Source organism: Lissotriton vulgaris, chromosome 3_1, assembly GCF_964263255.1.
Source record: "Lissotriton vulgaris chromosome 3_1, aLisVul1.2, whole genome shotgun sequence".
Taxonomy (NCBI): domain Eukaryota; kingdom Metazoa; phylum Chordata; class Amphibia; order Caudata; family Salamandridae; genus Lissotriton; species Lissotriton vulgaris.
Genome location: NC_141689.1, coordinates 1405418496 through 1405490584, shown reverse-complemented (window position 1 = coordinate 1405490584; position 72089 = coordinate 1405418496).

Here is a 72089-nt window from a genome sequence, read left to right as displayed (position 1 = left end):
AGCCGCGGGAATGCATCAGGGAGTTCCAGGCATGATTGGTCGCTTTAAGGGAGTCCATCTGGCCGATCGATCGATCCGTGGGTAGGCAAATAGTGGCAGGCAGGGGGAGTGGGTCCGCAAACAACCGCTCCAGTATGAGGTGCGGCGTGCGTGCGTCACCATGGATCCACGAGTGCAGGTGCGAAGCCTGCGCAACTCGGTAGTAGCGCTCTAGATCCGGAGCTCCCAAGCCCCCCATCTCACAGGGGAGAGTCAGGATCGTCCACCGTACTCTTGGTTGCTTGTCGCCCCAGGCCAGCCGGATCATGACTTGGGTAAGTTGTTTAAAAAATGCTCTCGACAGAACCACAGGTAAGTTGAGGAAAAGGAACAGGAATCGGGGAAGCACTATCATTTTCATAATAGCGATCCTGCCCAGAAGGGAGAGCGGGAGTTTGACCCAGGCATCGACATCATCAACCAATTTATTGTACGCAACTCTGTAGTTGTCCCTGACCAGGACCTCAGGATCTGTATGCAGGCGGATACCCAAATAACGGACTGAGTCAGAGGACCACTGTAGTGGGTACTCCATAGCAAAAGGTTGTGTCACCGGGGTGAGAGGAAAAGCGATGGACTTGTCCCAGTTCACCCTCAAGCCCGAGAGCGAGCCAAAGCGGACCACCTCCCGAAGAACCGCGGACAGGTTAGATTCCGGGTTCGGGACATACAGTAGAGTGTCATCAGCGTACGTCGAAATCCCTATTTTGTAAGTGGGAAAACTTATACCCTCCAGACTGTGGTACTCCCGTATAGCGCAAGCGAGGGGCTCCGCGACCAGTGCATAGAGCAACGGCGACAGAGGGCAGCCCTGCCGAGTGCCCCTACCAATGTATACCGGCTCCGACACTCTGTCTCCCAACCGTAGTCTGGCAGAAGGCCGATGGTACAGCGCCCCAATCCTCTGCAGGAACGGTTCGCCTAGGCCCAGCTTTCGCAGTACTCTAACCATGAAAGGCCACTCAACAGAGTCGAACGCCTTTTCCATGTCAAGGAAGATTGCCAGCGCGCTGTTCTCCTGCTTGACATGTTGCATTGTGCCCAGCACCGTGCGTATGTTGTAAGTTAAATTCCTGCATGGGACAAATCCGGACTGCTCCGGGGCGACAAGCTCTGGGACCAACAAAGCCAGCCGATTGGCTAGGACTTTGGCATAGATCTTTGCATCTACGTTCAGCAGGCTGAGTGGCCTGTACGAGCCGCAAAGGTCCGGTGGTTTCCCTGGCTTAGGTATAGTGATCAGCAACGCCTCACGCATGGTGGGCGGCATCTCGCCATCCTCGCAGATAGCATCAAAGAGGGCAACCAAGTGCGGGAGCAGAATGTCTTTGAAGGCTTTATAAAAGCCAACCGTGAGTCCGTCGGAACCCGGCGCACTCCCCGATTTCATGTTTGCAAGAGCCTCTAGTATTTCGTCCTGGTGAAAGGGGGCCATCAAAAATTCCCCATCCGATCTCTTTAGGAACGGCATGGCAATGTGGTCCAAATAATCGTCCATTTCGCCCTCCACTCCCTGCGTCTTGGACTGATATAGTTCAGCATAATATCGTCTAAAGGTCCCTAGTATCTGCTCCTCGTCTGAGACCGTGTCACCCTCCGGGGTCCTTAGCTCCTCAACAACCAGAGGCCGTCGAGAGCCCCGAACCATGCGAGCCAGCAAGGCACCTGGCCTATCCCCCTCACCATACACTCGGGCAGTGGCGTACTTGCCCATATAAAGAATCTCTCTATCCGCCAGAGCCTGAAACTCGGACCGGAGTTGGGTGAGCGCCGGGCCTTCTGCAGTACTAAGTGTCGACAATTGTCGAGCCTCCAGCTCCGCCATCCTAGTCTCCAGAGCAGTGAGTTCCCGCCTGATGGAACGTAGCACACTGGAGTGCTTAGACATAGCTATACCCCTGATGTACACCTTAAAAGCCTCCCAAACTGTAAAAAAGTCTTCGACCGAGCCTTGGTTAGTAGCGAAATATTGTTCTATATCTTCCGCAAGCTCCCCCCGGAAGGCGTCATCTAGCAGAGCGAAAGGAGGGAACCTCCAAGTGAAGGCTGGTATCCCCTTTCTGGCAGTGGAAAGGTGTAAGAGAATGGGGGAGTGGTCCGATAGTGTGCGTGGGAGAACCTCGCATGCGCTGATACCACCCAGGACCGAGGGAGATGCTAACCAGTAATCTATCCTAGTGTGCACGTTGTGAAAGGCCGAATAGTGCGTGAAGCCGCCCTTCGTGGGGTGCTTGTCTCTCCAGACATCCACTAGGTCTAATTTAGTCATCTCGGCTTTCATATGTGTGGCCGAAGCCACCGGGCGCCGAGTAGGGCCCGCGGAGCGGTCCCTGAATGGGTCGAACACAAAATTAAAATCCCCCCCCCCACAACATCCCAGGCTGAGCATGTGACCTGCAAAGGGCAGACAAAGTCGCATAGAATTCAGGGTGATCATAATTGGGGCCATAAACATTTACTACCAGCAGATCAAGACTCTTACCCACACACCTAGCCAGGACGTACCTGCCCTCCGTGTCTGCGTGTACCGGGATCAATTTCAGTTGTGATGTAGGATTGTCCCAGATTAACACCCCCCGGGCGTGTGTCGTGAAGCCTGCAGCCACTATATTCCCCGCCAACCCCCTAGATTGCAACATCCTGCTGGCGAGTGGCAAGTGCGTTTCTTGCAACAAGGCCAGATCGACATGATGTCTATGGAGATAGCCGAGGACCTTCCTCAGTTTACGAAAGTCGTTCAGGCCCTGAACATTCCAGGTCATAAATTTCAGCTTATTCGGGATACTTGTGGGTACATTCAGTGCAGCACTAGACATTGCATGAGCTCATGAGTTGTATTAGCAGCAGGGATGGGCAAAACAGGACACAGCAGCACATTTGATCCCATATTCGCCAGCCGGCATTTCCAAACAGGTACAGTTCCACATAGCAGTCCACACTCAATACGCACAAACCCCCCAAACAACCCAAGGCAACAACCCCCCCCAACTGTCCAGTCCCTCGACCCCACCCCCCATACCTCCGCCCACCCACAGCCGACCACCCCCAACCAGGTCAGACAGGTCCCAAAAATCCCCCCATCAACCCTCAAGTAGCAGAGTATTCGTCAGTTCGATACCAACTCCCTGGAGAGTCGCACAACCAAAGGCACCGGGGCGAAGCGCGCCAAAATAGTACAACACCGCAAACTGTCTCAAGGAAAAGTTCAGATCGGCACCTCGATCCTGCCCCACATGTGGGACAGTGCCCTTCGAGTAGCAAGTATAACGGCCCCCCCACAACCCTACCAGCCCCCCCAACGATTCAGCAGTGTTCAGATCCCCCCTCCTATCAGTGATACACGACCTCCTCACCAGCAGTCCATAAGGCATATGTCCGAACAGTGTGGCCGCCGCCCCACCAAATAGTACCGGCAGCGCTCATGTAGACCAGACTTACCGCCCCTCTTGGGGTGGCGCAGCGGTACCAGGTTGCAGTGTCCCACACACGTTGAGAAGTTCCAAATATCCCGGCAGGGCCCTCTAGTCCTGTTCATCCAGGTTCGATGCTGAGCCAGCGTCGTCCTCCTGACTATGCCTAGCCTCCTTTCGCTCCCGTGTCCATGTCTTTAGGGATTTCTGGAGTTCTTTCGGATCCGTAAAGAAATACGATCGCCCTCCTGTGTTGATGCGAAGCTTGGCAGGGTACAGCATCGCGTAGTCAAGGCCCAGAGTACGAAGTTGTTTTTTATACGGCGCGAACTGTCGTCTCTCCTCCTGCACTTTGGCCGTAAAGTCCGGGTAGAGGGAGATGTCCATACCCTCATGTTGAAGCTTGCCCTTCTCCCTCGCCAAGCGCAAAGCAGTGTCCCTGTCGCGGTAATTAAGGAGCTTCGTGATGATGGGTCGAGGCGGCGCGCCAGGCTGCGGTTGTGGGCCCAACGTGCGGTGGGCCCGTTCCACTATGAACATGGGGGAAAAAGCCTCCTCCCCGAGTAGCAGTTTCAGCAATTTTTCTACGAAGAGTTCCATCTTCCCAGTTTGCGTTGTTTCCGCCACACCTGTAATATGGATGTTGGATCTGCGTGAGCGCGCCTCCAAGTCCTCCGTTTTATCACGAATAACTTGCAAAAGTCTATCAAACTGCTTTCTATCTTTGTCCCACTCGGTCTGGGCTTCTTCGGCTTCGGTGAGTCGACGTTCCGCCATGTCCAGGCGCTCCACGTGTTTGTCCACTCGCGGTCCATGCGGTATGACAAAGCGTCTATCTTAGTGTCCACAGACGCAATGCTGTCCTGGATGCCCTTTTCCATGGCGGCCAGCATGTCCCGGAGCTCCGTGGATGCTGGGACGGTCGCAGTGGCTCCCTTCGGGGATGACTCCGGGGCCGTCGCATCAGGCCCTTTCGGCCGGCACCGTTCAAAGGAGAGCTTCGCCTGGGCAGCGTCGTTTTTCCCCATCTTCTGCCCCTGTTGCTGAGGGACCCAGAACAAAGAGGCGTCCCGCAATCAGCAGGCCGCAGGGGCAATACCGGAGATACTCCAGCCAGCGATCCACTGCCACTAGATACCGAGTCTGAGCCAGAGGCCCGATGCAGCCAAGATGGCGTCCTTTATGGCGGACGAACCGCCTCCGATCACTTCGGCAAAACCCACACTCGCTAGACACAGGGTAGTGTTAGGTCTACAATGCCAGCACCAGTCAATTAGGGTGACCAACCGTCCGTAAATTTCACGGACAGTCCGTAATTTCGGCCGTCTGTCCGTTGTCCGTGAAGTATTCTTTAACGGACGCCATTTGTCCGTAATTTTAACCGGGCACAGCTTGCCCCCACATCCCTTCTTGACTCCGATGCTGTATCAAAGCTCAGACCCCCAGCAGCACTGTAGAGGCACAGCGGGATGGCAACCCTCACACCTCCAGCCCTTGATGAGCTGTTAAGAGGTGCTTGAAGGGGACAGAGGGAGGGGCGGCAGGTTCAGGAGCAGGGGCATCCATTCACATGCAAACAGCCCTGAATGCGTCTTGTATCTGCTATTTAGAGGGGGGCTCACACATTCCATTTCTACCCAGGGCCCCAAACATCCTAGACTCGGCCAGATTACACCCCTGATTACACCGAGGCAGCACCTGCTTCTCTTTACCGAGCTTAATTACTGTCACTAATTTGTAAGCAAACCTCGGTTCTTCAAACATGCATAAGGTAATACAATAAAGAAATGGCACAATCGCACCCACACTGATTAACAAAGTATGGAGGACAATCAGTTCAATCAGTTCTCTTAGAGTATCTCCTGTAAGTACTGTATATCAGAGTGGGGGATGGCATTTTGGACAGAGAGCCTGTCTTCTCGTTGTCTTGTGCAGGAGGGGGCGAGAAGCCCAAGATGATACTAGAATACTGCATGCCCACCCCTGTGCCCACCCTGGTGGATCCTTTTCCCCTTTCCTGTGATGGCTCCTGCCCTCCCCTCAGTGATGGCTCCTATCCCCCCATGTGGTGGCTCCAGTCCACCCCACGCCTGGGATGGCTCCTGTCCCCCCATGTTGTGGCTCCAGTCCACCCCCGCCTGTGATGGCTCTTGTCGCCCCCTGTGGTGGATCCTGTCTCCGCCCTGGGTGGCTTCTGTCCCAGTCCTGGAACGGCCCCTGCAGCGAGAGTGAAGTTCTTGATGGGCCTCTTCTCAAAAGGGCTCAGCTCAAAATTAATATGGAAAGGTCGGCGAGTAAGTAAGTGAAGGGATGGGTGAATGGCTGGATGAATTAGTGAAAGGGTGAATGGATGAATGAAAGATTGAATAAATGGATAATGAGAGAGGATAGATGGATTGATGAGTGAGGGGAAGGATGGAGAGAAAATGTAAATAGCTGGATGTATGGGTAGAAGGGTAGCTGGATGATGGATGAGAGGAAAGATGGATGAGGGGAAGGATGATGGATGAGGAGATGGATGGATGGATGGAGGGGAAGGATGGATGGAGGGGAAGGATGGATGGATGAGGAGAAGGATGGATGGATGGATGAATGGGTGAGGGGAAGGATGATGGATGGAGGGGAAGGATGGATGGATGAGGGGAAGGATGGATGGATGGATGGAGGGGAAGGATGGATGGATGAGGGGCAGGATAAATGGATGAGTATAAATGGATGGGATGGATGGATGGATGAGGGGAAGGATGATGGATAGAGGGGAAGGATGGATGGATGAGGGGAAGGATAAATGGATTAGGGGAAGGATGAATGGATGGATGGAGGGGAAGGATGGATGGATGGATGGAGGGGATGGATGGATGGATGAGGGGAAGGATAAATGGATTAGGGGAAGGATGGATGGATGGATGGAGGGGAAGGATGGATGGATGGATGAGGGGCAGGATAAGTGGATGGGTGAGGGGAAGGATGAGGAGAAGGATGGATGGATGGAGGGGAAGGATGGATGGATGAGGGGCAGGATAAATCGATGGGATGGATGGATGGGTGAGGGGAAGGATGGATGAAAGGAAGGATTGATGAGGGGAAGGATGGATGGATGACGGGAAAGGATGGATGATGAGGGGAAGGATGGATGGATGAGGGGAAGGATGGATGGATGATGAGGGGGTGGGTGAAAGGATGGATGATTAGGGGAAGGGTGGATGGATGGATGGATGGATGATGAGGGGGTGGGTGAAAGGATGGATGGATGGATGATGAGGGAATGGATGGATGATGAGGGGGTGGGTGAAAGGATGGATGGATGATGAGGGGATGGATGGATGATGAGGGGAAGGATGAATGGATGGATGGATGGATGGATGGATGGATGGATGATAAGGACAGATGGATGGATGGATGATGAGGGAAAAGGATGGATGGATGATGAGGGGAAGGATGGATGGATGATGAGGGAAAAGGATGGATGGATGATGAGGGAAAAGGATAGATGGATGATGAGTGGAAGGATGGATGGATGATGAGGGGATGGATGGATGATGTTGGGAAAGACAGATGGATGATGGGTGGGTGAAAGGATGGATGGATGGAGAGTGGGTGAAAGGATGGATGGATGGATAAGTGGGTGGGTGAAAGGATGGATGGATGGATGATGAGTGGGTGGGTGAAAGGATGGATGGATGGATGATGAGTGGGTGGGTGAAAGGATGGATGAGTGGGTGGATGGTGGGTAGGTGGGTGAAAGGATGGATCAGTGGATTGGATGGTGGGTGGGTAAAAGGATGGATGAGTGGGTGGGTGGATGAGTGGGTGGGTGGATGGTGGGTGGGTGGATGATGGGGGGTAGGTGGATGAGTGAAATGATGGATGGATTGATGGATTGATAAGTGCAAGGGTGAATGAATGGACATATGAGTGAAAGGGTGGGTGTAAGGATGGATGAGTGAGTGAAAGGGCGGGTAGATGGACAAAAGGATGAATAGAGTGTGAAGGAGTGAAATGATAGATGGATGAGTGATAGGGGCAATGGATGGATTCATGAGTGGATGAGTAGATGGATGGATGGCTGGGTGGATGGATGGATGGAAGGAAGGCTAAGTGAAAGGGAGATGGAGAGAGAAAGGGAGGATGGATGGATGATTAAAAGAGTGGATGGGTGGAAGAATTAGTAAGTAAAAGGATGGCTGGATTGGTGAAAGGGTAAATGGCTGAATGGATGAGTGAATGGATGGATGGGATGAAGAGTGGATGGATAAGTGTACAGATGGATAGGGTGAAAGGGTGGATGGATGGATGGATAATGGAGGATGAGTGAAAGGATGGATGAGGGGATGGATGAAGGGATGGATGAGTGAAATGATAGATGGAAGGATACATGATGGATAGGTTTGCAAATGGTTGAATATGTTTGGAAATGGCTGGGCTTACTTATTTACTATTGCGTGACGTCTGATGTGTCTGTAAAACGTACCTATTGTCCTGATGTTTTGTCCTGAATTTTGACCTCCTGTCCTGAATTTGTGTCCTGAATTTTGACCCTTTGTCCTGAATTTTTACACTCACCGTCCTGAATTTGCACCAATGCCAGTTGGTCACCCTACAGTCAATGTCGCACCACCGTGGCGTGAGGGCATGGGGATAGCAGGTCGCCGCAATGGGGATCCGGACAAGTGATCACACCGATATGGCGAGCGCTCCACCTCGTGGTTCAGGTGCTCAGTGTCCTCTCTGCCGGTGGCCCTCCACTTGGGAGGACAAGTCGTTCTGATGTGGGGCAATCGCAGACAAAGGGGGGGAGGACGCTCCGGCAAGGGAAAAATCCAAGTGTTAGTCCGGCCGGAGATCAGCCCGTCCACTCCCGACTCTGAGGCTGCACGCCAGGCGACGTCACCCGGCCACCTCTCCAGGATAGTACGCAGCTTCAGGCCCAGTCCTCCTCGGCCGAGTCGCAAGGAGCCGCTCTTCAAACAACTTGGAGAGGCTCGCCGGCCAATGTCCAAAGAGGCCCCCAAAAGAATCTAGGGGTGTCGGCGGGTGTAGGAGAGCCCGCTATGGCACATAGGACACGTTTTAGGATAGATTATCAGGATTATTCCGGGGCCAAGGCGAGGAGCCGAGAGCTCACGCGTCCGCCATCGACGCCGGCTAGCTCCGCCCCCCTGCATTTGAAAATGTTTATTACTTCAAAAATCTGAATCACGGAAACCCTCTGGTGGATTTTGATCATCGAAGTCTCTAAAAATTCATAAAAATACGCTCTATTTTTATAAATTATTTTCATGTTGCTTTCTTGTGTGACTTTTTTATTCTGTTATTTGGTGCTGTTAAATGCTTAACACTAAGTTCCTTTGTCAAGCTTTGCTGCTCAAAGCCACAGCTACCCAAGGTAGAACAAAAGTGAAACAAATGATCCTGACTGGACCCAAGACAGTTTTTGTGAGTGTATTACATGATAAGGCCCCACAGCCATATCATATAATACATCCAAATCCTCACCGGGTGCTATACACATACATTTTTTTCAAACAACAAAAGAGTGTTGTGAAAAACAAATGTATGAGCACAGAAAGCAGAGAAGGACAAATCAACCTGAATGAGTCACATTGGAAATCATTAGGGATTTCTAAAGAAGCCCTCACTCACCACCCTGGGTGGTGACATGCTTCATCATCGGGCCCACCAGGAGAAGCCAAATGCCTCCCTGGTGTGCTACAACGTCAGATTACTGCGGAGCTGGTTATTCGTGGCAATAGTGTCAAAAGAAATGTGATTTAAAAATGTCAAAGGCTGTACCATGCAAAAGATTTATTCAATGGTCAGTCTGACATAGATAAAAATATATGTGTGGGAAATCTACCAAATAATGGTTTGGATATTTCCACTTAAAGTAGGGTCGACATGTTTCTGCCCATCTATGTGTAATTTTACTGGGCTTTCATCAGGACCGTAAGTAGTGTACCTCGGCGGTATGGGCGCGCTAAGGCCCACCCTTACCAGAGGACGTGGAAGTTAAAATCAGGTGGGAAAATTAAAGGGTGCAAAAAACAAACCATCAAGTTGAGGGTTTTCCCTCAATTGAGAGGAACCTGTATAGTCTGAAAACAAAAGGAGATGCATACAAAGAAGACAAACAACACATAATTAGTGCAATCCATCTTTAAGGTTGTCTGCAAGAATGATCTCTGCGTGGACGTGCTAAAGGCTAGTCAATATTGGTGACCATGGTGCCATAACTGGTATGTTAGTGCAAGAAAACGCTGTTCTGAGAATCAGACACGGGTGTGAACATGCACTATGACAAGTAGAAATGGCCGTATGACAGAGCGGCTAATTATACATCACTCGTGGTTAGCGATCAAAGTGCCCGAATGTAGGGCCAATAGTGATGTAAAAGACGTCAAGGTAGTATAGATAACTGACGAATACTGGGAAGATTTGTCACTTGTAAATTAAAAGATCCACACCCCATAGGTCTCGGGAGGGGTTGGAGGAGACAATGGCACACCCTGTAGAGTGATATTAAAAATACGAAATGAGGTTTAGACACATGTTATAAAGCGGACTCGCAGATTACTTATCTCTTTGGTGGAGAGTAGGAAGGAAGATCTTACGCCCGCAACGCCTGATACCCGCTCGGCACCTAGCGTCTCCTACTACCGGACCTCGTGGATGTGGTGCTGGGGTCGGAGAACGCTAAAGATTGGAGCCGGCGGGGGCGGGGTTGGCTTGCGGCGGTGAATGGGCCAATCCAGACACGGGCATGAAAGAGAGGCTTGGGATGCAAGCCACTGACTCCACGTAATGACAGCCTATCATTGAGCAATGTGGGAGAGAGGCTATGAACACACGCCGTCACAGTGCGTGATTGCAATCGCTGTAACTTTATCGATTACCAGAAAGATTCACAATGGGCTCGGGAGGTGCAGAAAAGAGCCAACAGGGTCTCAGTTAGCTGGGCGTGGTAAGGGGGCCCATCCAAACACGAACATGAAAGAGAGGCTTGGAATGCAAGCCGCTGACTCCTCACTGTAGGCACAGAGACAGCCTATCAGTAGGCAGGATCGGAGCGAGGCTTGGAGCACAAGCCGAAACAATTGGTGTTTTATCACTGCAACTTTATCGGTTACCAGCAACATACACAATGTGTTCGTGAGGTACAAAGTTGCATAAAGACCGCTACATAAGCGCTAATTAGGGATGTCTAAAGACGCTCACTGTGGAAAATCATTGGAGACTGTGCTCAGGCTATGAATTAGTATGGGAACTAACGAGCATATGCGAGAAGGGGAATCAGGACATACAGGTTGCTAATGAGCATGTTATAAAGGGTGTCTGAAGGCACATTTTTTCATGATACACACTGAGGTGTTCAAGGACATGGGTATCTACATGACCTAGTCACAAAATATGGCTAAAAAGACTTCAGCTATTAACCTAGCAGCAAATGCGATAGAATGCCTAGGGGATGTTCAAAAAAGGGGGGTGACTAGTGGCACATATTAATGGTACATACTGGGGAGTCAAGGGACACAAGTTTCTAAGTGATACTCATAGGTATGGTGAAACAAGAGGGATCTCTAGTCATTAGAGGATCCTAACGCTTAAGTACTGAAGACCAGGGGATCTGGTCGTTGAGGCCATTCAGATGGGTCTCCAGTCTGTATACCCAGCATTGTTCCTTTTCAAATAGGATGTTGGCAGTGTTTCTTTCAGTGATGATTTGCTCAATAATGGTCCAGTGAAGGTCATTGGGGGTGTGATTATGTTGGAGGAAATGTTCACTCATCTTGGTTGTTACTTTATGACATCTGATGTTACTGCGGTGTTCACAGATGCGCTGTTTTACTTTGCGTGTAGTCATTCCAACATATCTTTTTTAACAGGGACACGTGATCAGGTAGACCACATTGGTGGAATTACAGTTAGTGTGTGTCCTCTGTGTCCATGTTCTGCCTGGTTCCAAAGAAAGTTCTTTCGTATGTGTCGTCAAATGACACACACTGCAATTAGAACATGGATAATGTCCGGTAATAGGTGGTAAGCCCCGTGCACTTGTGATGGACCTCTCAGTGAGAGAGTTAGACGTCGCTGCTTTTGGTCGCATGTGTACCAGGGAGTCTTTAAGGCTCCTGCCTTTTATGAACGAGAAGAGTGGTTTATCCCAGGTCCTTTTGTTACTTGTGAATCTTGCAGTGTCTATTTGACTGACTTTTTCATGGCGTCTGATAGGCAACTGTAGGGAGTTACACATGTGAGAGGCATATCTGTGGATTTCTTAACGGTATTCTCCAGAAGTGCTTCACAAGGTTGGTTCCTTGCACGTTTGTTTCCTTTCTCAAGAATCTTGGCAGGATAACCTCTAGATTTCAATCTCTCTGCGAGGTCACCAGCTTGGGTTTTGTAGTCCCTAATGTCACTACAATTCCTGTGTATCCTGAGAAACTGGCCATAGGGTAGGTTCTCCCTAAGGGGTCTTGGATGGAAGCTTGAGAATTCAAGCAGATTGTTCTTCGCTGTTGGTTTGTAGTGAGTTCTAGTTGTTAGAACCATGCCCTGTACACTAATGACCACATCCAAGAATACCACTGACTGCTTACTGGAACAATGTGTGAATTTTAGGTATGGATCTAGGGTGTTTATCCAAATCAAGAATTTTTCTAGATCAGTCTCTCCACCCTTCCAGATTAGGAAGATATCATCAATGTACCTCCTCCATAGTCCTATGGAGGAGGTAAAAGGGTTGTTGGTAGGTAGGATATGCTTGGTCTCGAAGTCATAGACATATAGTCCCGCTACGCTCGGAGCAAAAGTGCTGCCCATTGAAGTTCCGGTACACTGCAGGTATAACTTCCCTTGGTACTCAAAATAGTTTTCTTTTAGGGCCATAGTCGCACATTGTAATATAAATTCTTTAGGTGTTCTGTACTCCCACAAGATTGAGTCTAAAGCTGTTCCCAGGACTCTGAGAGTGTCGTCCTGAGGGATGCTGGTGTAGAGACTCTCAATGTCAAGTGTGACTAGGATGATAGAGTCTTCTTCAAACGTGACTTGTTCTAGTAATTGTAAAAGATTTCTAGTATCTTTAAGATACGTAGATGTCTTTTGTATGAGGGGTTTTAGGTAATGGTCACAGAAAGTTAAAAGAGGTTCTAGGAGAGAACCGATTCCTGACACAATAGGTCGGCCCGGAGGTGGAATTTTGTTCTTATGCGTTTTAGGCAGAGTATAGAAATACGGAATGGTGCTGCCACCTGCCGTGAGGAATGCAGCCTCCTGTCTGGAGACCTGTTCATTCTCTTCTGCATCTTTTACCAGGTTGTGGATGCATTCCTTCAATCCCGGGGTATGGTCTATTGTAAGGGGAGTGTAATTGGTCCTATTGTTCAAGAGGTTCTGACACACCCTATCATAGTCCTGTGTATTCCTAATGATTTCCAATGTGACTCATTCAGGTTGATTTTTCCTTCTCTGCTTTCTGTGCTCATACATTTGTTGTTCACGACACTCTTTTGTTTTTCACAACACTCTTTTGTTGTTTGAAAAGATTGACCAGGGGGACCAAGAGTGTCCTTTACAACTCCCTCTCTCTCAATTTGTTGTTACTGCTATACACATACACTCATATTCATGCACTTACATTTGGCAATACTCTAGTGATTGACCATTACAGATTTAATCCCTTTCCCCATTGTAGAAATCGTTGCATGCGCCTGTAGAAGGTCTTTTGCAGGTTTAGGAGTGATGCACAGATGTTATTATTATTATTATTACATTTCTTATATAGCGCCAGAATCGACCCCCGAAGGGGTATGTCCGCGCTTGCCTTGGGAACCCGTCCTGGTTTTTCCCTGTGAGATAGCCCCTACAGGGCATCCCCAAGGTGAAAGCCAGGCATCCCGCCGCGGGGGGGCCGTTGTGGAGATTAAGCAAGCTTAATGCCCAGAGTTGCAGAGTGTGAACCCATGATTAGGTCAGGCACCGAAGCGAGAATTATCGAGTCCGTGGACATATGAGCTCAACACCCTGCCGCGTCGGGAATCAAACCCTGGTCCCGGGTCTGACCTCTGCTTCAGGGTCTGCCTGCTCTAACCAGTGAGCCACACTTCTCCACCTTCTTCTGTTACAACAATAAGGAAAAACGAGTGCTATTTGGTTATCATCTTAGGGGAGACAGCCATTACAACGCAACTTTTACAACGTAATGCCATTACAACGCAAATTTTACATCGTAAGGTCCATTACAACGCATGTCATTACAACGCATGCCATTACAACGCATATTCCATTACAGAACATGCCATTACAACGCATATTTGGTTATTTTTTTAAATGAAAAAAAGTACTCGCTTTAAAAAATAATACTCAGTTATTAATTTTAGAACGATAATAAAATTAAATAAACACATTGTACCATATTTAAATAATTTGTAAAATAACCCCTGGCACAGGATGCAGGGAAAATAGGGGTTTTATGTGGGGAAGTGTATTAAAATGTAGGCAGAAACTATACATGCTGTTCAATATAAATAGTCAATTTAATAAATAAATACTTTGGTATCAATTTAAATACTCGTATAATAAAAGAGAGTACCCCTGGCACAGGATGTGGGGAAAATAGGGTTTTGGGTGGGGAAGTGTATTAAAATGTAGGCAGAAAATATACACACAGATCAATAAAAACAGTTGTTTTAAAAAATAAATACTCGTGTATCAATTGTAATACTCGTATAATAAAAGAGAGAGCAAATTAAAAGTAAAGGATGTTTGCGAAAACGTATGAGGAAATAAATCAAAAATAAAACTGTTTTACAAGATGCACGTTTACATAAACACGTGAGTAAGTTAAACAGTGGAAATGAGAGCACATGTCAACTGAGAAACGAGACCCAAAAATGGGAGGAGCAGTAAATTGATTTCATAGTGACTTCACTAACCAAAAAGTATATAAACCACACCCGTGGGATGATTAGTTTTGTTTCAGAGAATCAATAACGGGTGAAGAAACAACGAGCAAGGTAAGAGTTTACAAGCGATGGAATCATCTTGAGATTATCTTTCATTTCCTCGGAGGGAATATATTGTTAATGTATATTTAAAAATATATAAAATATTATGTTCCCTCCAGAGGAGTTGGATGTATGTCGAGGGACGATGGAAAGAATTTTAAAGTGGGGTAAATTAATGCAATAAGTTTATGATTGATATTTTTTTAAAATGCAAGTATATTTAAAAGATTTTGAATAAAAAAGTAGTATGTTTAAGTATAAATGTACTTTTCTAACGACATGACGTAAAATCAGTTAAACTATCATCGCGAAAAGAAAATACTACGAAGACACGGAGAACAGAGGATTTGAAATATGTACAAAATATTTTCTTGAAAAAGAACCACTAATACTCTTTTTCTTCTAAAGTGAATATGGGTTTAAAAGTATTTATATAGTGTAGTGCTTTTACCAATTTTCACTCATGATGAACTGGTGGATTATCTTCGCAAGCAGTAAACATGAAAATTTAAATATTATTGTCAATTTAATAGTTTAATAATAATGCTTTTCAAAAGTCATACTGTTTACAAAATGTTTAATTAAAATGAAATGTTTATTTAAAAAAAGATGATGTAGTGAGGGAGTGTTTCTCGTAGCACTTCTATTCTACTTTATCTGAAAGAAAAACAAGCCCTATTATATTTAAAATATGATGGGGCAACACTTATAAAAGGTTTACATAAGGAAATACTGGTTGGGGAAAAAAAATGGAGTGTGTGCCAACGCGTAAGACAATTGTTTTGAAAACTGATTTTGCATGTCACCCATGTGATGTTTTTTAAAGACTTAATACAAATATTTTCAAATCATGTCTATTTTTTCAGCAGAGTAAAAAGAATTATACATTTAATGCGAGTAAATAGTACTCCATGCTAAAGAAGAAAACTCAGCACAATTATTATAGTTTATAAATAAAACAAATATTTTCTTTACGTTCACAGTCCACCAACTCGTGAGCTGTGTAGAATGTTTAAGTGAAAAATACCTTCCCACAGCTTTTTATTTAACGCATTGTAATTTAAAGTGCATCACAAAATGGCTACGTGGATGGTGAGGGAATGGTTAATGTCACATAAAAAAAAGCCAATCAGCATTATGCGAAGGAAGGTCCCGTTCAGAACAAAAAATCCAATAAAAAGTCACTGCAACTCCGCGCAGGGTAGGGGAATGGTTGGTAATAGTTATTCTTAAAATGGTTCACAACCAATGAAAAATAAGCTTGGAAAGGTTCTGTTTTCAAAATATGAGCCAATCAGATGTCCTTGCAACTCCACGCAGGGGGAGGAAATGGCTGCTAACAACAAAGAGAAAAAAAATGAGTATTTACAACCACGCCTAGGGATGAAACACATGCGTGTTTGTAAAAACGAAGATTGCAAGATGCACCCTTAGGCACAACGTTATATAAATATGGGTAAGCGTAAGATTCTCAACTCATATGCGAAAGGTTCATGGCTCAGTGCAACTTGATATGTGAAAGATTTATAGTGTAACGCAAGGTACGTAAATAGAAAAAATATTTAATGCTATTGGAGAATTAAAACAAATAACAATTTTGGAAAGTTGTGACCCACATTGTAGAAAATGAATTGCTCCTTGCTTCTACGGGCCAGTAAAGGACCACAGAGCAACATTCATATGTCTTACAAAGGAGTCACGAAGCTCGAGGGGATATAAATCAAATCGTGCATGGAGAGGATTTTCTATTATTTGTTAGAACTTTTTGCCCTGTAGATAATAAAGCTGGTGAGAAGCAAGATGGCGGACGCAGTGATGTCCGAGTGAGACAGGCTTTCTGTTGCTCCTCACCGCAATTTTCCCCCCACCTCCTTGGCTTTCTCTGCTTGGAAGAATTGGATTGCTTTTTGCTTCTATGATATGCTGAGCGATGCTGAGTGACTTTTCTAGATACCAGTGGTTCCGGAGGCTACAACAAATATATCGACGCCTGGCGTACCGCTCTACTGACCACCTACCGACCCTGAGACGCAGCTTCGGTCTCCGATCCCTGTTCTCGCCTGCATCCGACATTCTGCTGCATCTCAGGCAGGCAGCAGTAAGACACCCTGAAAGCCTGAGCTGGACTGTGACTCTGCCATCCTATCCAACGCGAAGAGGCTCAATGGCTCCCTAAAACGCCACCGGTAGCGGCACTGCAGGAAAGGGGAAAGGACCATGCACTCGTGCCACAGCAGCTACAGTGTCAGCAGCCGCGGCAGCGGCCGCAACGGTCGGTTAAACAGGCGCAGCTGGAGGCGCTTGAGGCGCTTCAGAGGACGAAGTAAGTTTTGATCAGGCTCCCACTCCCACTGGTGTAGAATCAGGGATTAACAGCTTGGCGCGGAGAGGCAGGTTTTCCTCCTTGAACTTGGGTAACTCGGGTAAAACTGCCGGCGAGGTCGATGGTACTAAGCCCAAAATTCCCGGGATGTTTAGAAAGAAGACCCAGCTTAAGGGTAAGAATTCTACACAAGAAGTAGCTATACCTGTGACTTTCGATCCACAAAACCAACAGTCTGTTGTTTTACAACAAAAAATGACAGAGGTATTAGTTAGTAAGGGGGGCAAAACCCTATTACAGATGGATATGGCTACCTCTGGGCCTGGGATTTTGCAACAAATCATCTCTGATGCTGATTCAGGGGATTCTGCTGGCAAATTCTATTCCATGTCAGACTTATCGAATTTATCAGGCACTGAGAGTAACGAAAATGATTGGGCCGATGATAGAAGTCTGACAAGCTCAGTGCCACTGGAGGAGGATGAGGGTAGCCTTATTGAAGGTAATACAGTGCATAGGGCAATTCCTATAACATCCTTGCCTGGGACACAAGTGTCTGCTATTGAATACTTTGAAAATGACGGGTCTCCCATGTTGGCCCCTCCCCTTATTGAATCTGGGTCTTTTGGATCAAACGGCATAACACCAGTGTCTAGTGAGCCTGAGAGGCTTTCTGAGAATGCTCCCTCCAATGTTTCTAATGACTGTGCTCGCCAGGAGAATGAGTCTGTGTCTAAGACTGAGATTACTCTGGCCACAATTCTCCAAGCAATTACACTGCATCGGGAAGAGACAAGGGCAGAAGCTTTGCGCACACAAGGAGCAGTCCGCAAACTTCAGAATACAGTACGCCGGGTTATTAAGTCAACTAATGAACTGACTACAGGGGTTGCCGAGACATAGGCTAGAATTTCTTCAGTTGAAGATGAAATGGTGCAACAGAAGGCGGAAGTCGCCGCACTAACTGCTCTTAGAGATGAAGTCAACTGGAAATTAATCGATTTGGAGAATAGAACAAGAAGAAACAATCTTCGAATCCTAGGCATCCCAGAAGGGTCTGAAGGGAGCAATATCCGGCAGTTTTCCAAGAGTTATTCTCAGAAGCCTTTCCTGAATTAACTCAATGGAGATGGGAGCACGAACTGCAAAGAGTACATCGATTTCCCTTCCACAAACGGTCTGGCAATAGCTCTACTGATGTGAAACCTAGAGCAATTTTGATCTGCTTAAATAACTTTTTATCACGAGAAGCTCTATATGACTTAGCAAGACCAGACCGTAAGAGGAAGGAGAAGGGTATTGAGTTTTTTGTTCGCCCTGATTACTGTCAGGCCACAGTTCAATAGAGATGGCATTTTCGACAGCTAATACCCCAGTTCCAAGCCAAGGGAGCCTTAGCATTTCTATTAAATCCTTCCAAGCTAAAGGTTGTCTATAAAGAGAAAACGTCTTTTTTTCTTTCAGAGATTGCTGCTAGAGACTTCTTAAGTGGAATAGCCTAATGACTTTGTTGTTGGATTTTCTGAGCAATGTATAATGAACTCTAATTATGCTATGCTTTGCTATGCTTATGTTTATGATTATGCTTTCCATTCTTTCTCTTTTTGCTTTAGAGGGTGGGGGTGATCTGTGGGAGGGTGGGGGAGTCAGCTTTTCTCTCCATCACCTATGGGGACTTGTCAGTCCCTTTGCCTCATGTGGGTGGGGTTTCAGGGTGGGTGGGGTGGGGTTTCAGGGTGGGTGGGGTGGGCTCTCAGGGGAGGAAGGGTGGGAGGGGGGCATGGTGTGTGGGGCAAGGAAAAACAGAAAAGGAATATTTTGTATAAATTACAACCGAGATCTAGTTAATAAGGATTTTGAAAGCATGTATTATTCTTTCGCCGTATCAGTCAGTGCGATCATTGCTTGTTTGATTTTCTACTGTCTAGTCTATTCTGAGTATGGGTAGATTTATTATATGTTCTTGGAACATTTGTGGCCTAAATGATAGAAGGAAAAGGGGAATAATGGCCAAATGTTGAAAACTATGAAAATTGATGTCTTTTGCATACAAGAAACTCATATAACATGGAAAAATAGGACTTTGTTTAAAGATCTAGGCCTCGAATTAGTAGGTTGTACCCGACAGGGTACAACTACAAGAGGCGTTACCATATTAAAAAGGCATGGGCTGGGGACGAGTAAGCGTGTTAAAGAGGACCCCTGGGGTCGATGGATAATCAGTGAATTATGCCTGGAGGATTCACTTCTGACTATTTGCACTATCTATGGCCCCAATTTAGATGATCCGGACATGTTGAATCAGCTGAGTATAGAGCTAGCAATGTGGCAGTCCCCTCTAGTTTTATGTGGGAATTTGAATCTGCATTTGGATGGAAAAGATTACATATCTAGTAATTATATCTATGGTGGAAAGAAGAAAAATTTATTTAAGGCCACAAAAGGGATCATTGATGAATTTGGGTTAATAGAGGTAGGTTATTTAAAGGGAGGTGGCGCCCCAGGGAGTACCTTTTACTCTGCCCACATCAGAAACACTTCCGCCTTGAATTATTTCTTTGTAACTGCTCGATATATTAACAATGCTAAAAATATCAGGTTTGAAATTTTCCCCAAAATAATCTCTGATCACAACCCTATCATTCTTGACTTCGATATTAACCTCAGACCATCCCCTAGACCTTGGACTTTTGAGCGGAAACTATTATTCGATCCTCTTTACATTGAGCATATGGGGAAGTGGATCCCTGAGTTCTTCGAAATTAATCATGGTTCAGCATCAGTTCAGATGGTGTGGGATGCTTTTAAATCAGGGGTTCGGGGAGAAACATTAAGTTACTCAATTAATAAGCAGCGTGAAATTAGGAAGGCAGAAGGTATTGAGATGGTAAAATTGCGAGACATCGAAATCCAGCTGATGACGGCTTGTAGCAGAGGGCTAAATATTGATCAAATTTTAAAAGATTTAGCCATACAAAAAGCAAAAATACATCAAAGTTTTGCCACAAAATTAGCTCAACAAATCGCAGCTTATAGATCAGAAATGTATGAGGTGGGAAAAAACCCAGGGAGACTCTTAGCGAAAACACTTCGACAGAAGGAGGTGTCCGCAAGAATAGATAAGATCTTGGATGACTCAGGGCAATTACATGACAAACCATCGGAAATACCGGGGATCTTTCATGAATTTTACTGCAAACTATATACAGAGGACATTATTGGAGGCATTGAAAGAAGGGTAACAGATTTTAGTGTTACTAAGCCTAATACCATCCTATCACCAGGGGAGTCTGAGCAATTAGATACTCCAATTATATGGGAAGAAATTGAGACATCTTTAATGTCATTAGCCTCGGGCAAAGCTGTCGGACTGGATGCCATTCCTCTGGAATTTTTTAGGGCATTCCGAACAGTTCTTAAAAAAGAATTGATTACAGTTTTCCTGGAGGCTCAAGAAGGGAAGGCACCACTTTCTTGGCGGGATTCAGTAATCACTAGTTTTCTTAAAAAAGATAAGTCGCCTTTATTGCCCTCTTCATTCAGGCCCATATTGCTGATCAATGTGGACAGTAAGGTATATTCTAAGATTCTAGCATCACGTCTTTCCAGCATTATTACACCGCTCGTGTCAAAATTCCAACATGGCTTTATTCCCTCACGTGACACAGCTGATCATATACGTCGCTTAATCACATTTCTGGATTGGGCTCAGGCAACTAGCTCTACTATTGGTGTAACCCTGTTGGATGCTGATAAAGCATTCAACAGGGCTGCTTGGGCATATATGTGGGACTCTTTAACTAGAAATTGGTTCAGGCATCTTAACAGCTTTAAAAACTATTTATCATTCCCCCACTGCCTCTATACGCTCGGGCAGCCAAACATCTTCCTCGTTTCCAATCTCCTGTGGAACACGGCAAGGGTGTCCGTGTTCACCCTTACTTTTTGCTTTTTACATAGATCCTTTCTTAAAGCGGCTAAACCTTGCTGAAAATATCAAACCTATTAATTTAGCCCACACAGACTACCGAGCCCCAGCCTATGCGGACGATATAGTTGTAGTCACAACGGACATAGGAACTACACTCCCTGCTATTAATGATCTAGCGGCACAGTTTGGATCTTTCTCAGGCTACAAGCTGAATTTAATCCAAAACTCAGATCCTGCATGTTGGAGGCAATCCGCCTGCTATTATAGCCACTGTTCCTGAAGTTACTTACTTGGGAATTAAGATCTCACTCCCAGTCTCTAATATCCCAGAACTAAATATTAATCCTGCAGTGGCTAAAATCAATGCGACATTAGAAAGATTAGACCACCTCCATTTATCTTTGTATGGTAGAGCTAATGTGTTAAAAATGCTGATATTGCCTAAACTTTTATATATGTTCCATACAATCCCCATTGTATTCCCTGTTACTTGCTTAAAAAAATTAGAGAGGGCGTCTTCCAGATTCTTGTGGGGCTATAAACGACAATGTAGAGCTTATAAAAAGATGATTCTTCCTAAAGAGCGGGGTGGATGGGGCATCCCTTATTTCTTGTTCTACTATGTAGCCGCATCTCTACAATTTATCAGTCCACTTGTAGTTGGGAATAAAGCGTGAATCCCTTTGTGCAACACTCCATCTATTTACGAGCTTGCAATGGGTGAAGAGATAAAGGGATGTTTGTTGAAGGTAGTCGAACCTAGCTACTTTAAGAAGACCAAATTTAAGATCTTAAAAGCTGCCTATACAGTGTGGAAATTGGTTAGGCGCGAGATGGGAATTTTAATATTAAATGTATATACACCATTTACTTCACCCGATTTATTACCTTCTATCTTTTGTGACCAAATTGTCACTAGGTGGAGCACTAAAGGATTTCGATGCTTAGGGGACCTGTTTCAAGAGGGACATTTAGTCTCTTTTACTGACTTACAGCATAATTTTGGTTTATCGAAAAATGACTTCTTTAAATATCTTCAAATTCATAGTTTTTTACAGACTGTAGGATCAGTATCAGAACATCAAATGATTAAAATCCCTCTTATTGAAAGCATGGGGAAAAAAACACCAATCGGCCAATTCTATGCTTATCTGATTCAAGAAAGTTCAGATGATTAGGAAAGCTGCCATATGAAATGGGCAACTAAGCTTGGGATATCTGAAACTAATATTCTTGAATCCGTTACGCTGGCCAATCGAGTTCTCATCACAGGAATGATGCGTTTACAGCACTTCATGGCTATGCATGACCTATATTATACTCCCAGGAAGATCTCTAAGTGGACAGGGACAAAATGTAATAGGTGTGGACAATTTGCTGCTGATGCGGTACACATGTTTTTTTCTCGCCGAAAACTTTCTGAATTTCTTCCTCTTATTAAACAGTTTTTATTTGCAACCTTGTGGCACAGGATCAGTATAACTTGGGAGTTGATACTACCTGGCTGTGGTCTGGGAACTGTGGGCCAGCCAAGACCTAAGGCCACGACATGTTTTATTTTTATTTGTATGGCTGTAATACGGGCTTGTATTACAAGAGACTGGATCAATCCCGATCCGCCCTCCTTTTTTAAATGGCGTGAAAGATTATTGTTGATGTACAATTTGGAACTTGCTATTTATAAAACTAAAGGGACTAGAAAGAGGGGTATGGGAGCAAAGATCTGGGCACCTATTACGGAATGGATTTAGGAAATGGAAATGGTATAGATGTCATGTATACTTTTGCTCTGTTTGTTTTGATGAATGTATTTATCCTGTTCTGTAATGTCGGAAATATCTGATTTGCACACTCTGTTTTTCCTTGCAAAAAAAATAAAAACTTTTATAAAAAAGAAAAAAAAGGAAAAAAAAAGAACGTTCTGCCCTTTAGTTGTTGAATGATATAATAGTCATATAGACCTTCGTAGCTCGGCAAAACCGGCTAATAAAGTCACGGTAGCTTGTTAAAGTCCCTCGTGTTCTGCTCGGGACTTTAATGCGCCATTCTAACCCCTACACTATCCAGCACTTACCCTACAGTTGCACCACCCTGGAGTTAGAATATTAATTTTATTATCTACACTATCCAGCGGTCACCCTGCTGTTGCAACACCCTGGAGTAAGAAATTGGAATTTAATACCCTACACTATCCAGTACTCACAATACTGATGCACCACCCTGGAGTTAGAAAACTTATTTTAAACCCCAACTCTATCCAGCACTCACACTACTGTTGCACCGCCCTGGAGTTAGAATGGTAATTTTATCCTCTACACTATCCACAACTCACCCTACTGTTGCACCCCCCTGGAGTTAGAATAGTAATTGTATCTCCTACTCTATCCAGCACTTACCCTACTGTTGCACCCACCAGGAGTTAGAAAGTAATTTTAACCCCTACACTATCCACAACTCACCCTACTGTTGCACCCCCCTGGAGTAAGAATAGTAATTGTTACTCCAACTATATCCAGCACTTACTCTATATCTATAGAAGCACCACCCTGAATATAGAATAGTAGTTGTTACTCTTACACTATCCAGCACTCACACAAAAGTTACACTACCCTGAAGTTAGAATAGTAATTGTAACTCCGACACTATCCAGCACTTACCCTAAAGATGCATCTCCCTGGAGTTAGAATAGTAATTGTTACTCACACACTATCCAGCACTTACACTACAGATGCACCTCCCTGGAGTTAGAATAGTAACTGTAACTCAGACACTATCCAGCATTTACCCTAAAGATGCACCACACTGGAGTTAGAATAGTAATTGTTACTCCTACACTATCCAGCACTTACCCTAAAGATGCACCCCCCTGGACTTAGAATAGAAATTGTTACTCCTACACTATCCAGTACTTACCCTACAGATGCACCACACATGAGTTAGAATAGTAATTGTAACTCCGAAACTATCAAGCACTTACCCTAAAGATGCACCACCCTGGAGTTAGAATAGTAATTGTTAATCTTACACTATCCAGCACTTACCCTAAAGATGCACCGCCCTGGACCTCAAAATAGTAATTGTTACTCCTACACTATCCAGCACTTACCCTACAGATGCACCACACTGGAGTTAGAATAGTAATTGTAACTCAAACACTATCCAGCACTTACCCTAAAAATGCACCCCCATGGAGTTAGAATAGTAATTGTTACTCCTACACTATCCAGCACTTACCCTAAAGATGCACCACCTTGGAGTTGGAATAGTAATTGTAACTCAAACACTATCCAGCACTTACCGAAAAGATGCACCCCCCTGGAGTTAGAATAGTAATTGTTACTCCTACACTATCCAGCAATTACCCTACAGATGCCCCCCTTGGAGTTAGAATAGAAATTGTTACTCCTACACTATTCTGCACTTACCCTACAGATGCCCCCCCCTTGGAGTTAGAATAGTAATTGTTACTCCTACACTATACAGCACTTACCCTAAAGATGCACCACCCTGGAGTTAGAATAGTAATTGTTACTCCTACACTATCCAGCACTTACCCTAAATATGCACCCCCCTAGAGTTAGAATAGTAATTGTAACTCTGACACTATCAAGCACTTACCCTAAAGATGCACCCCCATGGAGTTAGAATAGTAATTGTTACTCCTACGCTATCCAGAAATTACCCTTAAGATGCACCACCCTGGAGTTAGAATAGTAATTGTTACTCCTACACTGTCCAGCACTTGCCCTAAAGATGCACCACCCTGGAGTTATATTTACTTGTTTAGAGGCTTATATAGCGCTAGACTCGACTCCCGGAGGAGTATCTCTGCGCTTGGTTCACCCAACCGGAATAAAAAACAGTACATCTCATGACTGCGCTAAAGAGGGGTAGAATATTTAAAACAGGAAAGTCTTCAGCAGTTTCCTAAACATTAGATAGTTGGGGCAACATCTCAGATTAGAAGGTAGTTTATTCCAGAGACAGGCCCAGGAACTAGAGGGCTCTGCTGCCCAGTCTCGCCTTTCTAATGGGCGGGACCTGTAGATGAAATTGATTGCTAGAACGGAGGGTGCGTACCGGTTTATAAGGGATGAATTTTTCAGCCAAATATAGGGGGCCAGAGCCAAAAATGCTTTTGTGTATGACACAACAAGTTTTGAATTTAATCAGTTGTTGGATTGGCAGCCAATGAAGTTTTTCCAAAAGAGGACGGGAGGGAGTTCTGGGTGGGGCATTGAGGACCAATCTTGCAGCGGTGTTCTGAGCCACCTGTAACCTGCTCAGCAAGCTGTCATTCACTGATATAAGGAGTCCATTACAGTAATCCAGGCGGCTAAGTATTAGAGCCTGGACAAGGGTTTTTCTGGAGGTGTCTGGCAGAAAAGGGAAAACACGTCTCAAAAGTCCAATTACCCGAAAGCATGAACCAGCTGTTTAGTTGACGTGTCCTTTAGAGACAGTCCTTGGTCCAGCCGGACACTTAAGTTCTTCACCGTCTGCTTCGGACTAGGGACGGGGCCCAGGTCTAGTGGCCACCAGTCTGGCGACCACAGTAGTGGGGCCTCCCCAAATAACAGGACCTCGGTCTGCCCTACATTACATTGCAGGAAATTCGAGGCCATCCATCAGGAAACCGCCCTCATGCCCTCCGAAAAAGAATGCTTGACAGCAGGAGTTAGAGCCTGAAATGGGAACAACAGCTGCGTGTCGTCAGCGTACGACACTGGGATAAATCCATAAGTTCTCATAAGGTCAGCTAGGTTGGGCCACATATATATTAAAAAGAGTGGGGCTAAAGCACGAGCCTTGTGGCACCCCCTTAGTGAGCTCCATAGACTTGGAACAAAAGGAACCCAAACTGACACTTTGTGAGCGATCTGATAAAAAAACTCTTCAACCAGGACAGGGCCGACCCACCAACCCCGACCTCCTGCAAACGACTGGGCAAGATTTCATGCGATATAGTGTCGAATGCTGCGGACAGGTCCAATAGCACCAGAATCATAGAGCTCCCACTATCCTGTGACATTCTGATGTTATCGGTCACAGAGAGGAGCGCCGATTCTGTGCTATAATTGGGCCTAAATCCGGATTGGGAGTGATCTAGGCCTCCCGACAGCTCGATGAAATTCGACAAATGGGTATTGATGTGTTTCTCCATCATCTTGCTCAGGTAGGGTAAGAGAGATATAGGGCGGTGGTTGGATAGGTCTGTCCATGGGAGAGCCGGGTTCTTACGGATAGGATTTACAAGAGCTTTCTTCCATTGCTGTGGTACCTGGCCTTCGTCGAGAGAGATTCATCAAGGTTCGGATCATAGGGCAGAGTAGTTGCCCAGGGAAATATTAGTTTTGACAGGCATGAGGTCTAGGGGAGATCCTGTTTTAATTTGACCCAACAAAGTATGGATATCAGTCTGACTGACTTCAGGAAAGGCAATGAGCGTTGCAGTGTCACGAGTCGGGGAGTAGAGGGGTGTTGTGGGGGAACTGCCCTTAGAATTTGTGGCCTGGATGATTTTTATCATATATCATCTCCATTTTATTTTTAAAAAAGGCAGAGATGTTGTCACACAGTGATTGTGAGGAAACATCCGCACTTTCAAAGGCCGCAGGTTTAATAAAGGCTTGTAGAATCCGGAATAGTGCTTTGGAGGAATTACCAGCTTCCGCCAGCTGAGAGGCGAGATGGGTTTTTCGAGCCAATCTAATATTTTTATGATATATTGACAGAGCATCAAAATGACATTTTTTGTGTTCCTCAGAGTGCGTTTTCCTCCAGGCTTTTTCTAATTTTCTACTAGCCTGTTTCTCCGATCTTAGTTGATCAGTGTACCACGCCTCCTGGCGAGATGCGGGACGCTGCTTGTACAATTTTAAGGGGGCCAGAGAGCCGACCGCAACTAAGATAGCAGAATTAAATTTAGAGAGGGCTGACTCAATATTATCAGATGCTGTGATGAGAGGCTCGACTAGTACCTTCTGGAGTTCATCCAATGTCACTTTACGCCATTGCCTACGCAAGAATGAGGGGAGGGGGGCCGTATATTAGGTTTATCCAAACCTAAAAGAGAAAACTCAATTATGAAATGTTCTGTCCAGTTCACCTGAGTCGAGGGTCGGCATGTAATCTTAGTGCAGTTGGAAAAGATCATGTCCAATGTATGACCTGCTAAATGTGTTGGGCCATTATTACGCTTTACAAGTCCCAATAACGAGAGGTCCGATAGTAGAGATAAGGTCTCAGGATTGCTAGGGAGATCTCCATGTATGTTAAAATCTCAGAGAAGGAAGAAATTATCTCCAGCCTTAAAGTGTTAGGCCAATAGTTCGATCAGGGAGAGTGTAAAACCAGCGCTCGGCCCTGGAGGACGATAGAACAAGGCCCCTTTCCAGTGGGCTTTGGATGAAGTATTGATCCTGAAGATCATAATTTCCATTGAGGGGTTACTCTTTTGTTCCAATATGGAAACGCTCAGCCCCTCCTTATAAACAACTAGCAGCCCGTCCCGACGTTGTCCAGATATGAATTGCTGCCGGCCAGTAGTATATTGTTTTGTAGGATTTCGTTTTGATAGCATTTCTTATCTGTGACAGGCCTGCGAAACGCTCCGATTCACAGTGCACTGCTGTTGCACTTAAGAGTGCGCGTTCAGTAGTGTGTGAACTCGAGTTTCCCTACTTGCAATATTATATAGCGCGAACCCGACAACATGGCATGAGCACAATTTACATTACAGAAGAACACATTCATTTGTGGTAGGCACAGGGAGACAATGCGATTTGCCTGGAATCACAGGATGTTGAGCTGATGGCGAGATTCAAAAGTAGCTCCCCAGCTCTAAAGTTCGCAATTCTAGAACTTGTGGCGGGAGGTGTGTCTAAAAGTGTATGTCGGTGCTGGCCATCAATGAGAGAGACCTGTGCATTTTTCAAATGGGTGGTGAAAAAATATGAGTATGCTGCTGGAGATGTGGTCCGCCATGCCACCAATGTACTTACCAGGGGAGGGTAAACACCCATTATTCCGCAACTTTCTTTCCGCATACCATCACTCCGCATACTTTCATTACGAAAGTACCATGACTTCGCAATGCCATTATAACGCATTGCATTACATTTTATATGCTTTTACCACGCATACATTTACAACGAAATTCGTTGTAAATGCATGAATGGTAAAAGCATGTTTGTTTTTTTAATGTTTGGATAAGGTAAGTATGGGTATAGGGGTATATGTTTTGGGGTACTGAGGTATATGTTTTGGGGTGTTTAGGTATTTTAAGGGTTCGGATATAGTTTTCTGTTATGGGGTACAGGGGTAGTTTTAGGGGTTAGGTATAGGTATGGGGTTTAGGGTACAGGGGTATAAATATCTGATTTGCACACTCTGTTTTTCCTTGCAAAAAAAATAAAAACTTTTATAAAAAAGAAAAAAAAGGAAAAAAAAAGAACGTTCTGCCCTTTAGTTGTTGAATGATATAATAGTCATATAGACCTTCGTAGCTCGGCAAAACCGGCTAATAAAGTCACGGTAGCTTGTTAAAGTCCCTCGTGTTCTGCTCGGGACTTTAATGCGCCATTCTAACCCCTACACTATCCAGCACTTACCCTACAGTTGCACCACCCTGGAGTTAGAATATTAATTTTATTATCTACACTATCCAGCGGTCACCCTGCTGTTGCAACACCCTGGAGTAAGAAATTGGAATTTAATACCCTACACTATCCAGTACTCACAATACTGATGCACCACCCTGGAGTTAGAAAACTTATTTTAAACCCCAACTCTATCCAGCACTCACACTACTGTTGCACCGCCCTGGAGTTAGAATGGTAATTTTATCCTCTACACTATCCACAACTCACCCTACTGTTGCACCCCCCTGGAGTTAGAATAGTAATTGTATCTCCTACTCTATCCAGCACTTACCCTACTGTTGCACCCACCAGGAGTTAGAAAGTAATTTTAACCCCTACACTATCCACAACTCACCCTACTGTTGCACCCCCCTGGAGTAAGAATAGTAATTGTTACTCCAACTATATCCAGCACTTACTCTATATCTATAGAAGCACCACCCTGAATATAGAATAGTAGTTGTTACTCTTACACTATCCAGCACTCACACAAAAGTTACACTACCCTGAAGTTAGAATAGTAATTGTAACTCCGACACTATCCAGCACTTACCCTAAAGATGCATCTCCCTGGAGTTAGAATAGTAATTGTTACTCACACACTATCCAGCACTTACACTACAGATGCACCTCCCTGGAGTTAGAATAGTAACTGTAACTCAGACACTATCCAGCATTTACCCTAAAGATGCACCACACTGGAGTTAGAATAGTAATTGTTACTCCTACACTATCCAGCACTTACCCTAAAGATGCACCCCCCTGGACTTAGAATAGAAATTGTTACTCCTACACTATCCAGTACTTACCCTACAGATGCACCACACATGAGTTAGAATAGTAATTGTAACTCCGAAACTATCAAGCACTTACCCTAAAGATGCACCACCCTGGAGTTAGAATAGTAATTGTTAATCTTACACTATCCAGCACTTACCCTAAAGATGCACCGCCCTGGACCTCAAAATAGTAATTGTTACTCCTACACTATCCAGCACTTACCCTACAGATGCACCACACTGGAGTTAGAATAGTAATTGTAACTCAAACACTATCCAGCACTTACCCTAAAAATGCACCCCCATGGAGTTAGAATAGTAATTGTTACTCCTACACTATCCAGCACTTACCCTAAAGATGCACCACCTTGGAGTTGGAATAGTAATTGTAACTCAAACACTATCCAGCACTTACCGAAAAGATGCACCCCCCTGGAGTTAGAATAGTAATTGTTACTCCTACACTATCCAGCAATTACCCTACAGATGCCCCCCTTGGAGTTAGAATAGAAATTGTTACTCCTACACTATTCTGCACTTACCCTACAGATGCCCCCCCTTGGAGTTAGAATAGTAATTGTTACTCCTACACTATACAGCACTTACCCTAAAGATGCACCACCCTGGAGTTAGAATAGTAATTGTTACTCCTACACTATCCAGCACTTACCCTAAATATGCACCCCCCTAGAGTTAGAATAGTAATTGTAACTCTGACACTATCAAGCACTTACCCTAAAGATGCACCCCCATGGAGTTAGAATAGTAATTGTTACTCCTACGCTATCCAGAAATTACCCTTAAGATGCACCACCCTGGAGTTAGAATAGTAATTGTTACTCCTACACTGTCCAGCACTTGCCCTAAAGATGCACCACCCTGGAGTTATATTTACTTGTTTAGAGGCTTATATAGCGCTAGACTCGACTCCCGGAGGAGTATCTCTGCGCTTGGTTCACCCAACCGGAATAAAAAACAGTACATCTCATGACTGCGCTAAAGAGGGGTAGAATATTTAAAACAGGAAAGTCTTCAGCAGTTTCCTAAACATTAGATAGTTGGGGCAACATCTCAGATTAGAAGGTAGTTTATTCCAGAGACAGGCCCAGGAACTAGAGGGCTCTGCTGCCCAGTCTCGCCTTTCTAATGGGCGGGACCTGTAGATGAAATTGATTGCTAGAACGGAGGGTGCGTACAGGTTTATAAGGGATGAATTTTTCAGCCAAATATAGGGGGCCAGAGCCAAAAATGCTTTTGTGTATGACACAACAAGTTTTGAATTTAATCAGTTGTTGGATTGGCAGCCAATGAAGTTTTTCCAAAAGAGGACGGGAGGGAGTTCTGGGTGGGGCATTGAGGACCAATCTTGCAGCGGTGTTCTGAGCCACCTGTAACCTGCTCAGCAAGCTGTCATTCACTGATATAAGGAGTCCATTACAGTAATCCAGGCGGCTAAGTATTAGAGCCTGGACAAGGGTTTTTCTGGAGGTGTCTGGCAGAAAAGGGAAAACACGTCTCAAAAGTCCAATTACCCGAAAGCATGAACCAGCTGTTTAGTTGACGTGTCCTTTAGAGACAGTCCTTGGTCCAGCCGGACACTTAAGTTCTTCACCGTCTGCTTCGGACTAGGGACGGGGCCCAGGTCTAGTGGCCACCAGTCTGGCGACCACAGTAGTGGGGCCTCCCCAAATAACAGGACCTCGGTCTGCCCTACATTACATTGCAGGAAATTCGAGGCCATCCATCAGGAAACCGCCCTCATGCCCTCCGAAAAAGAATGCTTGACAGCAGGAGTTAGAGCCTGAAATGGGAACAACAGCTGCGTGTCGTCAGCGTACGACACTGGGATAAATCCATAAGTTCTCATAAGGTCAGCTAGGTTGGGCCACATATATATTAAAAAGAGTGGGGCTAAAGCACGAGCCTTGTGGCACCCCCTTAGTGAGCTCCATAGACTTGGAACAAAAGGAACCCAAACTGACACTTTGTGAGCGATCTGATAAAAAAACTCTTCAACCAGGACAGGGCCGACCCACCAACCCCGACCTCCTGCAAACGACTGGGCAAGATTTCATGCGATATAGTGTCGAATGCTGCGGACAGGTCCAATAGCACCAGAATCATAGAGCTCCCACTATCCTGTGACATTCTGATGTTATCGGTCACAGAGAGGAGCGCCGATTCTGTGCTATAATTGGGCCTAAATCCGGATTGGGAGTGATCTAGGCCTCCCGACAGCTCGATGAAATTCGACAAATGGGTATTGATGTGTTTCTCCATCATCTTGCTCAGGTAGGGTAAGAGAGATATAGGGCGGAGGTTGGATAGGTCTGTCCATGGGAGAGCCGGGTTCTTACGGATAGGATTTACAAGAGCTTTCTTCCATTGCTGTGGTACCTGGCCTTCGTCGAGAGAGATTCATCAAGGTTCGGATCATAGGGCAGAGTAGTTGCCCAGGGAAATATTAGTTTTGACAGGCATGAGGTCTAGGGGAGATCCTGTTTTAATTTGACCCAACAAAGTATGGATATCAGTCTGACTGACTTCAGGAAAGGCAATGAGCGTTGCAGTGTCACGAGTCGGGGAGTAGAGGGGTGTTGTGGGGGAACTGCCCTTAGAATTTGTGGCCTGGATGATTTTTATCATATATCATCTCCATTTTATTTTTAAAAAAGGCAGAGATGTTGTCACACAGTGATTGTGAGGAAACATCTGCACTTTCAAAGGCCGCAGGTTTAATAAAGGCTTGTAGAATCCGGAATAGTGCTTTGGAGGAATTACCAGCTTCCGCCAGCTGAGAGGCGAGATGGGTTTTTCGAGCCAATCTAATATTTTTATGATATATTGACAGAGCATCAAAATGACATTTTTTGTGTTCCTCAGAGTGCGTTTTCCTCCAGGCTTTTTCTAATTTTCTACTAGCCTGTTTCTCCGATCTTAGTTGATCAGTGTACCACGCCTCCTGGCGAGATGCGGGACGCTGCTTGTACAATTTTAAGGGGGCCAGAGAGCCGACCGCAACTAAGATAGCAGAATTAAATTTAGAGAGGGCTGACTCAATATTATCAGATGCTGTGATGAGAGGCTCGACTAGTACCTTCTGGAGTTCATCCAATGTCACTTTACGCCATTGCCTACGCAAGAATGAGGGGAGGGGGGCCGTATATTAGGTTTATCCAAACCTAAAAGAGAAAACTCAATTATGAAATGTTCTGTCCAGTTCACCTGAGTCGAGGGTCGGCATGTAATCTTAGTGCAGTTGGAAAAGATCATGTCCAATGTATGACCTGCTAAATGTGTTGGGCCATTATTACGCTTTACAAGTCCCAATAACGAGAGGTCCGATAGTAGAGATAAGGTCTCAGGATTGCTAGGGAGATCTCCATGTATGTTAAAATCTCAGAGAAGGAAGAAATTATCTCCAGCCTTAAAGTGTTAGGCCAATAGTTCGATCAGGGAGAGTGTAAAACCAGCGCTCGGCCCTGGAGGACGATAGAACAAGGCCCCTTTCCAGTGGGCTTTGGATGAAGTATTGATCCTGAAGATCATAATTTCCATTGAGGGGTTACTCTTTTGTTCCAATATGGAAACGCTCAGCCCCTCCTTATAAACAACTAGCAGCCCGTCCCGACGTTGTCCAGATATGAATTGCTGCCGGCCAGTAGTATATTGTTTTGTAGGATTTCGTTTTGATAGCATTTCTTATCTGTGACAGGCCTGCGAAACGCTCCGATTCACAGTGCACTGCTGTTGCACTTAAGAGTGCGCGTTCAGTAGTGTGTGAACTCGAGTTTCCCTACTTGCAATATTATATAGCGCGAACCCGACAACATGGCATGAGCACAATTTACATTACAGAAGAACACATTCATTTGTGGTAGGCACAGGGAGACAATGCGATTTGCCTGGAATCACAGGATGTTGAGCTGATGGCGAGATTCAAAAGTAGCTCCCCAGCTCTAAAGTTCGCAATTCTAGAACTTGTGGCGGGAGGTGTGTCTAAAAGTGTATGTCGGTGCTGGCCATCAATGAGAGAGACCTGTGCATTTTTCAAATGGGTGGTGAAAAAATATGAGTATGCTGCTGGAGATGTGGTCCGCCATGCCACCAATGTACTTACCAGGGGAGGGTAAACACCCATTATTCCGCAACTTTCTTTCCGCATACCATCACTCCGCATACTTTCATTACGAAAGTACCATGACTTCGCAATGCCATTATAACGCATTGCATTACATTTTATATGCTTTTACCACGCATACATTTACAACGAAATTCGTTGTAAATGCATGAATGGTAAAAGCATGTAATGTTTGGATAAGGTAAGTATGGGTATAGGGGTATATGTTTTGGGGTACTGAGGTATATGTTTTGGGGTGTTTAGGTATTTTAAGGGTTCGGATATAGTTTTCTGTTATGGGGTACAGGGGTAGTTTTAGGGGTTAGGTATAGGTATGGGGTTTAGGGTACAGGGGTATTTTTAGGGTTCAGGGCTACGTTTGGGTTTTGGGGTATAGGGGTATTTTTAGGGTTCAGGGGTAGGTTTGGGTTTTGTGGTACAGGGGTATTTTAAGGGTTCAGGGCTAGGTTTGGGTTTTGGGGTACAGGGGTATTTTTAGGGTTCAGGGGTAGGTTTGGGTTTTGGGGTACAGGGGTATTTTAGGGTTCAGGGGTAGGTTTGGGTTTTGGAGTACAGGGTTATTTTTAGGGTTCAGGGTTAGGTTTGGGTTTTGGGGTACAAGGGTATTTTTATGGTTCAGGGGTAGGTTTGGGTTTTGGGGTACAGTGGTATTTTTAGGGTTCAGGGCTAGGTTTGGGTTTTGGGGTACAGAGGTATTTTTAGGGTTCAGGGGTAGGTTTGGGTTTTGAGGTACAGGGGTATTTTTAGGGTTTAGGGATAGGTTTGGGTTTTGGGGTACAGGGTATATTTATAGGGTTAAGATGGGTTAGTGTTTAAGGGTGTTGGGGTATTTAAAGGAGGAAGGGTGGGTTATGATTATGGGGTGCAGGGGTATTTAAAGGGAGCAGGGTCGTATTAGCACACGATATGAGACATGGCATGAAGGGCGGAACGTACCACACGCCCCCCAGCGTTTGTCACGCCTCCAGCACACGCCCACAGCACAACGCAGACACGCCCACAAGGGACAACTTTGCTGGCACGGTTCTTTTACCTTTTAAATGTATATGGTGGGCGTCTGCATAGCCTATGTCCTTCTGCTGCAACTGCTCTTTCCAACGCTGTATTGGGTGTTGTGATTGGTGCTCTGGTTCCTGAGATTACCCGCCTCAAAGGTTTGGGCTCTCTCTTTATTATATTAGTATGGATAGCAATCCCACCGCCAGTTTTCACTGGGCGGTCCAGCCTTAAAATGTTATATCCTGCGGGGATGCCCAGGGTGATGGCAGGGACTGTATGAGGTTTTAGCCAAGTTTCGGTCAGAAAATATATTTCAGGCTGTGCGGACGAGATTAAGTCCCAAGTTTCAGTGTGATGTTTAGCTAGGGATCAGGTGTTACAATGAATGCTCTTCCTGCCCGTTGGCAAATGTATTTCTCCTCTGTGGCATCCAATGGAGATGGAAGACTGGGAAGCCTGAAATCGGCAATGTATGCATGCAATAGGACCTTCCAGGCATGGCCAGGAGTCCCGGGCACAGCCCGGAAGAGGCACTGATTGAAGAGCCAGTAATTCCTGAGCAGAGTAGCTAATGCAGATTGTTACAATGGGATCTGTACTGACCTGGACAGAGTTCATGGCCCCTAGCCCCGTCCGGTCACGGACGGGCACAGAGGGGCTACTCTTCGGCGTATCTTCGGCACTACCCTGCGTGTGAACGCTGTGCGCTCGAGGTCAGGAGAGGGCTAAATAGCCCTGGTAATCCCACGACTAGAGCGCTAACCGCTCCAGTGGTGGGGCAGAAGTGCCTGGCTCTCCCTGACCTGCCCTCCGCGCAACGGTACTGGCTACCGCGTCGGACCGGGGCGGGCAGGAGTGATGACTGAGCCCAGGCTTCCTGTGGATAGGCAGTGAGTGCCAAGCCCCCCTTACAATTCCCAAAATGGCACAGGTAGCGATATTAGTAAAAGCAATCAGGTTGCAGTCAAAGACCAGTCACTTTCCAGTTTTCAAATTTAAAATAAACTTTCTTAAAATCACAGCGAAAGCAATGGGAGCACTGATTATTACCTGTGGCAAACAAAGCGGATCAAGGAAGACACTGCCACCGTCTTCCCTACCGCAGCGCGCCCCCAGTCAGACTCCGCCTAAATAGCCCTGGTAATCCCACGACTAGAGCGCTAACTGCTCCAGTGGTGGGGCGGAAGTGCCTGGCTCTCCCTGACCCGCCCTCCGCGCAACGGTACTGGCTACCGCGTCGGACCGGGGCGGGCAGGAGTGATGACTGAGCCAATGCTTCCTGTGGATAGGTGGTGAGTGCCAAGCCCCCCTTACAATTCCCAAAATGGCACAGGTAGCGTTATTAGTAAAAGCAATCACATTGCAGTCAAAGACCAGTCACTTTCCAGTTTTCAAATTTAAAATAAACTTTGCTAAAATCACAGCGAAAGCAATGGGAGCACTGATTATTACCTGTGGCAATCAAAGCGGATCGAGGAAGACACTGCCACCGTCTTCCCTACCGCCCCTAGAATAGTAATTGTTACTCCTACACTATCCAGCACTTACCCTACAGATGCAACCCCCTTGGAGTTAGAATAGTTTTTGTTACTCCTACACTATCAAGCACTTACCCTAAAGATGCACCACCCTGGAGTTAGAATAGTAATTGTTAATCCTACACAATCCAGCACTTACCCTAAATATGCACCCCCCTGGAGTTAGAATAGTAATTGTTACTCCTACACTATCAAGCACTTACCCTAAAGATGCACCACCCTGGAGTTAGAATAGTAATTGTTAATCCTACACAATCCAGCACTTACCCTAAATATGTACCCCCCTGGAGTTAGAATAATATTTGTAACTCCTACATTTTTCAGCACTTACAATAAAGATGCACCCCCTGGAGTTAAATTAGTAATTGTTACTCATACACAATCCAGCAATTACCCTACAGATGCACCACACTGCAGTAGGAATGGTAATTGTTAATCTTACACAATCCAGCACTTACCCTACATATGCAACACCCTGGAGTTAGAATAATATTTGTAACTCCTACATTTACAAGCACTTACAATAAAGATGCACCCCACTTGGGTTAGATTAATAATGGTTACTCCTACACAATCCAGCATTTATCCTACATATGCACCCCCATGGATTTACAATAATAATTGTTACTCCTACACTTTCCAGTACTTACCCTAAATTTGCACCCTACTGGAGTTAGAATACACAACACTGTTATTTGTATAAAAATAATTTAATAATGATTTTAATTCCGAATATATTAATAACAAAAATTAGCAAGTGTATATAATGAAAAAAATATTTATATTTCAAATATATACAGTTTATTATTTAAAGTAAGATAACCATTATGTTAAAAAAAATGTCAGTCTTCTGTTTTTGTTGTTCGATATGACGTTTACGCGTAGACGTCAAACATGAAGGCAGCCATTTTGAGGAGCGTCACCGGACAGAGCAGAAGCAAGGGAACCTGCTCAAAGGTTATAAACTTTTTAAAAGTTAATTTATATCATGCATGAGTGACTTTTATTGCAAGGAGAGAAGAGGGAGGTTTTTAGATGTAAATAATGTGTTTACAATTTTAAATCGTAACATGTCACAAATCATGTTGTTAGTGTATGCCCACGTCGGGTCACGTGTTTAGATAGAATGACCATACAAAACATGCTATTGCAACGCATATTTTTATGGATTTGAAAGATAAAGACTTGAAAAAAGATTAGATCTAGGGAACGGTGACCCGACATAACTTTAATATACTGTTAATAAGAAATGCCAAGTTAATAGAGTTGTACAATTTAGGGAAAATTAGGATAGTAAAAGTGTAGTGAGTATTAGTAATGTTGAATGTGAGCAACATTATCCAGGTAGTCAGAAGCCACACACAACGAAAATTGTTGTAAATTTGCCAATAGTCTCTCAGACATCTCTTTAGTTTTTTTCTAATTCATGAGTTCAGACTACCTGTTAATACTTGACTCATTCTCATTTCTTGAAAACTTTGCTCCTTCATCAAAGTTTCCAAAAAATGATAAAAGTTAGGGTGAGCTTTTCCAATTGTGTGGTTGAAGGAGTTGTGCCATCCCTCTATGGCATTGTTTGTCTTAGCTTCTCCTTCTAAACAGCTCGAGTAGCAGTTCCACCACTCCACATGGAAACGTGGCTTTCTCCTGCGACCCGACCTGCTTTGATGCCCAATCCATGTGTCTTCAAAATAATTTAGTAAGGGTGCCAAGTTTTTCTTCGTTTGTTGTATAAAAGTCAGATTCAGTAATTGAAATATAGTACTCGTCTACACTCTCAGGAGGAACAAAGCAAAGTGCAGTTAGATTTTTTAGTTCAAATTGCAGTTTTCTATCCGATACGTAATCCACAACTAAGGATGTTTTTTTTATCTTACGCCAAAATGCCTGGGAAAAGTGGAAAAAACATCCTTGAATTTGGGTATTCACGTACGTTTTGGAAATAGCATTAATCATTGCAAATTCAAAATCAATAATAATTTTCCTAGGACTTTTGTTGGATGTTTTAGATTTTAACTTGTTAAAAGTTCCGTGTAAGTTGATAATTGCTTATCAGGTAGCAAACTGTATACCAAGGGGACTACTGTATTATTCATTTTGGCATGAATAGTGTATATTTGGGTGAAAGGATGGGGCGTGCTTTTAAACGTCCCATCCATCATCCAAACATCACTATTCTCCAACTTAACTAGCTTACGTGGAGTACTAAAGATGAGAATTCGTTTATGAGAGTTTTGATTGTCATGTAGTAAGAAAGGTTCATTAGAAACAGATAAAGAGAGCTCAGGAGGAATAAGAATGTCAGAAAAGGTTTGTGGTGTAACTCTTTGTGGGTTACTTGCCTGTTTTTTACGTTGTATAATTCGTCTCAGATTGGGTATAATGGGCATACTGCTGGCAACATGACGTGGAACATGTTGTGCAACCTCCCTTAAAATAGAACCACAGGAGTCATTGGAGGTGCATGCAATATCCTTCATTTTTAGTTTATCTCACCTCAATCTCCATTGCAGAGGCAGAGTGGTTACGATCTGTAGTTTTTAAAACAGACTCACCCAGAGTAACCACTCTGCCTGTTTAATGGGTTGAGTAGTATTGCAAAACACACAAGATGATGGACGGAATGTTGCACAATGGCAAAACATTCACCCCCAGTCACAGATCTGGGTTTAATCCAGCGTTATTTTGCTCACCAAGCCACCCCAGTTCAGACATGGCCATATGCAAATCAGCCTTGACCCTGTGCCTCATGGGAACAGTCCAGCCCGAACTACCAAGCCATGTCTTCCCTGGACCGGAATCAAGCATCCTAGGACCGGTTTCTGGCTATCAGCCGTCTTCAGCCAGGATAGCTTGACTCCAGTGGCGTAGTGAGCACGGGACCCACGTCTGGGCATACCCTTCCCACATAGGGTGAACAGCAAAACACACAAGATGATGGACGGAATGTTGCACAATGGCAAAACATTCACCCCCAGTCACAGATCTGGGTTTAATCCAGCGTTATTGTGCTCACCAAGCCACCCCAGTTCAGACATGGCCATACGCAAATCCACCTTGACCCTGTGCCTCATGGAAACAGTCCAGCCCAAACTACCAAGCCATGTCTTCCCTGGACCGGAATCAAGCATCCTAGGACCGGTTTCTGGCTATCAGCCGTCTTCAGCCAGGATAGCTTGACTCCAGTGGCGTAGTGAGCACGGGACCCACGTCTGGGCATACCCTTCCCACATAGGGTGAACAGCAAAACACACAAGATGATGGACGGAATGTTGCACAATGGCAAAACATTCAACACCAGTCACAGATCTGGGTTTAATCCAGCGTTATTTTGCTCACCAAGCCACCCCAGTTCAGACATGGCCATATGCAAATCAGCCTTGCCCCTACGCCTCATGGGAACAGTCCAGCCCGAACTACCAAGCCAGATCTGTGACTGGGGCTGAATGTTTTGCCAATGTGCAACATTCCGTCCATCATCTTGTGTGTTTTGCTGTTCACCCTATGTGGGAAGGGTATGCCCAGATGTGGGTCCCTTGCTCACTAAGCCACTGGAGTCAAGCTATCTTGGCTGAAGAAGGCTGATAGCCAGAAACCGGTTCTAGGATGCTTGATTCCGGTCCAGGAAAGACATGGCTTGGCAGTTCGGGCTAGACTGTTCCCATGAAGCACAGGGTCAAGACTGATTTGCATATGGCCATGTCTGAACTGGGGTGGCTTGGTGAGCAAAATAACAATGGATTAAACCCAGATCTGTGACTGGGGGTGAATGTTTTGCCAATGTGCAACATTCCGTCCATCATCTTGTGTGTTTTGCTGTTCACCCTATGTGGGAAGGGTATGCCCAGACGTGGGTCCCTTGCTCACTAAGCCACTGGAGTCAAGTTATCTTGGCTGAAGAAGGCTGATAGCCAGAAACCGGTCCTAGGATGCTTGATTCTGGTCCAGGAAAGACATGGCTTGGCAGTTCGGGCTGGACTGTTCCCGTGAGGCACAGGGTCAAGACTGATTTGCATATGGCCATGTCTGAACTGGGGTGGCTTGGTGAGCAAAATAACGATGGATTAAACCCAGATCTGTGACTGGGGGTGAATGTTTTACCAATGTGCAACATTCCGTCCATCATCTTGTGTGTTTTGAGTAGTATTGCACACACCTCCAATGACACCTTGGTTCTGTTAGTCTCTCCTTGCAATAAATGTACCCTGCATGCTTTAGGTTGCGGTTTCCCTTGCTCGAAGTTATGTAATGTGGTGTCTTGTCAGTTGACATTATCTGAAAAGATAAGAAAAAGTAGGTTATTTTGTATGTTTAAATACATTTTCATACTTTTTTTTTCCTTTTTTTTTAACATTTTCGAAATGCTTTTATTGAAGTTGGGAAATTAACTGCTTTCATTGTTTTATTCCTTTGTTTGAAAATTCCACTGTTTTAATTACAAATAATACATTTGATTATTGGTTTCAGCTCATTATACCTTTTGCTTTGGTTGTTTTGGCTTCTAGTTGGTCTCTGTTGATCTTTAATTTGGTCTTTGTATTATAGATTATCTGAATCTGGATGAGAAAAGGATATATGTTTCGTTGATTTATTTTTTTAATTTTCTGTATGTTGGTTGATTAGGAGAAAAAGGTAATTATAATTTTGTATATACATTTTTTAGAAGATCTTACCTTTACTAATTCTTTATGAGGTTCTGAAGATGCTCGTAATTTTGTATGGAAGGCCTGGCAAAGTAGTTGCTTTATGGATTTCGAAAGAGCTTGTTTCTTTTGGTTTATGTCTTTGGAAAGTAATGAAACATATCTTTTATTAGATTTGGAATTCAGATTATCTTTGATGGTAATAAAAAATGCATTATTAAAGTGGAACAAGAATAAAATGGTTAACAATATTAAAATAATGAAGCAAACAAATATAATCAATCTATACTACTATTATAAAGAGAGAACTGTGTCCTTTGAGCCAGGTAAACTCGAAAAGTACACCACCAATTGCAACACCCAATACAGCGTTGGAAAGGGGGGTCCAGTAGATGGACATAGGCTATTAAAAAAATAAAAATAAACGTTATTTAAAAAATAAACAATAAAAAAAAGTAGTCCCTAAGAAGTAGCGCCGGCCGTGTGTGCTAACAACGTGCATGCTGACATCATCGGAGGACAGGAACGCGAGGAGGAGCGGACAACAGCGCGGGGAGGAGCGGAAAACTTAGCCAGACTGGAGGGAATGAGGTACGTGAACCGCGGGGAAGAGCGGTGAAGTAAGGTGGACTGGAGCGGAATGGAGGACAACAGCGCATGGAGGAGCGGAGAACGTAGCACGACTGCAGCGCCATGAGGTATGTGAAACGCGGGGAGGAGCGGTGAAGTACGCGGGGAGGAGCGGTAAGTGAGGCAGAATGGAGCGGGATAGCAGGCTGCAGAGGGGCGTGTAGACTGGCTTGGTGTAGTGGGGGGCAGTGAAATGAGGCAGACTGGAGGGGGCAGACATTTAAGTGAGAGTAGTGGGGGGCGGTGAAGTGAGGCGGACTGGAGCGGGGGCCTGGGTTTGTGTGACTGGGAGCAAGCGCTGAGGTAAGGTGCACGCAAGCCTGGAATGCTGCCCCCAGCCCCCTTCTGCCCCAGGCAATGCTGGGGCGGGCTGCTAGTATTTACTAAAGTACATTCGAATTGTTATTTTATAAAAATCTTGCAGTAATGTTCATGATTTTATTCATTACAAGTTTCGTTATTCACACACTTTGATAAATTGACAACTTTTCTAAAAGAGAGAGACATGTAAAAAAAATGGTATAACATCAGAAATATATAGCTTTTTTAGCTTGCACATGATATTGAAAAAAATGGGTTTAAAAAGTTGATATTATTTTGATTACTGTCTCTAATATGTGGTACGAGTACGATCTTTTTTTTTAGAAAAAAAAGCAACCCATTACTATAAGAAAACATCTTCATGTTGAAAAAAGACAGATTATATTAAGTATAAATATTTGAAAATGTTAAGTTTTTTTTCAAAGATGTCTCTTCCTTTTTGTTCTTGGGAAGTGTTTCTTTTTTCCTCAGATCTGTTTGAGTAATTTAAAATAAATTAGAAAATTTCTATGTTTATAATGTGATTTTTATTTGAAGCTAAGAAATTTTTCAAAAGTACAACTCACCTAAAAAAGTTATGTGCAATTTGGATGAATGTTTTTTTGAACTTGAATTCCTTGAAGAATTTTCTTTTCTTTATAGAATTATCGATTGCGAATACACTCTGTTGGAAATATTATGAATAGAATTTTTTTAGGTTTTTAAAAACAAAATAAAGGTGTTCGAGTAATTAATTTTAAAACATCGTATAGCTACATTTTCATTTTAAAATCAGACTCATAGGTAGACCATATATGTTTATAAATATTGATATGAACTGCACATTGAATGTTTTTGGAGAATATAGAACAAGGTTGAATGAATATACCTTTTTAGACAATTGAATTACCTCATCCTGTATGTATCTTTTCATCGAGCGCAGAGTCATTTAAATATTTGACATTATTTTTTTTATAAAAAAATCTAAAACATTCTTACATGGTTTTTAATCGATTTAAATAATATATTTAATATTTTGACTTACTTTCGAGTTAAGTAACCCAAAAATATTATGTTTTTCTCGAGTCTCTTAATTCAGTGAACAGGCAAATTAATAAACATATTCAAAATTAATGTATTGTTCTTTAAAATTGGTTACCTAGCTATTCATTACCAATTTATTATACTTACTTTTTGGTTATCAGAGGCTGTTATGTGACTTCAATGCGACTTTTTCTGTGACCGAGAGAGAGTGGGCTTAAAGTGTGTCTGCTCTCGCTGGTAGTCAGTTGACCATTGTTTTCAAAATGGTGGACGACTTCTATTTATACCTTTTTTGTGTACCACCATTATTATAATCTATTGTGTTTCTTATTTTTTACTTTTAAATATCAGGTGGAAATATATATTTAAATTTTCGTTTTAGAAATTGCGCGTTGCAAGGGTTTGTGTGTGTTTTGTCCTCCATTTTCTGTTCTAGATGACGTATTTCAAGTCATGGACACTGTAGTAGGACTTGTTTTTGACCCTAGGTCATAAAATGGTGCTCTGCTTCTTTTCGATTCTGAAGTCGTCCTTTCGAATTATGTTACTTTCCGATAATTAAAAAAATAAAGAATATATTTGTTTGTTTCAAAATTGCACAATCGTGAAATTTATGATTTTTTTTTAATCGATATATTAGGACTCTGAAAATACTTGAGTATTAAAATTAATACCCTGGTATTAATTTTAAAAGTAGTACCGTTTTAATAATTTGTGTGTTCAATTTCTGAACACATTTTAACACACTTACCCATCCAAAACCCCTATTTTCCCTGCATCCTGCGCCGGAAGTTATTTTACAATAATTTTTTTTTTTAAATTGCGTTGTAATGGTATACGTATTATTGTATTGCGTTGCAATGGCACTTTTAATGCTTTTTATATAAATTGCGTTGTTTTCAATGTAAAATATTGTGTAGTAACAGAATATGCGTTGTGAAAAATGCGTTGTAAAAGTATGCGTTGTAATAGCATGCGTTGTATTGACATACATCCTATCTTAGATAGATATGGATTTGGGAGGATGGCAATCCTAACTAGGTGTGTGCGACATTTGTATAAATTGTTTTTGCATGATCATATTAAATTTCAGTAAAACTTTGCAAAACTATGAGTAATTAGGCAAAACTTGTATTTGGCAATATATTTTAGCAGTGGCGCTCGCCCCGCCATGTTGCACCCCACAGTGTTACTTGTGCGAGCCGCCACTGTATTTTAGTGTAAAATACGTCCTCTCATCCAGGCATTTTGCTATAAAAAAGCACAAAAGCATAAGCATCTCTAACATCAGTCACCTGCACTCCATCATTTGTGTTGTTCCCATGCGCTTGTGTTAAATTTTTACTGGAAATGGCTTGTAATTATGCAACATGGCATAATAGCATAAGTCTGGGAATTCCATGTAACAATGTGAAAATTACCGGAATTACTAAAATTATGCTTTATTATTCTGGTGTAAAGAAAAGATCATCCTTTTCTAGTCCTAATTTCAGTGTTGAGCTGTATGCATTAAGGAAATGTGGGAAGCTATCCATCACAAGCATATAGGGGCCTAAAATGTAGGATCAGTATATTTTGGGGTAATTAAGGCAAGTTCAGATGCGCCCGGGCCTTCTCCTGTGTCTACTTTCTGACATGACACTGTGGATCAGGTCTGTTTCATCCCCTTGCATGTGTATTTCAATAAGCTGGATCATCATTTGTACTTAATGTAGCCAGTAGTCATGGGCGATGTGTGCATGCCCTGTGTTGCTGGCTGCGGGTTAGGGAGAGTAAGTACGTACTGCTTTAGGGTTACATTAGAGGAGGCACACAGAGCTATCAACACCAGGGTAACACTAACTTGGGGAGCTGAGATGGCAAAATACTGGGGGAATACAAGCAAGATCCTGAGAGTCTCGTTAGAAATTAGGAAATTCTGTGGGGACCCAGCACTTCTGCACCCAATTACCCTAGTAGTCCCCCATCTACCACGGAATTTCACTGGTTGATTTCACTCATTGCGGTTCCATTGAAATAAAAACATCACTCACTATGGGAGTTTGTGGGCCTCAGGCATAGTTACAGTCGCCTGCTCCTTCAGATTGTATTGCTGTGCTATTAAAGGTGAGGCCGTGCCACATGGTATAACTGTTTAGTGGAACATGACTGTTTTAGTTTATGTTTTTGTTATAATGCCATAATAGGAATGAGTGAATGGATATATTTGTAAGGCACAACAGTTTCCCAACTTGGGTGTCTAGGTGCTCTAACAAAGAATATTAGGGATGAAACAATGATAAGTCATATAACCTCATCATGATTACTTTGTGAAAAATAGAGATGGTTCGATTCAACTATAACGTTTGGAGGAAGCTTTCTTATTCGGGAGCTAATGACTGGCACGGAGATTCCTGGAAACAGAGTGACTTGAGGGTAACTCCAGCAGGACCACAGAAGCACTGTTCTGTAACAGTTGAAGACTATTGTGTAAGTTGTTATGCAGACCAAAATACAAGGAATAGCAATAGTCAAGATGAGACATATCACTACCTGCATCAGAGATTTATGATCCTCCACAGGGAATATTGGTAGGACTTGGATCAACATCCACGGATAGAAAAAACACAACTTAGGTCAGTTTTTCTTCATAGCAAAAATGAAGTCAAAACAAAAATAAACCCTACATTCTTGGCAGAAGGCTAAAGCGTAGAAAGCCGGCCCAACTCTTTTGGCCACCAGTGAGGACCCCAAATGAAATGAGGTTTACCAAAATAAGAACCTCTACCTTATCACCATTGATCTTTAAAAGTATATGCTGCAATCCATCAAACGACTTCCAATGTGCAAGATCTCAAATTGTCATAGTTTATCTGAATCTCTTCCCTGCAGTGCTTACTTTGACATAGAATAAGTGCTGGTGCCAAAAACTCTACTCTGAAATCTGCAGCCAATACCAAGGCTGCACAGTCCTTAATCCACCTCATGCCTCTTTAATCTACTTCCAGACATACCCTGCCTCTTTATCTCGCTCATACAGGCTCCTACTGTGTCCTTTTATGACAATATTTCTGTCATTTTCTTCCTTTTTTTCCACTTTGTTTGTATTTCCATCCCTTGCTTTCGGTAAAAGTGAGATGCAGAAAATTAAGTGGCAGTCCCCAAAAATAAGTACTATGAGCCCCGCCAACAACCACTGGCTCAAATTAAGCACAGCACTCTGAAAGAATTGATGATATGTTTGTCACAGCGCCCAGATACCCCTGGGTGTGATAGTGTTGCACTTTAGAAATGATGTTAGATTGATTGATTGATTGATTGATTGATTGATTGATTGATGATACCAGTTGGAAGCCAAAAGAGCGGATAATAGAAACATACAGATTAAAGAGTGTGGGGCTCAGAGATGAGCCCTATGATTCTCCGCAATCAGTGCACAAGATGAGCAGTGAAAAAGAGGCAGGTAGACAGACAAACGGCAATTCTTAGTTAAGAATATGTTACTGAAATCTGTAATGTAATTTTCAACATGTGCTTCCTATTACTATGTATTTGAAATTGCTTATCAATATGTTTTGCACATGTGGTGTGAAAGGACAAGGCTTTCTAAGCTGGTTACTGGTGCAAAGTATGTGCACTCAATTGTACCAGGTGAAATACCACATGTGGTGTTTTTGTATGCACAAACACTTATTCTTCCATATGAATCATAATGGAGGCCATACTATGAGTATTAGTCCTTATATTTACTCCTGTCAAAAGATTAGGAGTCTGGTGGTCCTACAGTGTGTGGCGGTCCTCCACTGTCTGCTGCAGGCCCACCAAACCTGTGGTGCGAACGCCCACCAGATCAGGAGTTAAATCCTGGTCTGGCAGGTGTGTTGCCGTGGTCTGACTGTGGCGGTCTGCAAGGCTCATAGAAAAGTCTATAATGCAGATCGCCGCAGTGAGACCGCCAACTGCACCTTTCTGTATGGTGTAGCATACATGCCACACTGTGCAGGAAGTGGGGCTGCAAATACAGGGGGGCACTACATGTGACCCCCTGCATGCACCCCTGGTCCAAATCTGACAGGGGACCCTAATAAGGCCCCCTCTGTTGCCATTCCGTCACCCTTTTTATGGTGTGATCACTGCCATGAAAAGGGTGACAAAAATGGAACTCGTAATATGCTCGCCAGTGCCAGAAGCTGCACCCCTAGCATATTACAGCTGGTTGGAGACCGCTTACCCAGGAAATCAAATAATTCAAACATAACAACCACACGCATGTGATGCGGGAACACAGCAATTGTAACTCCTCTGGAGTTATTTATGCCATCACATGCCCTTGTGGCTTTGTATACATTGGGCAAACTATCCAGAAAGCCAAATGCCGTATATTACAGCATATGAGCCGTATTAAATGCAAGACCCAAGGGGCACCCCTGGTGGAGCATTTTTCGAGATTTGACCATGCCCCAGACAGTTTGACATGGTGTATCCTTGAAAAAGTGACACCTAATCCCAGAGGAGGAGACTTTAGTCACATCTTGAGTGTTCGGGAATGTCGATATATACATCTATTCGACACAATCAAACGGGGCCTCAATGAATATGAGGAAATAAATAAACAAGTGTCGATACTAAACAACAGCTAATTCCCTGTTTTCACACTCGCTCTGTTACAATGTGTAATTCTGTAATTATAATTACATTTATGTTCTGGCCCCTAAAATGTATTTTTTCTTGGTAGGTTGATATTGGGTACCCCTAAACTTTTAATAAATCCCAAAAACTTTTAATAAATCCCAAAATCTCGATTTGGTAATCTTTTCCGAATTGACATGGTAGTCTTTTGTTCCTTTTCATTTGGAACGTCTTATACGTACGAATGACGCTATCGCGTCACGCCTGGATCCGACACAGCGGTTCGGTGTGGCGGCGGTAACGCGAGGAGCAAAGGTAAGCCGATAACTAACCCCATTAGTCTATACCTCACTCGACTAAGTAGTTTTTTGCCCACTTTTTTTAAAAAACTCCGCACATATTCTCATTTCAGCGCTCAGCGTTGCTATTTAAAAAACGGAACGGGGACTCCACTCTAACGCCCGGAGGATCCCAAGCCTACTCCGTGTGATGCCCGGCCAACACGCAAGGTATGCAATTCCGGTTGTTTTTTCACCTCCAGCGTCCAGGCTAAATGGGGGGGCCCAAATACTTATTCCATTGCCCCCTTGTTGTCTCCTATGCAGTGTCCGGAGACGTCCTGTGTGAATTGTGTCTGCATTAATATCTTGGGAATATCTAACACAGACGCCGCCCCACCCTTGTTGGGTAAGCTATTCATTAGGTTTCTTCAGTATTTTTGAAATGGTTTTCATATTAAGTTAGTAATAGACCGTCTGCACCTTATTAATTACAGGTGGTCCACCACGGTCACCCATATTATACGTCCATCCCGGAACAGGAGGACGGAGGCCACCCATTAGTAATTTGTGGGTAAGCAACGTACACAATTTGGAATAACCAAGTTCCTATATATATTATAAAAATTCCTGACCACTACCTTAAATTTTACCCTAGGTTACACTTTGAGAATTCTACGGTAAAAAAGCGGTTGCTACATCTGTCCTGAGGAAGACCCGCAGGTCGAGGTTCCCACTTGCCCTTGCACCAAAAGACGGGTCGAAACGTCGACGCCCCCTTTGTCATGTGCAAATAGGACCACTCTTCAGCAAAAACATTATACATGTCATCTATGACTGTATAAATGAAAAAACAGTAGTAATCAACTGTGGCCTTTTGCCAAACAAGCTGAATCTTTTAACACAGCTGCAATATATCGGAATTGTTCAAATTTCTCCCACTTGTCACAATTTTCTCTTGAGGCTTACACCCTTCTTTCACAATCACTATCTTGCCTTTTTTCTTTTTTCTTGCACTCCTTTAGAAGCCGATTGCTCTTCTTTTTACCGTTAGTAAAAAAATGTATATAAATGTATAAATGTATATAAAAGCATCAAGTCTAAATGGAGTAATTTATTAAACTCCATACGTTTTTCAAATAATGGTTGGCTTGTGTCAGGTACTTTATAATTTATATTTTGTGTTTGTTGCTGGAAGAAGCACTTTTGATTGATTCAACGGAGCAGTTCAATCCAAGAAGCTCACTAAAATAATCAACTCTGTGTATACTTTGTTTGTTGATAAAGAATTAATTTGGTTGGGACCACTGTTTCTTTATAACAATGGTTGGAGACCGCCGGCGCAGCTGGATCCTTGATCCCGGTGGTCTCGTGGTGGTCCAACTGCTGCAGTCCTAATACTGTGGGCAATACCGCAGTGTGGAAGTCATCCGACCGCCACCACAGGTTCAGCGAAATAAGCCCCTAAGGCATTTGTGGCACATTAATATTCAAGTTATAACATCCAGTGTTCATGGCAGCTCCATCCCAAACTTATACTGTGCTCTATTCAATGCATTTTGTACATCTAACAAAATTATTCTAAGTTTAAATCCTAGTGCTGTGTGCAAGTGATCACAGGCACACCTAACTAATACATATGGGTAAAGCCATGCTGCTTATCCGATGCAAGCACATGTAAAACTGGGGGAGCTCTGTTAAATAATGTTGCTGATATTATTATAGCTTTCAGGAACTGAAGGCCTCTTCATCAATAATTCAATCTGATCTGAGGCTCATTTGTATTAGTATCAGGTTTGAACATGTATGAGTAGCATTTTCACCATTTGTTTCTCACTGATTCACCTCTGCTTTTGACTGCTTTCAATGTTGGGTTTCCACATGCTGTTGAGGGGATGTGCTGCTAGTTTCTCACTGCAGGGGCAGCTATGCAGTAGTTCTGTTGCGTTAGTTCCAAGTGTGATGCACTTGTTCTGTTCCCCCAACAGCAACAATGCGTCGATTCTGCTTCACACAGCTCAGGATGCGTTCGTTCCAGTGGTGCTAGCACCTGAATCCACTTCCAATCGACCTGGCACAGGAGCTGGATGTAAGGCTTTCATATCCCTGAGTATTAAAACAGGAGGTAAGCCAGCATGCCCTTGGAGATCACTCTGGGTTCAAGTCAAAGAGTCATGTTCTCCATCAGTAGGGCAGAGGGTATCAGGCAGCAGGACAGTTCAGCAGAAAAACAGTTCTTCCAGAGTAGCAGTCCATAAGAGTGGCAGCCTATGTAGTAGCACAGCAGTCCTTCCTCCTGGCAGAGTTTTTCACAGGTCAAGTAGTGTCTGATTTGGTGGGGTCGGAGACCCAGTACATATACCCAGCTGTGCTTTTGAATTGGAGGTGACTTTTAAGAGGGGCTTTGAATTACACAGAGGTTCTCCCTCCCAGCTCTGAATCCAGATGCACCTCAGGGGTTATACAGCACTTTGTGTGGGGACAGGACACAGTCTATTCAGGTGTAAGTGTCAGCTCCTTCCTATCATCCTGTCCAGGATGGCCCATCAGGATGTGGATGACCACTCAGTCACATCTAACCTGCCTTTGTGTGTGGCTGTCTAGAGGAAATGCATAGAGTACAGCTGTCACCCACCCCAGACGTGTATTGGAGACAGGCTGCAGGCACAGGGCTAAGAGCAGAAAAATGCCATCTTTCTAAAAGTAAAAGACACACAGTTGGTGGACGAAATGCAGAACAAAGAAAACATTCACTCCCAGTCAAGAGATCTGGGTTAAATCCATCATTCTTTTTCTCACCATACCACCCCAGTTTAGACCAGGCCATATGCAAATCAGTCTTGACCCTGTGCCTCATGGGAACAGTCCAGCCCAAACTGCAGAGGCAGGACCTGCCTGGACCGGAAACAAGCATCCTAGGACCTGTTTCGGGGTTTCACCCCTCATCAGCCAGGGTAGCTTGAATTCAGCGAGATGGCTCTGTGGATTTAGTAGCCCTCTCTTCCACTTTGTCCAAGCAACAACAAAATAACTGCTACACTTTGCTCAGTCAGTTTGCTGGACTCTTAAGTTATGCCAGGTTTAGCAACATGGCAACATGGTGCTCCCTTGATGTGAACACAATGACAGTCTGTCTGTCAAGAACAAGATATACAGGTTGTCAGACCATCTCAAAGCTGACATCAAATGAAATAAGAACACTTTTTGGACAGAATGTAGGACAATGTCATACATTCCCCCAGTACAGAGATCTGTGACTAAATCCATTGTTTGTTTGCTCCCCATGCCATTCCAGATTGGACCCAGCCATATGCAAATCAGTCTTGACCTTCGGCCCAATGGGAACAATCCAGCCCGAACTGCTAGGCCAGGTCCTCCCTAGACTGGAAACAAGCACCTTAGGACTGGTTTCGGTGTTTCACCCCTCATCAGCCAGGATAGCTTGATTCCAGTGGCATGGAGAGCACAGGACCGACATCTGGGCATACCCGTCCCACTTAGGGTGACAAATGCAAAAAGAACAATTGATGGACAGAATGTAGAACAATGTCATATATTCACCCCAGTACAGAGATCTGGGCCTAAATCGGCTTGGGCAGTTCGGGCTGGATTGTTCTCATAAGGAACAGGGTCAAGACTGATTTGCCTTTGGCTGGGTCAAACTGGTGTTGTGTGGTAAGCAAAAGAATGATGGATTAAACCCAGATCCTTTTGACTGGGGGTGAATGTTTGCATTGTCCAGCATTCCATCCATCAATTGTTTCTTTTGCATATGTCACCCTAAGTGGGTCGGGTATACCCAGACGTGGGTCCCATGCTCACTACACCACTAGATTAAAGCTATCCTGGCTGATGAAGGGTGATGCCCTGAAACTTCTCCCAGGATGCTTGTTGCTGGTCCAGGGAGGACCTGGCATGGCAGTTCAGGCTGGACTGTTCCCATACGGAACAGGGTCAAGACTGATTTGCATATGGCCGGGTCCAAACTGGCTTTGTGTGGTGAGCAAAAGAATGATGGATTAAACCCAGATCCTTTTGACTGGGGGTGAATGTTGCATTGTCCAGCATTCCGTCCTTCAATTGTTTCTTTTGCATATGTCACCCTAAGTGGGAAGGGTATGCCCAGACATGGGGCCCGTGCTCACTACACCACTGGATTCAAGCTAACCTGGCTGATGAAGGTTGATGCCCAGAAACCGGTCCCAGGATGCTTAATTCTGGTCCTGGGAGGACCTGGCTTGGCAGTTCGGGCTGGACTGTTCCCATAAGGAACAGGGTCAAGACTGATTTGCATATGGCTGGGTCTAAATCGGAGTGGTATGGTGAGAAAAAGAATGGTGGATTTAACCCAGATCTCTTGACAGGGGGTGAATGTTTTACTTTTAGAAAGATGGCATTTTTCTGCTCTTAGCCCTGAACCTGCAGCCTTTGTATTACTCAATTACAGGCTTCTTGTATGCCATGGTGAATGTGTGGTAATACTTAACATCATCCATTGTAGTCTTATCATTAAATGTACAATATCGTCCCAGAGTTGTTCTCCCCTCTCTCCTCCTTTCCTAGGATTAGTCTACCTAAGTGACATTTGGTTGCATTCCAGGTTTGTTATTTTGTAGTCGTTTCTTCCTTACCATTTTCTTCTTCTCTCTTTTGCTAACTTGCAGGGTAATGAGGGTTCGGGAAGGCCATTGTTTTAGGCACTTCCCACTCTTCATATTCAGTGTGTTACCTCGTCTTAACTACAATGCCATTATTAAAGTCAACCAGACTTCTTATCATGCTTTCCCCTTTCATTATTTGGTGATTATCTTTTGAATCCTCTTTTATTATCCGTTTACTTTTCCCTCCTCTGCCTTACATACACTATACTCTGCTTTTTTCTTCCCATGCTCCAAGGCCTTTCTCTTTAGAATTAGTGCTCATATATCAGACATGTCCGCTATTTGTGTATGTAATAATTTTTTGGTCATATTTAATTAATAATCTCTTTGTTATCTCATAGTATTGTATCAAGAGAAAGGGGGAGAAAATAGGTATTTCCCAGGGAGGGCTAGTAATTCTTATTTCATGTACATCTAAAAACTGGAGCCCTACTCCATTGTATGTGCTAATCCTGCTTATGGGAAATAAAGCACAAGGCTTTTTTTGTACAACCCTCACCACCAGGGTTACCCCTTGGTGGCATGCTTCATCATAAGGTTCTTGTCATTCTGCTGTGGAACAGGACATGCTACCTGTGAAATACATTGGAGCACTGTATGGTAAACACAAATGATGGTAAAAGAAGTTGTTGGTGTTCTTATGAACATAAAAATGCATATTGGGTAACAAAACCATGTTTTATTTCACCCTCAAAATAGTTTCAAGCCACCCTTCGCTATGGCTTCCGACAGGACCAAGAATTACACTCCCTGAAAAACAATGGGTTTTTAAACTCAATACACATAATGTGTGCCTTAATGACAGTAACCCATGGGGTCAGTTCGCAGCATAATGCCTGAGTATATTAATACAGGAGGGCTGCCATGGCTAGCTAATAGTAAACACCAGCAGAAGAATGAGAAAGGGTGCTTTCTCATGTATACTGACAGTTTACTTTGCCTCCACAGAAGACACGGCACTAAGCCCAATTCAATAAAAAAAATTCTGGAACAAAATCTGGTGTTGCTTTTACAGCACTTTCTCTCTGAGGTGCTTGTGCTCTTATTTTAGAAGCAATGCTAAGTTTAATACCTAAGAATAGATAAGGATCTTTCAGCCTATAAAAGTTACAGACCTATTTCTGCAATCAAAATAGATTGTTAATGTTCACTAAAATCATACCTCTACGCATCAATTACTATATTCATGATTTGATTAACATAAAATAATCTGGGCTTGTTAAAGGTAGCTTTACTACTGATAACTCTAGAACTTTAAAAAAAATGTTCATTGTGCTTCAACAACTTGCATCTATTTACAGCTGTAACATTTGAAGCTGAGAAGGCTTTTAACCCTGTTAGTTGGGATTGTATGTTGAAAGCCTTAAGGTGGTGTGGTTGTGGTCCCAAAATGTTGCAATATATTAATATCCCTTAAACTGCCTTCAAATCCTCAGTTTTAGTTAATGGAATCCAATCTCCATATCTCCATCTTAAAGGAGATACCAGGCAGGGATGCTCCATCTCTCCATTCTCTTTATATTATCCTTAGCACGTTTTGTTTTAAAGTCATACATCCAACACCTTTATTGGTTATAAAAATAAGGACACAGAGATGAAATTTACAGCCTATTCCGATGAAATATTACTAAATATATCCAACCCAAACACTTCTATTCCAGCACTATTTGAGAATTTGTCATCTTAATCTTCGTTTTTTGGTTGTTAATTGAATACTGACAAGCCTAAGATTATGCCACCTGGCATTGTTTTAAAGCTAGGTTTAAGGAAACTGGGTTTGTATGCTCACTGCTCTTCCTTTCCTTGTGGGTAGACTTGACACTACTAAAATGATGATGCTACCTCTAATTAATTTGTACCTGTCCATGCTTTCAGTAATACTTCCTTAAATTGTTTTTTAAAACAACTGAAAGCCTTTGAAACAATAGGATAGCTTGCATCTCTTTAGACAAGCCAGAAAAATGCAATGTCAGTGGCGCAGTAAATTTTTCCAGCTTTATGAATTATCATTCTGCTTTAAAACCAAAGAAGTTCTGGACATCTTTATCAGAGGATGTCTTGCAAAGCCAGAACATCTGGCAAAAACTGAACATTCTGTAATACAGTGTGAAGAAATAAGGGACCCCTTTATACAGGCAATGGTTTCAAGGACAGGGAAAATACAGCAATACAAAGAAACAACCCCTTGGCAAAGGGGTTAGCATGGGGGCATCTGTGGCACCCACTGTAGCTAATATTTACATGGCAAATTTTGAAAATAGTAATATTTTCAATGAGATAGCTCCTTTCTTCGAGTCCATATTGCATTGGTCTCATTATATAGATGACATATTTTACTTCTGAACAGACTGAAGAAGTGTTACAGGAATTTTTACTATGGCTCTATTTGTGTGATCGCGTTATACACACATGGCCAAGTGGAGTTCCTAGACATCCACATAAGTCATAATAATGGCTGTTTAGAAGTAGATTTGTATATCAAACCTACTGCAAGAAACACCCTCCTTTATTTTGATTGTTTCCATCCCAGGACATAGAAATAAAGTATCTCTTTTGGACAATTTCTGCATCTTCGCAGAAATAGCACCAATTTGTCAGATTACTACTCTCAATCTGTTGCCATAAAGGAAACGTTTATAATCAAGGACTACCCTAGATGCCTAGTTAGGGTATCATTTAAAAGAGCAAGCTTTTTGACAGGGATCATCTACTCAAAAAACAACAGCCACAAACAACATCCCGACTTGTCTGTGTTACACACCACTCCACCATGAATGATTAAATTTGGCAGATCATCAGCTCTTATTGGGGGAACTTGACAGTGAGGCAAACACAAATTCTAAACTTCCAAAATGAACATTTGCACATAGGAGTAACAAAAATATCAAAGACATCATTGTACGGTCTTGCTTCAAAACTAATCTTCCCTTTGATCAAAAGACTATAGATGGAAACCAGCCGGTGGTCGGAACATTTTGATGTACCCAATGTAGAAGCATGTGAATCAACGATACAGACAGATTCCATTATTCATAATGGATTTACAGTGAAGGCACAAAACTGTCTAATTGCAAAACAAAAAATTTGATTTACCTCCTTTTATGTTCTTGTGACCTAGGCTATGTAGGAGAAACTTCCCGGTCTATGGCCACTCGCCTAACAACATCGTTCAGTGATTAGAACTTCAAAAATGTCAGCCCCACTAGGCAAACATTATCTAGAATTTCAACACAAGCTAGATGACATTAAATGGGTAATTCTCGAGAAATCACTTATACTGAAGTAAGAAAGAGAAGTGTACTGGATTTTCTCTCAGCACCTTTAACATGGTTTAAACAATGATATACCTTGGGAAAACGGCATTGGGTATAAGAACTATTAATACTTGAATCATCCTGTATAACATTTTTTGCTTTCCTGTTTTGTAAGTTACCCCTGGAGACTACGATTCTACTATATTTAGTACATCCTTTTCATTAATTGTCTCATACGTGCACAATTGTAGCACACATTTTCAGCTTTTAGCAGGTTGTGTACTTTTCCCTTGTTTTTCAATTTTTCCTTTTCACCTGCCTGCTGGTTGCTTGTGTATCTCTCAGTCAATTTTATCCAGAGGGAGCACCAGCCCGTTATACATTTTCAGTGTCAGCCCTTTATACATTTTCAGTTTATCTTCCAGAGTGGTATGGTTTTAATATCAACGATTCTATTGACTCTATAGGCTTTCATTTCATTTTCTGTACAGGTACTCGCACAATTACGTCTCTTCCATCGGTATATACATCCCATGCATGTGTTCTAATCTCCCACTTTGGGCTTGAATCCATTGAGCAACTGGGAAACCAGTCCTATTTTTATAATCACTTACGTTGTGACGTATGTGAGCCTCTCGAACCCCTTTCATATAAGGGAAATGCAACTTGGCTCCAAGCTCCGGACTTTCAATCTCATTGCTGTGTTCGTTCCCATTTTGCCTGAATGTATCTATTATTTGGCTAAGCAGGTGAATATTATTACCGTCTCAGATCTCTGTGGCCCCGAGCTTAATGCTCTACTTTTAGTGCTAATTCGATTTATGTTTATTTGTAATTTAGAGGCATTTTGAATTGGACTTTGCCTTGTACCCTTGGGACGGTCAGGTATATCATTCTTTTTTTTCAGTGCAACCGAGTTTACCGATCTACATGGAATCCACATTCTGCAGAGCCCTTTGAGGATATATTCTGAGTGATTTTGCGATCCAACGTAAAATTTTTTATTACTCCACATTGACGTTTTTAGGTAATTTTATATCCTCATTGTCTTCTGATATATATGGGCTAAGATCTTTCCTGTAAGCAGACTCAGGCTTAGATTAGAATATTTAAGCATTGATTATTTCTCGCATTTTTACTGCCACTACTCTCTCCCCGCACATGCACCTGGACGACATTTGCAAGCAACTGTTACAGTATTTTTTATGTATTAATGAAACAGTTTATAGATTGTACACGTTATGCATCTTTTGTGATCTAGAATTTCATGGGGCCATATATACAGCTCCCCATTACACATTTTAATATAGTAATTATCCTGTTACAGATTCACATTGAACATTCTCTTCACTTTTGTGGACCCCAGCCCTTGGCAGGTTTCATCTCTTACCTCGTTTATCATGAACAATATTATTCAAGAAAGTGCATATCCACCTAAGGTATCTCAACCTCTATATTGTTGTTCATTATCTTTCACATTTGCTGACATGAAGTGCATGAACGTTGTCACATATATCCTTACATTATGTTTTCATGGTCATCCTTTTGACAGCGTATACATTGCTCATTTATTATCATTATTATTAAATTGATATCGCGCAACAGCTACCTGGAGGTTTCCCGGCACCTACAGACTCGCGCTAGAAAGAGAAAGGGCAGACTCTAGTGGTTAAATAACCATGTTTTTAGGCCTTTACAGAACGTGTGGTAAATAGTTTCGTGATGGAGTTGAAGTGGGAGTGAATTCCATAGTGAAGGAGCTAAGTAAGCAAAGGACTGTCTGCCCATATGTGCTCGCTTGATCCTGGTGACTTGAAACTTTGCCTGGTTTGAGGAGCGAAGAAGATGCGTAGGGAGGAACGAGTGTACCAAGGCACTGAGAAAGTGTGGTGCTGTACCTGCTTTAAACCTGTGCATGTAGCAAAGGGTTTTAAATTTAGAGCGATTTTCCATCTGGAGCCATTGGAGGTCGCGGAGTGGACCTGTGATAGAGGCCATTCTAGGTAACGGGCAAAGAAGTCTGGCCGCAGAATTCTGGACTACTTGCAGCTTCCGAAACACCTCCTTATTAGCGCCTAAGTACAAGACGTTGCCGTAGTCCAGTCTGGCAACAATCAAGGCCTGGATAACAGTTTTTTGTGTAGACGGTGGTAGCATCCAGAGTAATTTTTTAAGCCATTTCAGAATTGTAACACAGGTTGAGGCGACCTTAACCGCTTGCTGTCTCATTGATAGTTGATCATTTATGATTATACCGAGGTTGGTGACAGATTGTGACTGTTGGGGGAGATCACCCATTTGAGGTGGCCAGTGTTGGGGACCCCAGAGAGTTTTATTGCCACAGAGGATTAGGTGTCCAGTTTTTTCTCCATTTAATTTCAACCTATTAGTATGCATCCAGCCAGCAATATTTTGTAGCTCTACCTGGAGAGAGAACACATTGGAAGTCTCCTTGCTAGACAAAGAAAAGATCAGCAGGGTGTCATCCGCATATGAATATATTGTTAGCCCAGCCTTTTCAGCTATAGTGGCCAGGTGGCTAACATAGATGTTGAAAAGTAATGGGCTAAGTATAGAACCCTGTGGCTCTCCATACGGGGAGTCATGGGCCTTAGAGCTTGCCGTCGGAGAAAAGACCTAAAAAGTTCTGCTTGACAAAAAGCTCAACATCCACTTGAGTGCTGCTCCGACAATGCCCCTAGAATGTAAAACTTGTAGAAGAGTCGTGTGGGACACAGTGTCGAAAGCAGCACTCAAGTCAAGTAGTAGGAGTGCCATGGTATCTCCCATATCAACCATATCAAGACATTGACGAATGGTTTAAGTGACTGCCAAGAGCGTGGATTCTGTAGAGAAGTACGCTCTAAAACCTGATTGAGATGGATGTAGGATACTTTGGGAGTCAACAAACTGCGTCAGCTGAAGGTTGATCTGTTTTTCAAGAATTTTTGAGAAAGCTGGGAGTAATGAGATTGGGCGAAAGTTAGCTAAAAATTCTGTATTGGTATTTACTTTTTTTAGCAAGGGGAGGACCATGGCATGTTTCCAAGCCGCTGATACTATTGCTTCACGTAGTAAAGCATTGAGGAGTTCCATAATGACATTAAGGATTGGCAATTCCAATTTTTGAAGAATGGGGATGTGAAGAGGATCCTTAGGGGAGCCAGATTTAATGCTAGTTAGAAAGCGACAGAAGGAAGAAGTGTCAAGAGCCAGCCAATTTTCAAGCGCATTCCCTGGTCTAGCATTTTTGTCCTGTATCAAGGGCAAGGAAGTACACTCTGATGATAAGGTGATGGTCTTAGGTAGCAACTCCACATTAGTTGTCTTAGTATTGAATTCTAAATAGATTTTATCGATTTTATCAATAAAGAACTCTGCCGGATCTTCGCATTGCGCTTTATTTAACGCGGTGGCTCTGGTTGGCAAGTTGCACCTGACAGTTCTTTCACCACTTTAAACAGGATTTTAGGACTGTTTTATGACAGTAAAATTATGTTATTAGCGTGTTCAGTGCAAGCGGCGTTACACATGGCATGTTTGCCAGTTTATAGATATATCTTGATGCTGGCGCATAGTCTTTCCTCCAACGTCTCTCCAAGGCTTTGCATTTAATTTTTTCTGCCTTTAGTTTTTCAGAAAACCAGGGTGCAGGAGGATGATGATTGTTTTTTGTTATTTTGTCAAAGGAAGACATGCATCAATAGACTACGTTAACCAGTTTTGAATAGTGTCAGCATCTGCTGTAACAGCTGTGCTGATAGCAGGAATGGTATTCTTAAGATAAAGATTAAAGCGATCAACATCTAGCTTTTTCCAATTTTTGAACTCCGCTCTGGTGGGGGAAGTAGAGGAGTTCTCGCCCCACATTTCCGGTTTCACCTTAAAGCCAACCACAAAATGATCTGACCATAGTATAGGGAAGGTACCTGGCATGAGATATTAGCTAAGTTTGAAAAAATAGGGTCCAATAGATTACCTGCCTTATGAGTGGGGCCTGAGTTGCAAAGAAGAACATTCATGGCAGTTAAATCAGTAATGAAAGTGGAGCTGATAGTACAAGTGGGTTCGTTAAGATGTATGTTAAAATCTGCTAAAATATTAGTAGCTTCTAACAATAGAGGGGAGATAAGATCTGGGAGCGCAGCTGCCCATGCACCCGCCGATCCCGGAGGGCGATAGATCAGGTTCCCAGAGAAGGTGAATTGTGAAGTAAGCAAAAGTTTAAAAAGATTGGCTTCACACCCCTTTAAGGGTAGGTCCTCCCATTTGCAGGTGTAATCCTTTTTGAAAATTATTCCGATACCCCCTCCAATTTTATCCACCTGTTCCTTTCTAAGCATCGTATATTTAGGAGGTAGAGCGATCGCAATATCTGGTCCCGAGTTGACATTTAGCCAAGTTTTTGTAAAGAAAATGGCATCAAGTTTTGTATTAAGTAGGAGGTCATAGATGTCTTCCTTATGTTTGGAAAGTGACCTACAATTAATACTATAAGAGGCAAATTCATTCAAGGGAGCGAGAGCTGCATCAATATTAGTAGAGGGGAGCGCCAATTGGTTGTGCTTTCTGGGGGACGATTCCCTGCAGGGCAGTGTGGTAAAAGAAAAACCACAGCCGAGACAATTAGGCGAAGAGTTCAGTGGAAAGCAAGGCTTACTGCCTCCCCTTACCTCTAGCCCAGAACTGAAACTGACCGCCGCTCCCTCCACAACAAACAGGAAAGCTTGCGGTGGACCGGAAAGCGTGTGGTGACCAGGAGGGTATCTGATATGTGCAGGTAGGCGAATAGTGGATTAAGCAATAAGGAAAGGTTTTAAATAAGTAAAAGTGCAGTTTAAAAGAAAGCGCAGAACAGCCTCTGTAGTCAGGCTCTAGTTTCCAGTGCGCCCCATTATTTATTTTTCCCTTTCCACACACCGTCATTGATGTTGGGGTAAGTATGTGACTCCCTCTTTTCCAGGTGTCAACACTACCTGTTTGATTAATTATTAACCTTTATTTTTATTTTTAATTAATATCACTGAATACAATTTTCTTTCTCACTGGTGGAGATTAAAATACTAACTACTGTCTCTCTTCTAAGTGCATGTTTTCATCATGTCTGTGATCTTTTCATACTTGTCCTCGGTCTGGGTTTTTCAAGGTTCCATTCTTGACAGCACCTTATTTTGAATTTTTTCAGAGATATCACTGTCAGTATATATAACTATAATTCATTTATTGTACTGGCTAAAATAAACATGTAATATATTACAGGCTCTTATTTCACTCGATTTGTGGCTTTTCCTAAAGAAGGCGTGTTGGTTATAAAGAAATGACAAATTAAGCCACTATTTCTGTTTTAACTTGTACATATTCCATGTTCTTAAATGTGCCTAATGAGATTGAGTATGTCATGGTTTGTTTGCTTATTTTGTCATTATGTATACATTTAGAATTGTTTGTTTATATTGTCATAGAGATATAAATTTCATTTGTATGTATTATGGTTGTGTCATGAGATATTACTATAATATAATTTTGGAGATTCGGATAGAAAGGGATCCAAAAAACGTGACCTTTTATAATATCTTTGTACATTATTCACATGTTCTTTTGGCCTACGTCAAATTGATTTCCAAGGGGTTGTTTCTTTGTATTGCTACATTTTGTAATACATCCTTTCACTTACAATGATTTTGCTTGCAGGCCGTAAAAACCTAAATCACTGTCTTCCCCTGTAATTTATCATTCCAGTTTGATAACTAAACCCTTTCTTTTTTTAAATTGCTCCAAAGCCTAGTGGCTAGCACTTTCGCCCATTTGTTATAAAACTTTAAGATTGCCGATAGGAAGTTAAACTGGGAGGTTAGATACATAAAGGCACTAAGACTATCAGTCAATCTCAAATAATTGCTTTATGTCTTTTCGAGAGACACAACACAAGTTTGATCTTCCTTATTCTTGAGCTGCAAGAATTTGTTTACTAGCAGCTAATAAACAAAATATTCCAGATCCTTCTATAAGGGTTGTGAAGGGTGATGAAACTTCCATTAAAATGTACAGCTTTTCTAGAGAAGTAAAAGCTTCCTTTATATATAAAACTTGTTGATTGTGATACTGACAGCCAATAACTGAAGTTGACTTATTATCGGAAAAAGACATTGAACAGACCTTGCCCATTCCGTTATGGAATTCAATATGGTCAAAAATAATTATACTTCTCGTTCTGCAAGCACTTTTGAAGTATTGTATTTTTGTACAATAGTTTTTTATAACCCACTACACTTCTTAGAAGATGAGCATTTCTAAAAAATAATAATTTGTGGTTTTGTAATAATGATAATAGTGATTTATTGCATATGGTTTTTGAATGTTTGAAAATTGAAGTGTTTTGAAGACATGTTTGGGGTGAGTAAAGATATATATTCAATTAATGATGGACATTTTTCTTGGCGGTTTTTCCAATGTATGGCACACAAATTCTTGAACTAGGATAGTTGGAGATCTACTTATATCTATGGCTCTACAATTTAATACATTCTACTGGAAAAATAGCAGCAATGATACCTTTAGCAAATGATGAAATATTTTTTGCACAATCATAGATTGCACACCTCTGATTTAACCTCTAGGCAAATTGCTATTAACAGGGATATGTTTTGGATTCCCCTAACTTCATTCTAATCACAAATGTTGTTGGAGATAATATGGTGGTTGAAGCTTTAGAACCTTCTTGAGAAAGTTATATTTATAATAGAATATGTGCGTATTTTACTATCTTAATTCTTCATGTATGATAAATGGAATTGTTATTCTTTATCTGGGAATACAACTTAATAATGTTTGGCCAGTTGTGCTTTTTTGTGTATATGGCTTATTGTTAAAACATGTAAAGACTTTTACTGTGTTAATGTAATATTTTTTCTTCCTTCTCAAAAAAATCTTATAAAATGCTTGCAACATAAATTTGAAATATATTCAGCATTGAATAGAACAATACAATGGTATTTTACCAAATTAATGCATAATTATAAACTAAGATAACACTGTATTTATTTTGCAGTTATATGCATACTTGCTCTGTTCTCATTTGAACCATCTGAATTATTAATATAGCTAAAAATGTCTTTGTAGTTTATTCTTATTAATCACCTTCAACCAAAACAATTCAGTACCAACACAAAGTAACCACTTCTGCCTCCCCTGCTTGCAAAGTTGAAGACTAGATCACCATTTTTAACAGTGGGAAAACATGATCCATGCCTTGGATCACAACCTAACCTAAGAATCATCAACTCCCACTTCTTAATCTCTGAATGCCTCAGCACATTATATACTCACTCCTCATTTTTACTCCCTAACAATTTAAACTACTTCACCCACAAGATTGCCACGCTAGGATGACTACATCTCCTTTACCTACTTTACCCTTAACAACCAATCACCACAATCTGAAGTCCACTAGGAGGACATACCCAAATGGTTTAACAGTTTTTCTGTTTCATACTCAGACTTAAATATTGATGCACTTAAGAATTAAATGATCTTTCCTCTCTTTGTTGCTTTCATCTCTTGTTTCCCTCTATTCCTTTATGCCCCACTATCACACTTTCCTGCTAAATATCATTCTGTAAGGAAAATATCTAAATCTGTAATTTCTCCCAGACTGGATCCTACTTATCTGGAATACACCCAAATCTCCCAATCACATATACTTGTTTAAATCATTAGATGATATCCTTGAAGAGCTAAATGTCACAAGCAAACAAAAGCAACCTTATATTTGATTGGCACTGACTCCTAAATAGGGCTGCCAGTCAAAACACTGTAAACATCTGAGGAACTAACAAACATTCCCATCTAAAAACGACTCTTCCATACCTGTTCAAGAGTGCAAGGCAGTTAAAAACTGTATATAGATTTATGGCTGGGTAATAGTGAAGAACGGGATGTTTTTCGCATAAATTAAACAACAAGAGTGAAGTTTGTTTGAGCTGTCTATGATGTCACTCAGAACCCGAGGTGAAAAATGCCTTGGCTATTCACATTTTACTTAACTATAATTTAATGTATGCCCTAAAATAACCTGCTCCTGCATTCAACTGCTAAGCAGGGGCAGAGTGATACTGGAGAGCCGTAAATAGGATGACCACTCCTCCATGTCCCAAATGTAAAAACAAAATAGCTATCAATCCCACAGGTGAGAGCCATACATAACAGTTCTCTTAATCCACATATTCTACACCATATAATGTGTCTTCTATTATTGCAATCTCGAGTCTCAAAATCTGCATTCTACATCACCTCATAAAAATTCTAATTCATTAATATTATAAAAACACTAATAGTCTCCTCTACCATTTTGAAAGTAGAAAAGGCTTCCTTGAGGTGTATTCTATACAACTGCAGATCAGTGACCAAATATTGCTTGTAGATAGTGGTCATAATTTACTCTCCAAATCTCAACCTCTTGCTATTTACTGAATCTTAGCTCTCCGATTCATCACAATGACTCATAGCCCCCCCTAATAACCTATTCTAGATTTTTGTCTTCCTCAGAAATAATTGACCAATCATATGGTTTGGGGAGGCACAACTGAAGGTGGTATAGCAGGTATTAATAACAGTTCCATTAAATGGAAGCTACTGAAACCTAATCCTAAACCAACTTTCAAATGCCTATCACTTCACTTAAACTCCTTTAATAAAATTCTCACTATAAAATAATGTTCTTATGACAATACAATATAAATAAACTGTATTCGGTTTCACAGAAATAAAACCATACAAGTTGCATAAATATCATAATACATTAAAACAACAATTCATTAGGTAGCACACTTTTGAAGATATGAAGTGAACCCATTGCTCAACCTCCCATTATGATCTATGACAGTTAAAAACATAGTACCATAAAAGCATCTCCCTTAGATAGATTTACCCTGCAAGGATAAACTGGTCCTCCTCAGCCTCTAAGGTCTTGATAATGTATTAACCCAATGGCTACATGTCCAAGCAGGCCCTGGTTTCACTGTGGATTTTAGATAACAAACAATAAAAAAAATACAATCCTCCTTCAACATTTAAAGATACAGGAGGGCAGGACGAGCCTGGGTAAAATTCATCCTTTTTAAAATAGGGACTAAAAAATATCTCTGAGGGATCGCAAACATTTTACAAAAAAGCATAAAAGTGTAGCAGATCCTGTGGAGAATGTCCGTCGCAGCCACAGGGTGCTAAAACTTGACCTCAGCTGCATCCTTTAGGCCTGGCTAGCAGGAGGTGAAAAAGATTCATGCAAAACCTTGTCAATAAAAACTGCTCATGTAAGGATAAAGACCCGAGGAGATAATGCTTGGTATAAGGTGTTGTTTAGAGCATTAAAAAGTGCGAACACTTGGTTTAAGAAGTTCCCGCTCGTTCTTTTCCTGAGTGTGAGGAAGGATTCCCTGATTAGTCCCACATCCATTTTAACAATAGTTTCTAGGTTAGAGTATAAGTCTGCATGCCCAAGCCCTTCAAAGTCGTTTCTAATATAGTTAAGCCACGGTATACGAGATGCGTTATCTAGGAACATATACAATTTTAAAATCAGGTTATTAAGTGTTAACTCCTGATTCAACCAACACTTCAACCAAAACAGAAGTGGGCATATTACCAGGGTATCGCTTAAAAATGGGACCCCCAATTTCTCATGGGCCGTCAGTTTCGACAGTCCACGCGGCACACACAAGCGCTTCCAAAAATTATTTTCAGTCACCTGAAGACAGCTCACTGTAACATACCCAAAATTTCACTTCCATAACTAGCTATGGCCACACTTTTTGCTTGGTAAAACTTCAGCAGAGCTGCAATTAGTCTCTTCCCTTGTTTAGATGCAAAGTTAAAAATAGCTGCATTCACCCGGGCAAAGTCCCCCCTTTTCCTCGTAATTAGAGGCCCCCATTTAATTTGATCATCCAAAAGGACCCCAAGATAAGAGAAAAGATTAGTGCAGGGACTGTAGCGGGGCCAACTCGAGATTCTAAACTTTTATTTTGCCGAGACCCCACCTGCATTATTTATGATTTCGAGTTGTTGATTGATAGATGCTGATCCGCCATAAAATTAGAAAATGCATCTAGCAAGGATTGCAGGCCGATAGCAGTCCTCGATAGAAGGACGGCATTGTCCGCATAAAGTAGAACAGGAAGGCCAAGCCGCCCTACACACGGATAGTCTACCCAGGTGGCTCTTAAGACTCTGTCCAATTCATTGATATAGAAATTAAACAAGAATGGAGCCAGGATACAACCTTCCCTCTATCTCAAAATACCTTGAAACACGAAGGTCCTGGGAGAATCTAACGTTGGCCTTGGTTGACTTGTGAAGGTCCTCTAGAAAATTAACAAAGTTGTTCTCCCCATTACCCTCATGTTCTGCCACAGTTTAAGCCTATGCACATAATCGAATGCGGAAGAAAAGTCCATGAAGGCAAGATAGATAGTACCTGGGAGCACAACTGTATATTTACTCAATAACATGGTTAGATTGAGACATTGGTCCACGGTTGATCGCCCTGGGCGAAATCCAAACTGGACGTCAAACAAGATCTTTTACCCCAGGGGGATAATCTTTCAAGGAGAATATGGCCCACAACCTTGACCACCAAATCAAGAAGGGAGATTGGCCTAAAGCAATAAGTGCTACTCCGATCACCCTTCTTGAAAACGGGCACTATAGTAGAGGTGGCCCAGGACTCAGGGCAACCGTTCAAGGCAGCTGCGTTAAACACAGCCATGAGGACAGGAGCCGAAAAAGATGGATTTGACTTAAACAAATCCAGGGGGATACAGTCTGGTCCAGGAGCTTTGTTACTGGTTAACCCTGCAATACCGGCCTCAACCTCACCCTGTTCAAAAATCACTACAGAGGCATTCAGATCATGACATTGCTGATCTAATTGCTCTGTAATATGCGAATCTAGAGCCCCCCCCCCCCAGCTTCATATTAAAAAAGCGGTCTTAACAATGCTCCAAAACCTGGAGCTATTCCTTAAGGTACTTTACTTGAGTAGCTCCCGCCAAGCCTCCTCTTTCAGAGCACCCTTCCGTTTGGCCAATGTTAGTTTAGATTCTTTGCGGCACTCGCGAACCTGGGAATGATTTCTTGGCTTAACTGACAGGGCTACCCTCAACATTTTCGCAGCCTTGGAGCTTGAGGAATCAAACCATATGGGAGTAGAGGTTGCTACTTTACGGGCCGGAGCACTTAAGAGATCACCAACTTTAACAGAAATAGCTTTGTAGGAGCTGATAACTTCGCTAGGGGATGTGCCTGCAGAGGTACACAAAGCTAACTCAGAATCACAGGATTCCCTTATTGCATAGTAAAATCTGGAGAAGTCTGGGAGCATTTAAGCCGGCATGTGCAATCAGTTGGTCTAAGCATATCCTTAATTGCCATACTGCTAATTCGTGCTAAAAGCGGACCTCACATTTGGACACAGAGTTGGTTATGGTCAATGTAGACACTCTCCATGATGTTGAAACCACAGAAAAAAGTTTGTAGAGAAGTAGAAATTAAAATATAATCAATAAAAGACCCCCTACCTGTCCCTTTAAAGGTGGGGGACAGGAAATGTACGGTGCAGGTTGGATAAAGACATCAAAGAAACCATATCAAATTAATTTAATAAATTATTTAGCAATTCCCCCTGAGCAAGATGTTCAAAGTGAAGCCCCCTCATCCGTGGGCAGCCTAGCTCAGAAATGCAAGTTGACATTGAGTCTCCGCAAGGGTGGATATTAAAATCACCAAGGACCAAAAGGTTATGTAAAATAGACCCATAGGACTGCCTTAGAAACAAACCCAGGGCTGAAATATTACAGACAGCTGTGGGACAGGCCACGGAATTATAACAATTAATAAAACCCAATCTAGTAGCCCCCCTTTTTAATATCACCGCTAGTATTCCTCAGCTAGGAGACAGCACAACCTGAATCTGGCCGTTGACTGCCAGGGATATATACGTAAAAAGACCAACCTTTGGTCTACCACCCAGCCATAGGGGAGTCTGGCGCAAAAAAAGCCTTGTAGCCTTCCAAAAATAAATCACAATCTACCATGTACGTTTCCTGAAAACAAATTACAGGGAATTGGTTCACAAATTGCAACCATGTTGGATCATAGAACTTATTTACCAGCCTTCAAAGTTCCATGTTAGAATATTGTTAGCAGACATACCAGAGTCCCCCTCGTCTAGCACTGGTGAGTGCTGTATACTTAAATCAAGTTTAATACAAAAAAGTGAGGGGCTCCCGAGTCCATCACACTCCTCCAACCCTGCTAATGGGGAAAATCTATTAATTAAATTCAACGTGGGAGGAGCAATGTACTGACAGCTTGCCAAGGATATTGCATGAACCGCAGTAGTAGGCAATAATGTGAAATCATGTGGTAATCTATGTGACCGCCCAACACTTGAAGCTTCTATAGAAACATTCCTATAAATATGCCCAGCAGGGTCGGGTTAATTAAAAAAAAGCCCAGTGGTAAGGCCTTAACAACAGATCCAGAATTGGAAAAAATGGGGAGTGTGTCCCTAGACAGTATCCTACCAGCAAGATGAGGCCTATCAAAGTTAATAACACAATCCAATCCAATCCAATCCAATCCAAAAATCTTTATTTCGGCCATTAAGACCATAAAAGATGCATAAAAAGACATACAACATTTTAAATCAGCATTTGATACATGTAATACAAATGGATACAAGTTTTGGGAATAAAAGTTAAATGTGATAAAAGTGAATAAGAAAGATACATCACAATTATATTAATTGAGTTAAAATAACATTGATGTAAAAACTTTGCCGTAGGGGGCTAAAATTTAATTTAAGACAGTGGCCGGAACTATCATCCTATGTTGGTAAAGCCTTAATCAACTTGGACCTAATACGCCAAATGGCGAACAAATATTTTGAGACTGCAAAAACAATGTGAGGGGAGGAATCAGATTTCAATATTCTATAAGAAGTTGAACAGTTTCTTATTGCCATGTTTCTGCATAAAGGCACCAACCAATACTTCCTTGGGGACCTATAGGTGGGGCAGAAAAACAGGACATGGATTTCCTCCTCATCACAGGAATTGCAGCCAGGGCATAGTTTGTCCCCTCCATTGGTCCATTTACTCGTAAAGGATTTAAGGGGGAGGGTTCCGAACCGCCACTGTAAAAAGAGCTTCCTTGCTGCGACCGGGTAAATAAAATCCAAAAAAGCTTCAAATTTATAGGTATTTTTGGATTGGGTAAAACAATGGGTTAAAATGCCAATGCTAGGTGCAGTAATTTGGGTTACAAGATTTTGTTGCTTGCAGGCTTTCACTAGACTTTTCCGAGGGACCTTGATACAACCAGTTTCGGGGGCCAACCACAGTTCACTTAAGCCTAGCCGGAACAATTCTTTTTTGACAAAAGTTAGCCAGGGGATCTTGTCATTGACGTTTAGGTTCATAACATGCACAAGATCACTCCTGTAGTGGTTAAGCTCCTTAGTTGACCAGAGTCTATGCCAGAATCTTATGGGGTTGAGTTCAGCATCCTCCCTGATAGATGATAAGCCCAAGTCAAGACGTAGGGGAAGCAAGGGAGTTGCAGCTGGGAGGGCCAGGAGACGCCTCATAAAATTGTTCTCAACACGTACCAACTCATTTGCAGCTTGGTGTCCCCAAAGTTCGCTGCCATATAATGCAGCAGGTTTTGCTTGGGTTTTGTACATCTCAACTGCGGGGGCTATAGGTTTATATGTTGAGGTGTTAGTAATCTTCAGGATAGCCCCAGACAGTTGAGATAGCCTTATTCGCGAGCTTGCAACCTGTGGACACCATGAAAGATTCTCTTGGAGGGTTACGCCCAGGTATTGAAATGTTTTTACCCTCTCTAAGACCGTAGAGTTTAGGGACGGGTTGGGTCTGGTTGTGGAGGAGGGGTTAAAGATCATATACTTGGTCTTCCCGGCGTTGATCTCGAGGCCAAACTGCCTGCCGAAGAGATCAAAGCCATCCAGAGTTCTCTGAATACCCATGGGCGATTTGGAAAGCAGGAGGGTATCGTCCGCAAACATAATTGCCGGTACCCTCCTACCTGCCAGGACCGGGGCGTCATTGTCTCCAACATTGGCTAAATGCGAGATGACACTATTCACATAAAGACAAAAAAGGGTTGGGGCAAGTACGCACCCCTGCCTGACCCCCCGGGAAACAGGGAACCTTTGTGTCAGAACACCACCCCGCCCACAACGTACCTGGGCGAAGTTACCCTGATGGAGTCTTATGATTGCCTGGAGTAGATTAATGGGTACTCCCATCTCCCTCAGGACCTCCCAGAGTTTTTTCCGTGGTACAAGGTCAAAGGCTGACCTCAGGTCTACGAACACCATGTATAATCTCCCGCCCTCGATGGTCACCGTTTTCCAGTACAGGAGAACGAGGCGGAAGATTTGGTCCATGGTGGACGTATTTTTCCTGAAGCCAGCCTGGAGAGGACTTAAAATTTCATTTTCCTCCATCCAATCCATGAGTTGGTCCAGTAAAAGTCGCGAATAGATCTTCTGGGGGACATCTATCAGGCTGATCGGCCTGTAGTTGGATGGGAGCAGAGGACAGCCCTTCTTGAAGATAGGGACTATCTCTGCCCCCAGCCAAGTGCAGGGGATCGCCATTCCACATGCTATTGAGTTGAAGAGGATGAGAAAATAAGGCGCCCAAATTTCTGGATGGGACCTAAAGAGGTCGCCAGGTAGTTTATCAAGGCCGGGGGCCTTGCCCATTGCTAAGCCATCTATTGCACTAACCACTTCCCCTAACGTAAACTCCAGAGTATCTCCAGGGAGGGAAAGGAGTGTTGTAATAGTGGCATCAGTGTTTTCTAATTCGTCTGCATAAAGTTTCCCAAAATGGTCTTCCCATATATGTGCAGCTATATTGGGTTCAACCGCGGCTTTGGGTTCCCCTGAGCCAGTGGAGACTATGGACCAAAATCTTCTAGTATCCTTAGCTATTAATGCTGCTGAAAGATCATGCCATCTATCCCAGTCCCAGTCTGACCTCGCACGGGCCATAATGTCCTTGTAAAGTTGTCGCAAGGCAGACACCCTATTACGGGGGGCACCCTCTTTGACTGCAGCAATAAGATCAGATTTGGCCTTTCTGCAGTCAGAGTTGTACCAATTGGAAGTTCTGGTTTTATGCTTGGGTTTAATAACACAATCACACGTGCCCGATTTACAAGAGCTGCCTATCCAGCTAACTCTGTGGACCATGATGATGTTATTGGCAACCCGTGCGCCCAAAGTGGTGTTATTTGATAGCCAGTGAAGTACTTTATTTTTTGACTGCCCATATTCCTCGTTAATTCCCCGGGGGAGAGTTGGACCATTTCCCAGGACTACTACATAAGGGGTAAATTCTGGAGGTAGATCAATTACCGGTAGACTCAACGGCTGAGCCTCTCTCCTATCCAACCGCCCAGCCCTTAAACAATGACTATCATTTGTGGCTCCGATTGGTCCAGATATGTCCCTTCTCTCCCCAGTGACTGTATTTTTTACACTGAACCCCTCTGTACTGCAGGCTGTATCTGCGATTGATTTTGTAGCAGGTCCAGGATGGAGTTCGTCAAATGTATCCATGTGACAGAGTCCCGTACACTTCTCTGCCCCAAGTTGCCTCTTTGCTCTCCTATTAGGGACATTACGACATTAATGTTCCGGGATGTTATAGATTTTTCAATGTGAATCAGCCTCTCTAGGATAGGACCCAGTTTTAAGTCCAGTAGAATGGTCAACACTGGCTGAAAAGCTTCCATAGCCCCAGGGAGATCCAAGGCACGGATAGAGATAGGGGGTACTGTGGCGGAAGGTGCTGAGGGTTTAGAGACCATGGTGAGTTTCGGGTTCTTCGCTTTCCCCCTAGTAGATTGGATTTTCCTTTTAGAGCCAACGCCCTCCCGCAGGTTCCCTTTGGCTGCCGAGTTTACAACTTCAGTTCTGCAACCAGGGGTTAAATCCAACGGGTTACTATTTGTGTCAATGACATTCCCCTGTGCAGAAATAGGGACATTACCCCCCCCCCCAATTGTAAATTATAGTGACAGGCAAGGGGGGCATTGGCGTTGGCGCTTGTTTAGAATGGGCGATTGGCACATTAGTTGTCCCAGCGTAAAAATGTGTGTCCGCAGAGATCCCAGGGCTGCTGGTCAGGCTCGAAAGTTCTTCTTCAGCCACTGACTGAGAAGCAAGGGTAACTCGAAGAGGGAGTTGAGAAATGCTTACTGGAGACCTCGAGAGGCGCCTGTTCACCAATTCAATCTCCTTATCCATTACTGCTGCTGCCCTCTGCAAAAAGGAATCCATAGTGGTGACCGTTGCAATGAAGCCTGACTTTCCCTTCTGTTCTGTTCTGCGCCTAACCATGGCTAAATGCACAGAGAGATGTAGGCAAGTAACTGGATGAGCCCTCTCACGCCCTCTGGGCAGGGAAGGTCCCGCAAGCAAAGTTAATTGTGTGTTATCTAGATGGAACAGTCATGAGACAAGCCCAGTCAACCACAATGCACACTCCTACCTCCTTAGTCGCTGGTAATGTCACTCAAAATGACAATTAGCAGGCTCCGACTTCGGCTTGGCACACTGTAATCACCTAGACATTGGTATGCAGAAATCCCAGGGTTACAGGCCTCGATCGGCTGCCGACGGGCCCGCCCTTGGCCAAGGCTTCTCCCGTGATGCGTGAGCCCTAGCTGGCAGATAAGCGCCTCCTGGTGCAAAATCTTGCTGGCGGTGTTGCCGCAATGCCCCCTGGTGATTGTTGTACCGTTAATGGCAGGCAGAGACAAAC